This window comes from Vicugna pacos, chromosome 36, assembly GCF_048564905.1.
Source record: "Vicugna pacos chromosome 36, VicPac4, whole genome shotgun sequence".
Classification (NCBI taxonomy): domain Eukaryota; kingdom Metazoa; phylum Chordata; class Mammalia; order Artiodactyla; family Camelidae; genus Vicugna; species Vicugna pacos.
Genome location: NC_133022.1, coordinates 3,737,318 through 3,809,406, shown reverse-complemented (window position 1 = coordinate 3,809,406; position 72,089 = coordinate 3,737,318). Strand labels below are relative to the sequence as shown.

The 72,089-nt window shown below is 40.5% G+C and overlaps 1 protein-coding gene and 3 pseudogenes across 1 annotated transcript in view; 1 reads left to right on the top strand and 3 right to left on the bottom strand.

The window, feature by feature from the left end:
- The window catches only part of LOC107035241 (uncharacterized), an 11,189-nt gene extending 7,192 nt beyond the window's left edge, over positions 1–3,997 (bottom strand). Inside the window, exons 1-4 of the mRNA XM_072955519.1 lie at positions 3,923–3,997; positions 3,354–3,428; positions 3,155–3,265; positions 1,444–1,516 (exon numbers count right to left, since the gene is read on the bottom strand). Coding sequence (XP_072811620.1) covers positions 1,444–1,516; positions 3,155–3,265; positions 3,354–3,428; positions 3,923–3,997 — 334 coding nt within the window. The remainder of the gene's footprint in view (positions 1–1,443; positions 1,517–3,154; positions 3,266–3,353; positions 3,429–3,922) is intronic.
- Positions 3,998–22,611: 18,614 nt separating this feature from the next.
- Positions 22,612–24,341, bottom strand: LOC140691635 (olfactory receptor 6C2-like; annotated as a pseudogene).
- Positions 24,342–31,751: 7,410 nt separating this feature from the next.
- On the bottom strand, positions 31,752–32,304 carry LOC140691634 (olfactory receptor 6C2-like; annotated as a pseudogene).
- A 10,501-nt stretch (positions 32,305–42,805) lies between these two features.
- LOC116277782 (H(+)/Cl(-) exchange transporter 3-like) lies at positions 42,806–69,326 on the top strand (annotated as a pseudogene).
- The last annotated feature ends 2,763 nt before the right edge of the window (positions 69,327–72,089 follow it).

Genomic DNA, 72,089 nt, shown 5'->3' with positions numbered 1-72,089 from the left:
CAGATTTTCAATGCAGAGAACTGCAAGGGGAAGCCATCCAGCACTTTCATAGCTGGAGAGGAGAAGTCAGTGCCTGGCATCAAAGCTTCAATGGACAGGCTGATTTTCTTGTTAGGGGCTAATGCAGCTGATGGTTGTAAAGTTGAAGCCAATGCTCATTTAACATTCTGAAAATCCTCTGTCCCATGAGAATCATGGGAAATCTATCTGTGCTCTATAAATGGAATAAAGCCTGGATGACAGCACATCTGTTTACAACATGAATATTTTAGCCCACTGTTGAGAACTAATACTCAGAAAAAAAAATTCTTTCAAAATATTACTGCTCATGGACAATGCACCGGGTCACCCATGAGCTCTGATGGAGACATATGAGATGAGTGCTGTTTCCATGCTTAATATGACATCCATTCTGGAGCCCATGGATCAGGAGTAATTATGACTTTCAAGTCTTATTTAAAATACATTTTGGAAGGCTTTAGCTGCCACAGACAGTGATACGACTGATGGGTCTGGGTAAATAAATGGAAAACTTTCTGGAAAGGATTCAGCATTTTAGGTGCCATTAAGAACATTCATGATTCATGAGAAGAAGTCAAAATATCAACAACCAGGGTTTGGACGGAATTGATTCCAATCTTGATGTGTGACTTTGAGGGGCTCAAGACTTCAGTGCAGGAAGGAACTGCAGATGTGCTGAAAACAGCAGGAGAACTAGAGTTAGAAGTGGAGCCTGAAGACGTGACTGAATGGCTGCAGTCTCATGATAAATGTGCATGAATGAGGAGCTGTTTCTTATGCACGAGCAAAGAAGTTGTTTTCTTGAGATGGACTCTACTGGTGAAGATGCCGTGAAGAAGGTTGAAATAACAAAGGACTTATAAGAGTGCACAAACTTAGCTGAGAAACTACCACAGGGTTTGAGAGGATTGATTCCAATTTGTAAAGAAGTCCTCCTGTGTGTAAAATGTATCAAATAGCACTTCCTGCTACAGAGGACTTGCTCCTGAAAGGGAGAGTTAATCCTGTGACAAACTTCATTGTGGTCTTACTTTAAGAAATTGCAAAAAGCCACACCAATCTTCAGCAACCACCACAATGATCGGTCAGCAGTCATTATCAATTCCAGACCATCCACCAAAATGACTGTAACTCAATAAAAAAAAAAGTTTAAAAAAAAGACCATCCACCAACAAAAAGATAACACCTCACTGGAGGCTCAGATGATGGCTAGTAGCTTTTAGTAATAAAGTATATTTTCATTAAGTTACGAACATTGGGGGTTTTAGACACAGTGGTGTTGCTCACTTAATAGACTACAGTATAGTGTACATTTGATTCTCTTTACTATGATATTAACTTTATTCTAGGGGTCTAGAACTGAAGCCATAACATCTCCCAGGAAGCCTGCATATGAGGTTTTCTTCCCAACAAGCAACATACCTTCCAGGCTGCAGTCCTCAGTTGTCTCGGCTCTCTGCATCGTATCCTCAGATCTGGTCTTCAAAACACGTGGCTGCAAGACATGTGAGAAAAGACGTTCAAGAAGTACTGCTCCACAGCAACGTGAACGTACTTAACGTGAGAGGATCGTACACTTGGAATCAGCTAAGATGGGCCATCTGCTTTATGTGTGTCACAGCACAATTAGACACTGACACAGTGATGCTCAGTTCTCTTGAGTTAAGTACCTCTGGGGTTCAGTAACGTCTCTTACTCTCTTCTTGCTGCTGAGCTGAACATCCTCCTGCACATGCATTTCTTCAGATTTCACTGTGGCTTCACAGACAAGAGATTTATTAAGAGCAATTTCAACCTAAAACTCTCTCATTGATGACTAAATCCCAAGAAAAGTAACTTGAATAGACATCAACATTTAATCTTCTAAGGCATGAGATTGTTGTTCCTTGTGAAAGCTCATGTGTACAGTGGAAATCCTGCTGCATCTGGAGGCATTTACCTCAGATTCCTGAAGTGTTCATTGAAACAGCACATTTCAAGGTCTCTGGAGACGTTCTGTTTTCCAGTATCTTCACACAGGACAGAATTAAAGCATGTACTATGATTTCAATGAAAACTCAGGGTGACATGCTTAAAAAGTGTAACTTTTTTTCCCAAAAACAAAGTATTTTGTTAACTGCAAAACAAACCATAGAAAATAAATATATTAGCCCTAGTGCACGTCCAAAGACTTTGGTGAGCATTCTCTCCAGAAGATATTAAGGCAGCGAAATGATTCTGAACATTCAAGTTTTATAAAGAAAGCAAGTGTCATACGTTCCCTTACACATGCTTGAAAGCATCTGGGACTTTCCCTGAGTTTCAGTTTGGGGCTGAAGACAGTGCTCCGTTTGAGAGTTTACAGCAGACAGGGCCTCTCCTTCGAGTTCTAGTACCGGGCGTCCTAGCAGCTCGTTCTGACACCCTGCGTCTTGCATTTCCTTCCTCAGCGGGTCCTCTTCCACTGCCAGCCTGCCAAGCTCTTCCAGCAAGTCTTGGTTTGTTCTGATGGGCACTTGCTTCTCTTCAACCCTTTTGGAATCCTGTCCCTTCTCAGCCAGTACCCACAGCCGCCCCTAAGTTTCCTGTGATGGCAGCTGATCCAGGCTGGGCCCAGGACAGATGTCAAGCCCATGAAGAAATGTGGAAAGAAGAGACCTCCAGGCACAGATATTTCCTCACCTCCACAGACTTCCTCCTCACTGGACAATGGAGGGCATGACTGGACGACAAGGGGAAGCAAGGGTGGGAAACTGCTCATGTCAAAGAGCTCACAAATGAGCATCCCTAGTGAAATATAAACAAAGTTTACCCAAATTCATGTGGAAAATTCTCTGTTTAACATCAACAGGGCAAGGGGCTGTACAACTCAGCTAGTAACTTCCTTCACCTCTCAGGTATTTCCTGGCATTTTCCATGTATCTTGGAGGGCAGTGTGAGTGGTGAGAAAACTCTCTAGGTTGTGAAAATAAGACATATTTCCTAGTCTCTGAAATAGGAAAAGTCACAGAGGCTTTAGTCCATGAAATTCTGGGTCATTGTTCACAGGGAGGTTCTGCTCCTGGGCTCTCACACTCTGCTGTGGCCAAAAAACAGGAGGAGTGGGAGCACGCATCTCACCCAGCTGTGGTCAATGTGGCAGCCAAGCTCTTACCAAGTGTGGGCTCTTGGCGTTCTGGTCCCTCGCTGCCTGCAGCTTAGCTCGAGCAATCTGAATGATGTCGTTCAAATACTCACTCTTCCTCTTAATGATTTTCAAGTTCTCCTTCAATGAAACATTGAATTAGTAACAATTACTTATTACTTTCAATTCTGTTTTCAGAATGTAATCTAGAAGGAGAAGAGGCTTGTACCTTAAACTTCAGTGCTTCCTCAGAAAGCATCTTCTTTTGCCTAATGGCCTCTAAGCATTTCTTTGCATTGTTGGTCTATGCAAATGCGTAATGAAGAAAACAGAATTTCAAATACTAATTACTCTGCTAGCCGAACCTATCTTGTGTGTGACCCCTTCCACTAATACAGCAAGTGGTGCTTTACATCTACGACATTTGCTTAGTTTATTTTTTTTTCTGAAATATAGTCAGTTACAATGTGTCAATTTTCTGGTGTACAGCATAATGTCTTTCAGTCACATATATATATATATATATATATACCTATGCTTGTCTTCACATTCTTTTTCATTATACATTTCAAGATAACAAGTAGAGTTCCCTGTGCTCTACAGAAGAAATTTGTTTTGTTTTGTTTTGTTTTTATCTAGGACACTTGCTTTGCTTTGAATCTAGACCTCTTATAGAACATACGGAACAGGACAGTTAATGATGAAAGAAAAGAGAGCCAAGAACTGAACTGCCAGAAGGGGGAAGGAACTGAAGGTGAAGTCACACACACACACAAAAAATCAAAAGGACAATGATACCTTCTTCTCCCAAGAGGATACATTTTCTTCAAGTTCTTTGTTTTCTTTCTGAAAATTCTTGATCTTCTCAGTCATCTGCTTTAAAGTAACTAAAAGGAGGTAAAGCATTTTGGCAGGAAAACCCAGTAAAAAAGGATTATCCCAATTTATTAGCAGCAGAGACATCTCTCTGGCTGGCACTATGAGTGTAATTAACTTTGTAACTTTACTACTGTGCCTAAAGGAAGCAAATCTTAGTGGCATTCTAAATGTGAGATTGCTGAGATTCCTAGTTCAATTTTTTTCAAAGATGCAGAAACACAATAAAAAGTCTTCTCCTAAATTCTCTCCTGGCTATAAGTTAAGCACCATTCTTAGAAAATTCAATCATTCAAATACTTCTGACATCACCAGAGATGAAAAAGAAAAACCAAGCATCCTGTCCTCTTAACATTCTCTCCTCTTAAGTAAACATGACCCTGCTTAAAAGGAAAAAAAAAAGAATCCTCATCCCACGCAGTTTCACTGCACAGCCAGGCCCTATCTGCAGCACCACAGAAGGCAAGTTCAACATGTCACCTGACTGGGCCCGCACAGGCCCCCAGTGTTGTCCTGCTGCCTGTCAGATAGTATTTCATGAAAACCACGCTGGGGGCCCTGGAGGACAAAGTCACTGGAATTAAACACTTTGATACCATGTGGGCTTCCCCACCTAGTCACTGGAGGACCTGGGTAACACACAGTCCCTAAATGACAAGTTTTCCATCGCCAGGATGAGAATGCTCCCATCACTGCTTCAGGAAAAAAGCACACATAAAGCAGCCAGTCACAGGTGACTCCACATGTGATGCTCTAGAACGCGGCCGTCACAACCAGCCTCCTCTCTTGGGCATCTAATTCCCTCATCTGACTGCACAGTGCACACGCGTCTTCTCTCTGCTCAGCGGGGACGCTCTGATGCTAAGATTCCTCTTCTCAGCACCAGCACTTGTGCATCCACTGTCACCAACACCAGCCCTCGAGGGCCTACTGAGCATCAGGCAGCCACCCTGTCCACCATGCACAGCCCCACTCAGTCAGCAGAGCCTGTGAAGCCTGCACAGAAAGCATCATCCTCAGGCTGGATCACACATTCCATTAAGTCCTCATTGCCAGGAGTGGCTCCCTTCACCCATGCTTCCCCTCTGCTGTGACACACACGCCTGGCCACTTCTGCATCCCTCCCTGAGCCTGGAGAGTCCTGACAGGCTCAAGTCATGTTTCAGTGTCTTTCCTTTTCACCAGGAGCCAGGTCATGTCAGGGACTCACTCCGAACATTAGACTCTTCTTATCACCTGCTTCCTCAAGGTTGCTATGCAAAATTAAACTCATCCTAGTTTCCCTACTCCTGTGACCCTTCCGGTCTCTTATCTCAATAGATGCCAACTTCCTCTACAATGTCATTCAGACACCATCACAGGAGTAGAATTTTCAAGAGTTAAGGAGTCTGACATCAGAAGTCATTGTGTTTGCTTTTAGTTGAACTAAAACCCACACTGAATCCTGGTATTGAGAAAACATTACAAAGGAAACTAAACCCTAATATTTTACCTTGAAACATCGGAGGCTTTACCTAGAGAGGAAGAAACATTAAATTTGAAGTCAAAACATATAATTAGTAAACATACAGTTTCTAATAAACTATCAAAACAGTAATCCATTGAAATTACGATTACCACTTTGGTTCAGCATAATGATTTATATGGTTAAAACTCAGGAAAAATCGAATTTCCTACTTCAGGCATGATCTTTCACTCACCATTTCTGATAGCACACTGGTAAATAACTTATTTTACACAAAAGATCTGTTTACATTTTATTAAGTAAACACCATTCTATTCAATTTTCATAATGCATATTCATGTTTCATAACACTGAATTATATTATTATCATAATACGTTCTTCTAATGCACCATTTATCTGATTCTTTTTGGCAAACCAAACATCCACACTTAAGTGCAGAACCTGGATTGTTGTGTAACCTTCAAAAGAGAGAGAGACAGAGGAGAAAAACTTAAAGAAAAATAAAGGCAAAATCTTTATACTAAGATGCACCCCTTTCACTCAATGAAAGGTTTTCTGATATCTTATAGAGTTTACTGTTGAATTGACAAGCAATTGTAACATATTAGGTCGTAAGATTTGTCGAGACCACTAAAAACAAACAGACATCAAATGAGACATCAGATGAGAATGAAAGTGAGCAATGGCTGTAACAAAAGCACAAGCAGCAGCAGGACAGACAGTGACCATTTTCAAGAAGTGAACGTGCTTCTTGACTCAGACATGAGTCATCATTTGAGGAAACATAGCTCAATAAAACCCAGGCAGGACTCCACTGTAATACCACGTAAAGACACATTTTCTTGACCCTTAACACATATTTCTTCATTCAAAACTGTAAGTGAAGATCAGAGACTGAGGCCAGCCCTAACTTTGCCAAGACACTGGAGCATCATCACAGTATCGAAGCTCCAGGGGCAATACCGTGGCTGTAGAAGAATGCACCCATGGAGGGCAAACAGAAAGCCACAGATGTTCCCTTCACTTCACACTTGCTCAGGGAACACTGAGAGTCCCTGTCCCCTGTCACCCAACACACAGGTGGGGCAGGTGGGGAGAGAGATGGGCTCACCAAACACTTAACCCTCCTATTTTATTATTGAATAGAAGAGTTTATAAATTGTCATTTGCTCATTGAGAATATACTGTTATCTTGCTCAATGAGTTCTTACTATAAAGATTTTGCAACAAATTTCCATTTCAAAACTAATTTCTGTTCAAGTTAGTAATCTAAAAGGAAACAAAAAAAAGACTTCTGGATTCTGGCCCAGGCAGGCAAATAAAATGCCCAGTGACTATAAAAATTCCTGTTAGGTGTGATTAAAAGGACACTATAAGGTACTTTGGCAATACTCACCACAAGGACGGTCCTCCAGACGAACAAGAGAAAACTACATACTCCCCAGAAGGCAGCAAGAAGAATAAGCTTCCACAGAAGTTCATAAACATCAGACCCAGTATGGGAAAGGAGAACGAGAGAGTGGAGGATCTGAAAAGATATTGGAGATAATGAGGAACCTCAAAGACATTCACAGTGTATCTGTCACAGAGAATCATCTTTAGAAACCCTCAACCGCACCCCTCAAATAGCTCCACAGAGAGGCGAGAAGGGACACGAGTTCAAAAGGAGCAGGAGGATGCTCTTGGGAGTGTTGGTATGTCTACTGTCTTTGTTTGGTGATAGTTTCACTGCTGCTCACATATGTCAAATATCTGATACACAAAATGTTAGAGCTTTGACTTTGCTGACAGACACACAGTAAATATTTTTAAAATAGTTAACAGAACTTATGTATGTAGAAGCCAACTTGAAATTGAAAATAAGCAAAAACAAACCTACAGGGCATGGGACGCCTTCATTTTCTATTGTATGTTCACGAAGTACCTGGACAAACCCCTATGAAACGTCTCCAAAAATACACCCAACATTATGGGGAAAGAGCAATGAAGGTATGTGTTAAAATACAGAGAGCTGTACAGAGATGTATTTCTACATTTATAGACTGGACATGAGTGAGAAAGCAGACGAGCGCTTATAATAATGTCAAAATTACTATTCCAGCAAAAATTAATGATTTATTTTAGCCCAACTATCTAAAAACCATGGAGGTTTTCTTCAATATTCCCTTTGGTTCTGAACCAGAGCACGTCAGACTTCTGAAATAAATAAGAATTTGTATAATAGAGTTTTAATTTTATTATACAAGATCACTCAAAGAATGAAGTTACATAAAAAGAGAACTCAAAATAATAAGTACAAATAATTTACATGCATATTTCACAGAACTGCACCTACATCTATTAACAGCCACCACAAAAATTAATTTGTATTTCTGGAATGTACAGTCACGAAAACAAAAGGCAAACACATAGTTTTGTAAAAACTAGATTTGTAAGTACTGTAGGAGGGAATAAATGTGCGATGTAATTTGTACTAATCTAGACACTAAGCTTCAGTCTTGTGCAAACAAAACCTCTCTAGAAATCAGCCTCTGAAATCAATAATATCGTTTTTGACAGCTCTCACAGTTGAGGTCAGTAAAATGTGTGCTGGTGGGAAACATGCACTGTCTTTGAGTAGACGCTGCCTGAGAGAGCAGTGGGTCTCAGCACAAAGGAGAGACATGAAGATCAAAGGCACGAAAACACAAACACCATCTAGTCGCTAACTGGTAGAACCCCCTCCGTCGTGGGCATGCTTGTTACACAGGGCACTGTCTGAGCGCTGACGTCAGTAGGTGCCTCCTACCTAGAGTCTACCCACCAGGGCCGATGGACTCAGGTTCTGTGAGCAACAGTGGAGAAGGACAAGTTAGTTTATCCAAATGCTCAAAGATGTGGTAGGGAAAGAGGGCTAACTAACCTATGAGAACTCAGCCTCATTCCCTCTAAGGGAAAAAATCCCAATAAAGATGACCTAGAAACGCCCTCTTTAGCAGGCTCAGAAGACACAGAACACGCTTTTCTTTGGGTGGACTGTTCACATGGTGTGATTCTGCCTCAGTGCAAAGATTGTTCCTGACACGTGATTTTTCCAGGTCCATAAGAATCTGCTGCAAGCCTATCTGAACAAACCCACTTAAATCCATGAGGTGTTCTCAGTCTTTCTTTTTTGGGGTGTGGAGGTGCTTTTTCCTGACACAGTAAAAATTTCACAGCATGTAAATGAATTTTCTTTATATTTGGACAATTCTAAGGAAGGACACTTTCTGCTTTGGGGAAATCAACATTCTTCACAGGGATACGTCACTAAAAATAAAACAACTTGTCCACCTCCTGGTCATGTCCCTCCTAAGCATTTCCTCATTATAAACATCACAGCAGGTTGCAGCCACTGGTTTTCACATCAGCTCGGCTCTCAGGGCTCCCATCAACCTAGCTGGACACAGAGTCCCTGGGGGCAGCCTCCAAGATGAGAAGGAAAGGGATAACTAAGAATTTGCTGGAAGTACAATAAAAATAAAAGCAAAAATAAACAAATGGGACCTAATTAAACTTGGAAGTTTTTGCACAGCAATGGAAACCATAAGCAAAACAAAAAGACAACCTACAGAATGGGAGAAAATTTTTGCAAAAGATGAAACTGACAAAGGCTTAATTGCCAGAATATATAAACAGCTCACACAACTAAATAAGAAAAACAAACAACTCAATCCAAAAATGGGCAGAAGACCTAAACAAGCAGCTCTCCAGTGAAGACATACAAATGGCCAACAGGCACATGAAAAAAAATGCTCATTATCACTAATTATCAGAGAAATGCAAACCAAAACTACAACAAGGTATCACCTCACACCAGCCAGAATGGCCATCATTCAAAAGTCCACAAATGCAAATGTTGGAGAGGCTGTGGAGAAAAGGGAACCCTCCTACACAGCTGGTGGGGATGCAGGTTGGTGCAGCCACTGTGGAAAACAGTATGGAGATTCCTCAAAAGACTAGGAATAGACTTACTGTATGACCCAGGAATCCTGCTCCTGGGCATATATCCAGAAGGAACCCTACTTCAAAAAGACACCTGCACCCCAATGTTCATAGCAGCACTATTTACAATAGCCAAGACATGGAAACAGCTTAAATGTCCATCAACAGATCACTGGATAAAGAAGAGGTGGTATATTTATACAATGGAATACTACTCAGTCATAAAAAATGATAAAATGATGCCATTTGCAGCAACAGGGAATGGACGGACCTGGAGATTATCATTCTAAGTGAAGTAGTCAGAAAGCAAAAGAAAAATACCATATGATATCACTTACATGTGGAATCAAAAAAAAAGACAAACTTATTTACAAAACAGAAACAGACTTACAGCAAAGAAAACAAACTTATGGTTACCAGGGGGAAGGGAGTGGGAAGGGAAAAATTGGAAGTTTGAGATTCATGGATACTAATCTATATAAAGTAGACAACTAGTTTACACTGTACAGCACAGGGAAGTCTATTTAATATCCTGTAATTTATGGTAAAAAAGAATATGAAAATGAATATATGCATTTTCCTATATGAATAAAGCATTCTGTTGTACACCAGAAATGGACACAACATGATAAGCTGACTATACTTCAATAAAAATATTTTAAATTTATATGGCTATTGAATATTTGTTACATTAAAATTCCTGAAAAAAACACACTTCAAAGAAAAAACAAAGTTGCTGTAAGTCAACAAACCAGAAAACACAGAGCACAGATGACATTTCACTGTTTAACAAACCAGCACCAACCCAGTGCTGAGACCCCACTGCTCCCAGGAATGCCAGACGTCACCACCAGGAAGGGTGCACACACAGGACAGCGCACCACACGGGGACGGGGACGGCACCAGAATGTGCATAACTTGAAGCAGGATCCTGACCAGCTTTCCGGGAGAAAGTCTCACTATGACATCTAGTAAATAAGAGTTTCTCACTTTTTAAAAAACTGCTTTAGTGAGATATAATTCCCCCATTCCCCCATTTTAGGCATACAACTCAGTGGCTTTTAGTACATTCACATTTCCTTCTTTGATGCAATAAAGTAACTATTTCAGGTTTCATCCTGTCAACCTGCTGTGCTTGGTCCAAGAGGTCCTGACAGGACTCAGATCTTGAGGACGCCAGTGGCCAGGGCTGGTGCAGGTTGGTCAAGAAACCTGTCCTGAGGGCCTCGGGCTTCACCAACGATGCGTTCCCATCAAGGACCCCATGAGAAAGCAGGGATTTAACCACAGTGTGAAAGAGCCCAGGAAAAAGGAGAACACCCCTGGTGCCAGATGTTTACTCACAGTTGTGTTTTCATATCCGGTACACCCCAGCACGTGGGGCCAGAACATCCCCATCATCTCCATGCCTGAGGTCCCCAGGCAGGAGGTGGGGGGAGGGGAGGAGGAGGAACATGGAGGGGAGGGGAGGGGAGAGGAGGGGAGGGGAGGGGATTGGGGAAGGAGTGTAATAGGAAGAGGGGTTGGGCACTTGGGAGGAGGAGAAGGGGACCACAGAAAGGATGAGGGCCAATCAAGCTCTTGAGGGGAGGAAGGAGGGTTCAGTCAGGTCAGGAAAACAAACAGCAGGCAAGCGAACTCTCAGGAGCAGCTGGAGGGGACGAGACGCCTCCCTCCAAGCCTCCTCCTGTCTGAACGCTGCCTTAGCAACGCCAGTGCCTTATGCCCTCTCTCTGACCAATCACCTGCCTTTGCCCCTGCTACCTCACAGTGGACATTCCGCGTGACCTCACTTTTAGAACGTGCCCTGCCTAACATCCCCCACCACCAACTGCCATCCAACCCTGGGTCCTCTCTGCAAACTTTTCTGACCTTATGCTTTCTGGTCCTGCCCAACCCATGTCCCCTGCCCCCTACTTCTGGGGTGCTCCCTCCTCCTTTTCCAAATTCCCAGGCTTTCCCTTGGGCAGTGGCTGAAAACCATGTGAGGCAAAGAATGACAGAACCAAGAGGAATCAAATATACAGGCAGGGTGGGAGGTCCTCACTCCCCTTCACTCAGCACTGCACACAAAATGCAGAGAGAACGTCCACAAGGTGGAGAAGATCCTAACAGCACACCATCTTAATCACACCACCACACCCATGTGGCCGTCCTTATCTGTAGTACACCTGTAGTTGACACATTGATTTTAAGTACCTATCTTATATGCATATAAGTAAGCCCTATGGTTTTTGCTAAATATATATATAACTATAAAAAATAGTTATATATTGTCACACCCCCTACACTTGGGTGATTTGTGTACACCCAGGTCCAAGGAGGCAGAAACTACCATGTGGGACAGAAGCAAAGTTGTGCTTTGGGGCAGTACTGGCTCTGAGGGGGACTGAGAAACCCTTTTGGGGCGGTGGGAAGACTTGGTGTCTAGATATGGGAGGTGGTTGTGTTCACTCAATCAAGAAATACTGAGCACGTGGGGTCTGCCAGTCTTAAGGGTCAGAGAGACCCTCGTATCTGTCCCCATGAAGTGACCAACTGCTGACAGCGAGGAAGGGATGAGATGCCTGGACTGGCCACCAGAGTCCAGTGAGAGGGCCCCGTGCTCATCCAGGCTTTGGGCCCCAGCCCTGCCAGCTGCCCCCAGGAGCCCCAATTCCAAGCAAACCCTGAGGGGGGCTGAGGGCAGCAGCTCGCTCCTAAGTCTCAGGAGCTCCCACAGTGTGCCCAGTGTTCTTAGTGAGAAATGGGCAGGGGACAGTCAGTGGTTTGGGACGCTCTGCCATTGACAAAGAGGAGTTGGGTGAAAATACCTGGCTCATTACACGTTCCTGAATCCAATCCCCCAGGAGCCCTTTAAGCCCGCAGTGCCCTCCCTCCTTCCAGCTGGAGCAGGTGGCCAGCCCTGCAGCAGCTCTGGGGTCCAGGTTGGGCCACCAGCTGGTCAAGGGCCACCAACAGGTCAAGGTGTGACTGTGCTGCCCGGGAAGAGGGGGAACAGCAGTCCAGCCGTACCAGCAGGAGCAGCCTCTGTAACCGGGCTCCTCCACTGTGAGCAGGGCTGGGGCCAAAACATGGCAGTGAGGGTGGGATGGCTGGGGGAGGTGCAGCCCTGTGGCCCTGGACAGGGCTGGACCAGAGCCCAGGGCCTAAGGGGCCTGTGGAGAAAGACAGAGAGAGGCAGGCAGGAAGAGAGACAGTGCATGAGTGACTGAGAGAGGGAGGTGGGGGTCAAGTCCTAGAGTGACAGACAGTGACAGGGGGAACCACGTAGGGAGAGCAAGTACAAGACAAGGCAAGAAGAAAAGAGGGAGCCAGCCCACAGTGCATGGTGGAGGATGAAGGGCCAGGGTGGCCTGACTCTGGGAAGGGGCCCTGAGTGGAGGGGGCAGAAAAGGCAGGAATCCTGGCATCACAGTCCCTCCCACGCCAAGGCTCTCACCTCCCTGGAGCTGAGCTCCCCAGGGGTCACTGTACTTGCAAAGACTGGTACCTCCCATTTTTCTTGGGACTGCTGGTAGCAGCCTCTGTGTCTGTCCCTATCTTGGCTGACGTCCAGGAGAATGGGCTGCCCTTGGGGAGGAAACTCCAGAGCCTGCCCTGTGGAGAGCTGACCCTAACTCCTCACAGACCCAGTGGGGCTGCGTTTCCAACCACACTGCTTGGCCTTCCTGGTCCCACAGCCAGGCTTCAGGCGATGTGCTGGCTCCAGGATCCCCTGGTCTGGAGGGACTGAGTCCCATCCAGGGTGAGCAGGCTTCAGGGATCCTGGGTCTCCTTCTACTGTCAATCAGAATTCCTTCCAACTCTCAGGAGTCGGGACCCCCTATAAATCAATTAACATCAGGTCAAAGGTATTGAGGTCTCAAACTAAGCAATAAAATGTGCCAACTGACCAAATTCAAAAGTGCAGTGTTCCAACTACACAACATTCTCAACAACCCATTTTATGGATGAGAAGACCGAGGGGATGTGAATCAGCTAAGGGTCTCGGGGCTGGCGAGCGCTGTAACTTTACCCTGAACCAAGGTCTACCTTCGAAAGGGATCCACCTGGAGCCCATCCTGTGACCTGCTCCCTGGGGTTCTGAGGAAGACTGTTGGCTTTTCCTTGGGAAATTCCTCTTGCAATGGCATTAAGTCATGCATCAGTCAGGACAAACGGTGAGGATGTTTTCACGAGGGATCCTGTGTCTTAACGGCAAGTCAACTTTGTCTCAGGAAACGGGACTTCTATTAAATTTGGGCACCAAGGTAAATAAGAGTAAAAACATAAAATCTATCATACATATGAGTATTTAATTAAAAATATAAATAACTTTATGAACTATAAATGGATGCATTGCATTGGTCCACGACAAACAGGACATTACATACATTCATTACAAAGAAGTGCTGTCATGGGTGGGGATGTGGTTACAAGAGCAGGGTCATTTTTAGCAGGGAAGGAGGTCCTACAGCTCTCAGTACAGGGTGGGTTAAGTTCACAGTGCTTCTCCCCATGACCAAACTCTCAACACACACACACACACACAAACACACACCACACACAAAGGCAAATAAATGCACACGGATCCTAAAATGACCATCTACCTTCTGATCAGAAAAAAGATAAAGATATGTACTCATACCACCTAACAACACACTGACCACACACACAGTTCCCACAGTTGATATGTGTTGACTGTAAATATAAGGGTTTACTTCTGGATCCTCAGTTCTAATCTGTTGGTCTAAAATATCTATCCTTATGCAGGATAATGTTTTGATTACTGTAGCTCTATATTAAGATTTTGAAGTCAAGAACTGGGAGTCCTCTAGTTTTTTTACCTTTCAAGATTGTTTGGCTTAGTGTTGATCCTTTTATTTCCACGTGAATTGTAGTGTCAGTATGCCACTTACTGCAAAGTCGCAGCTACAATTCTGATAGAGATAGCAATGGGTTTGTAGATTCATTTGGGGAGTATTGTCATCTTAACAATATTAAGCCTTCCAGATGATGAATATGAGATATCTTTCCACTCTGAGGCTTTCTTTAATTTCTTTCAGAATGCTTTGTAAATAGTTTCAGAATGGTTTTATAATCTTACACTTATTTTGTTAAATTTATTCCTATTTTGTTCTTTTAAATGTTGATATGTATGGAACTATTTTCTTAACTTCATTTTCAAGTTGTGCATTACTAGTGTATAGAGATGCAATTAATTTATTTTATTGACCTTGTTTCCTCCAAACATTTTGAATGTAGTACTTGAAACAGTCTTGTGCATTTTGTGGACTTGCTATCTACGTGATCACATCACTTACTAAGAGAGTTTCACATCTTCCTTTTCTGTCTTTTTTTTTCTTTTATTTATTTTTCTGCCTCTAATTGCCCTTGTAGAAACCTCCAGGGCAGTGTTGAATAGAAGTATTGAAAGCAGACATACAATGTATAATTTTTTTATGTTACTGGGTTTGTTTTTTAAGTGTTTTATAGAAGATGTTTATGTCTGTTCACAAGGAATACATATTCATAAGGTCTGAGGGTTTCTTTACTTGTGATGTGTATCTCAGATTTTGGGATCATAGTAATCCTGGCCTCATAGAATAAATTGGGAAGTGTTTTCTATTGTCTCCAGGTGTTTGTGAAAGACTGATGTTTTATTCTCTAAACATGTGGTAAATTTCACCATTGAAGACATCTAGATCTTGGGTTTACTATATGGGAAGTTTTATTTTTAACATTTTTTTATTGAGTTATAATCATTTTACAATGTTGTGTCAAATTCCACTGAAGATCTCAATTTTTCAGTTATACATGAACATACATATATTTGTTGTCACATTTTTTTCTCTGTGAGCTTCCAGAAGGTCTTGTATACATTTCCCTGTGCTATACAGTATAATCTTGCTTATCTATTCTACATTTTGAAATCCCAATCTGTCCCTTCCCAGCCCCCACCCCCTTGGCAACCACAAGTTTGTATTCTATGTCTCTGAGTCTGTTTCTGATTTGTATTTGTATTTGTTTGTTTGTTTTAGATTCTGCATATGAGCGATCTCATCAGGTATTTTTCTTTCTCTTTCTGGCTTACTTCACTTAGAATGACATTCTCCAGGAACACCCATGTTTCTGCAAATGGCATTATGTTGTCGGGTTTTATGGCTGAATAGTGTTCCATTGTATAAATATACCACCTCTTCTTTATCCAGTCATCTGTTGATGGACATTTAGGCTGTTTCCATGTCTTGGCTATTGTAAATAGTGCTGCTATGAACATTGGGGTGCAGGTGTCTTTTTGAAGTAGGGTTCCTTCTGGATATATGCCCAGGAGCGGGTTTCCTGGGTCACATGGTAAGTCTATTTTTAGTCTTCTGGGGAATCTTCATACTTTTTCCACAGAGGCTGCACCAAACTGCATTCCCACCAGCAGTGTAGGACGGTATCCTTTTCTCCATAGCCTCTCCAGCATTTGTCATTTGTGGATTTTTGAATGATGGCCATTCTGACTGGTGTGAGGTGATACCTCATTGTAGTTTTGATTTTCATTTCTCTGATAATTAGTGATATTGAGCAATTTTTCATGTGCCTATTTATCATTTGTATTTGTTTCTTAGAGAATTGCTTGTTTAGGTCTTCTGCCCATTTTTAGATTGGGTTGTTTATTTTTTTCTTATTAAGTCATATGAGCTGCTTATATATTCTGGAGATCAAGCCTTTGTTGGTTTCATTTGCAAAAATTTTCTCCCATTCCATAGGTTGTCTTTTTGTTTTACTTAATGGTTTCCTTTGCTGTGCAGAAGCTTGTAAGTTTAATTAGGTCCCATTTGTTTATTCTTGCTTTTATTTCTATTGCTTGGGTAGACTACCCTAGGAGAACATTTTTGAGATGTATGTCAGATCATGTTTTGCTTATATTTTCTTCTAGGAGGTTTATTCTGTCTTGTCTTATGTTTAAATCTTTGATCCATTTTGAGTTTATTCTTGTGTGTGCTGTGAGGGAGTGTTCTAGCTTCATTCATTTACATGCTGCTGTCCAGTTTTCCCAACACCATTTGCTGAAGAACCTGTCTTTATTCCATTGTATATTCTTGCCTCCTTTGTCAAAGATTAGTTGACCAAAAATTTGTGGATTCATTTCTGGGCTCTCTATTGTGTTCCATTGGTCTACATATCTGTTTTTGTACCAGTACCATGGTGTCTTGATGACTGTAGCTCTATAGTATTGTCTGAAGCCTGGGAGAGTTATTCCTCTAGCCTCTTTCTTTTTCTTCAGTAATGCTTTGGCAATTCTAGGTCTTTTGTGGTTCCATATAAATTTTATTATGATTTGTTCTTGTTCTGTGAAATATGTCCTGGGTAATTTGATAGGGGTTGCATTAAATCTGTAGATTGCCTTGGGCAGTGTGACCATTTTAACAATATTGATTCTTCCAATCCAAGAGCATGGAATATCTTTCCACTTTTTGAAGTCTTCTTTAATTTCCTTCATCAGTGGTTTATAGTTTTCTGTGTATAATTCTTTCACCTCACCTCTTTGGTAAGATTTCTTCCTAGGTATTTTATTGCTTTGGGTGCTATTTTAAAGGGGATTTTTTCATTACTTTTTCTGTTGATTCATCATTAGTGTAAAGAAATGCAACTGATTTTTCAATGTTAATCTTGTAACCTGCTACCTTGCTGAATTCTTCCATCAGCTCCAGTAGTTTTTGTGTGGACCTTTCAGGGTTTTCTATAAATAGTAATGTCATCAGCATGTAGTGACACTTTTACCTCTTCTTTTCCAATTTGGATCCCTTTTATTTCTCTCTCTTGCCTGACTGCTGTGGCTAGGAATTCCAAGTCTCTGTTGAATAGGAGTAGTGATACTGGGCAGCCTTGTCTTGTCCCAGATTTTAGTGGGAAGCTTTTGAGTTTTTCACCATTGAGTACTATGCTGGCTGTAGGTTTGTCATATATAGCTTTTATTATGTTGAGATATGTTCCCTCTATATGCACTTTGGTGAGAGTTTTTATCATAAATGGGTGTTGAATTTTATCAAATGCTCTTTCTGCATCTGTTGAGATGATCATGTGGTTTTTGTCCTTTCCCTTATTGATGTGATGGATTACATTGATTGATTTGCATATGTTGAACCACCCTTGTGTCCCTGGGATGAACCCCACTTGGTCATGATGTATAATTTTTTTATGTGCTGTTGGATTCTATTCGCTAATATTTTGGTGAGGATTTTTGCACCTATGTTCATCAGAGATATTGGCCTATAATTCTCTTTTTTAGTTGTTTCTTTGCCTGGTTTTGGTGGCTTCATAGAGTGAGTTTGGGAGTATTCCCTCCTTTTCAATCTTCTGGAAGAACTTGAGAAGGACTGGAAAGAGTTCTTCTTTGTATGTTTGGCATGATTCTCCAGTGAAGCCATCCGGTCCTGGACTTTTATTTGTAGGGAGATTTTTTATTGCTAATTCAATTTCATTTCTAGTGACTGGTTTTGTTCAAGTGGTCAGTTTCTTCTTGGTTCAGTCTTGGTGGACTGTATTTTCCAGAAATTTGTCCATCTCCTCTAGGTTATCCATTTTGGTTCCATATAGTTTTTCATAATATTCTAATATGATATTCTGTATTTCTATGTTATTTGTTGTAATTTCTCCATTTTCCTTTCTTATTTTGCTTATTTGTGCTCTCTCTGTTTTCTTCTTTGTGAGTTTGGCCAGAGGTTTTTCGATTTTATGTACTCTTTCAAAAAACCAGCTTTTGGTTTGATTGATTTTTTCTGTGTTTTTTTAAATGTCTCTTTTATTTATTTCCTCCCTGATCTTTATTATATCCTTCCTTCTGCTGCCTTTTGGGGTTTTTTTCTCTTTTTCTCTAGTTCTTATAGCTGGTGGGTTAGATTGTTGAGATTGTTCTTTTTTGAGGAAGGCCTGTATCGCTATAAACTTCCCTCTTAGCACTGCCTTTGCTGTGTCTCATAAATTTTGTGTGTTGTGTTTTTGTTGTCATTTGTCTCAAGGTACTTTTTAATTTCAACTTTGATTTCCTCATTGCCCCACTGGTTTTTTAATAGCATGTTGTTTAATCTCCATGCTTTCCTTTTTTCCTCCTTTGTATTTTTGTAGTTGACTTCTAGTTCCATGGCATTGTAGTCAGTAAAGATGCTTGATATAATTTCTATCTTCTTAAAATAGTTCAGGCTTCTTTTGTGCCCAAGTACATGATCAATCCTAGAAAGTGTTCCATGAGCCCTTGAAAAGAATGTAAATCCTAGTTTTGGGGGGTGTAATGCTCTCAAAATATCCACCAAATCTAATTTTTCTATTGTATTATTTAGTTTCTCTGTTGCCTTATTTATTTTCTGTCTGTAAGATCTGTCTAGTGATGTTAATGTGGTGTTAAGATCTCCAACTATTATTGTATTCCCATCAATATCCCCCTTTATCTCTGTTAGTAATTGTTTCATGTATTTAGGTGCTCCTATATTGGGTGCATATATATTGACAAGTGTAATATCCTCATCTTCTGTTACTCCTTTAATCTATGGGAAGTTTTTTGATTCCTAATTCAATATCTCTACTTTCTATAAATTTATTGAAATCGCCTATTTCTTCTTGAGTCAAGTTTGGTGGTTTGTATCTCTGTAGGAATTTGTCCATCTTCTGTAGGTAGCTTCACAGGTTTATGGTTGTTCTTAGTGTTTCCTTATAGTTCTTTTTATTACTGTGATATTAGTAATGTCCTCCTTTTTCTTCTTGATTTTAGTCACTTGAATCTTTGTTTATTTGTCATGTTCAATGAAAGTATAAATATTTTCCCATTTTGTTGATATTTTCAAATATCTAACTTTTGGTTTTGTTGATTTTTCATATAGTTTTCAATTTTCTTTTTTATTTATTTCCCCTCTAATCTTTTTTAACATTCTTCATACTGCTTGTTTTGAGTTTAGCATTCTCTTCTCCTGATAGTGTTATGGGAATTTTATAAAATTTTTTCCCAGTTTTATGAGAGTCTGTTGACATACAGTAGTGCTGCATGTCATTTATGGTGTTCACCAAAATGACTTTACTTACATATATCTTGAAATGATGACCACAGTAAGTTTAGTTAACATTCATCTTATATAGATACAATTTTTTTTCCTTATGGTGAGAACTCTTAGGATTTATTCTCTTAACAACTTCCAAATATACCTCACAGTAGTGTTACCTATAGTCATCATGTTCTACATTACATCCCCAATACTTGTTTATCTTATAACTGGTATTTGTATCTTTTGCCTAATTTCTTCCACTCTATCCGAATCTCCGTCCCCCATCATCACTACCCTCTCCTTTCCGGTAACCACAGATGTGATGACTTCTCCTATGTGATTGGTCTTTTGTTTGTTTGTTTGTTTTTTAGTTTCCACATACAAGTGAGATTTTACAGTATTTGTCTTTCTCTATCTGACATATTTCACTTAATATAATACCCTTAAATTCCAGCCATGTTGTTGCAAGTGGCATGATTTCCTATTTTTTATTAATAATATTCCACTGTATAATGTGAAACATTTACAGTTCAAGGGTTTTTTTTTTTTTGCGCTTTTCATTTATTTTTACTGAATCAGTGTAAAATAAACTGTGACTTAATTTCTTTCACTTGGCAACAGAAATTTGATCAGCTGTCATTTTGTAGATGGAAATGTATTTGAAAAAAAGCTTCTTTATTTACACCCAAATGTATGTATGCCCAGACCTGCACATTTCATAGGACTGTATGGTCAATGTTTTATTTTTATTTCATTTTTTTCTCATTCTACCCATTCTTCTTCCTGATTGCACCACTTTGTTTCTACTTTAGATAACCTGCATTAAAATCTGTTTTCCTTTAATATTCTTCTTGCTTAATGACTATGTACAAATAAATAGATAAAAATGTGTTTCCACAATACATAAGTAATGTATAATTATACACATATGCATGCTCATATTAAAATTTTGAAACCAAGTGTACTGATGATATCTCTTGTTCTAATTGTATTTATACCTTCTTTACATGTGTGCTGTTCTTTTGTGTTAAATTTACTCTCTTGTTGTTACATTTTTACAGCTGTTATGACTGAACTAATATTTGCTCATTGATTTCCTGTTGCTTATTGCTATGACAGCCTACTGATTTTTAAATAATACCAATTTTTTGACAAAAGTAATAAATTCCTTATTAACTTCCTTGCTTTCCTAGTAGAATATCTTCAGTTTTCTGGGTATGGAAGAATTTCCTCAGGATAAAAGAAATATGTTGAATTGCATCCATTTTAAGATATCATCAATTGTAAGACATATCATTATATAAAATATCAGTTTTGAAAAAAATGTTGCCAATTAAACTATGAACGATTGATATCATCCATTGTATGACATACCTCCGTTTCAGAAAGCAAAATGTGAATGTCTTTAAAATCAGTTCAGTAGTTTTATTTATCCCTTCCCATATTTATCCTGATGTTTTAATTTCTTCTGTTACTGCATATGCAAGGTTTTCCAACAAAATGTTGAACATTTATGTTTTGTATTCATTACATTCATTGGTGTGGGGTTTATCTATGCTGTTGGACTTTTGAAAGAACTGGCTTTTAAATTTATTAGCTTATTTAATTGATTTCATTTTCTACCCTTAGTAAGTTACATTTTTCATTTACTTTTGTTTTATTTTATTTTTATTTTTCAAATTTATTAGGATAAGTTTCTCTCTTTTTGGCTAGTTTACATTTTTGTAAGAAATGAATACGTGTAAGATAATGGAATTCCTAGTGAATACAGCTTTCTCAGTGTTCCGAGTAATTTGTGAAGCCTTGTCTGTATTTCATTGCATTCCAGATACCAATTAGTTAATTTGGTGTAAGTACCATCATTTCTAAGGAATTTTATTTGTGTGGATTTTTCAATTCACTGTATCTAACAATTGAGATTACTATGACCAAATTTGGACTCTAAAAGCTTAATTTGTGTTAGATGTTGGCACAGTTATCAGATACACTGGGGAATGTTTCTGGCTTGACTCATAGTTCTATAAGCAGTAGACAATAGTTTTCAGGAAAAAATGTAAACTTTCTGTGAAAAAGAGCATGATTTTTCTTAATTCAGACTTTCGTTGAGTGTGCACCTAATGCATCATCAAGTGTGCTCACTAAACTTATCCTGAAACTCAGACCTAAGTCTCTGTGATCATTCTGCAAAACTTGTTCCCATACCCTGTCTGTATTCTCTTAAGTAGTCATGTCATTTTATAGATTATTGCTCTACCTTAAATTAAATCGTTACTTCTAATCCATTCTATTCAACACTTTGCAATGATTTCAGCTATAGATTCAAAAGAATATTTCTTAAATTTCATCCACTGTTTATGTGTGTTCATTGTAGTAATACATATTTTCTCTGTCTTCTCAGTATTGGAAGTAGTATTATTCTCTCACATTTATTTTAAATTATGTGATCATTCATTATAGACATTTTATGTAATTATGCCTTTCATGTAATTATTGTCTATATTTGAGAAGAGCTATCAAAAATTTACCCTATGTTTACCCTTATACCCAGAGTAGTGAATTTTATTTATATTAAAGTAATTTTATAAAGTTACTTTCTTTCCAAAGTGATTTTTTTAAGAAGTTGACATGCAAAACTATCAGTTATTGGTGTGAATAATATGAATACAAAAATGGCTTGAGTAGGGCTCAACAGAATCTCGGTTAAAGAAAGGTTGAGAAATTTGCTGTTACTCACATGTGTATTATTAAAAAACAAAGAAGATTACAAGCTTCAAAAATAAATCTCTGTGGCTATTTATTCTTGTTTTTGACACAATGTTTTTTTTAATTTAATTTAATTTAATTTAATTTAATTTAATTTAATTTCTTCAAATGAGGTGCCACATTTGGGGTTTTTTTCTTATTTTTTAAAACTTTTTTCATTGAGTTATAGTCATTTTACAAATCTGTGTCAAATTCCAGTGTAGAGCACAGTTTTTCAGTTATACATGAACACACATATATATATATTCATTGTCACATTTTTTTTTGCTGTGAGCTACCACAAGTTCTTGTATACATTTCCCTGTGCTATACAGTATAATCTTGTTTATCTATTCTACATATGCCTGTCAGTATCTACAAATTTTGAACTGCCAGTCTTGACACAATGTTTTAAAAATATTATTTTCTCTTACTAAGATGAGAGCAAGGCAGTTCTTTTGATTAAGTCCTTAAAGGCTTTCTTAACTTGATTATTTCCAAGGTATAAAAAAATTGGTTTAATGTAGGTGCAACAGAAAACATGAGCAGTGAAACCATTTTTTTAATAGTCACTTCTTCCTTTGCTGCAGGATTCATATAGATGAAAATGCATGTGCCATAGGTGAGGGAAACCACAATCATGTGGGAAGAACAGGTGGAAAAAGCCTTTTTCCTTTGCTGAACAGAATAGAACCAAAAAATTGTCTTGCTGATGTAAACGTATGACAGAACCACACAAGTAAGAGTCTTATTCAGGGTCAGCACAGCACAGATTATAACAGTCTGTTCCATTAACCATGGGTCTGAGCATGAGATTTCCACTAAGGGAAACGCATCACAGGCAAAATGATCAATCTTGTTAGAGTCACAAAATTTTAGGTTTAAACCCAGCCTAAGTGGTGGGATTAAAATACGCAGACCAGCCATCCAACAAGAGATGATAAGACTCCTGCAGACTCAGCTGCTCATGATGGTCACATGATGCAGGGGTTTGCAGATGGCCACGTAGCAGTCATGGGACATGGCGGCCAGTAGATAAAACTTTGTTACTCCACATGGGTCAGTGATAAACACTTGGATGAAATAAGCATTGTAGATGATGACCCTGTCACCTGTTGCTATGCTATGCAGGTATCTGGGGATACAGGAAGATGTGAATGAGCTAAGAAGGAGAAAAATTTTTTTTAAAAATAGTACATGGGTGTTTTAAGATGGGAATCCACAAATGAGAGTGTGATGATGGTCAGGTTTCCAGTTACACTCAGTGTGTAGTTGATAAATAGAAAGATAAAAATCAGCACCTGTAGCTCAGGGTCATCTGTGAGTCCCAGAGGAATGAATGTTGTTACTGTACCACTTCTTGTCACTGACTTCTGACTTCTTTCCAATCTCTGTGTGATATTCACAGAAATTTGCTTATAGATTGTAGAGTATTTTAACTGACTTAAAATTAATGTTTTTAAGCTTTTATATTTAATCATACACTATTGTCTATAAATAAATATGTGTAGTCACATTTTACGTCTTGCTAGTTTTTAGGTTAAGTGTGTTTAATTCTTATAAACTACCTAAGCCATGATGCTCACCCACCAACCCCTGCCACGTAGTCCACGTGTCTGTTTTTGCATTATCTTTCCTGAATGTGTGTATGTTTCCTGCTGATGCATGTGATGACTGCCCTCTCTTCCCTTCTGCACCTTCCAGTCAATGAATTATCTTCATTGATGCTACACTAGTACGGATTCAGATGTTTCTAATGTACAATTAGTGTTTGATGTCTCGGAGTTTTCTGACATCAATCAAGAAAAATTATTTTCCCCTTGTGTACCTGGTTCATTTGTTTTATGAGTATATTTGCTTTATTGTTTGACCTATTGCAATCTCTTCTTCCTGAGATTGGGCAGTCTAGGTTGTGACCGTGTACTCAGCTCCAGTGTTTCCAAAATAGAGAAAAGTCACTAATTGAGGATTATGGCTACACAAAAGTTAAAATTCTCTTAGTAAATTTAGTCTTCCATTCAAGTAGTTATATCAAATTGAGATGTAGAAGGAATATAAAAATACATATATATATTCATATTCAGTCTACCCACCTTCCTTTCATTTTTCTCCTAACCTCTCAGATGATATGTGCATCCTTGTGAAATTTACTCTGCTCTTCATCTTTGACCATTTTTCAGTTCTTGAAATATATCTCTTTCTATAAGACATTGCAACTTACTTTATAATAGAAATTAGTAAACAGATTGACAATAAATTGTAAGTATCTGTTTTCTGAGTATTGTATCTTTCAGAGTGCTGAATGTGAACACAGGGATCTGTAAGAGGTTTTCATTCCAGTCACAGTGGTATTTGTAGGGAGGATGAGAAGAGGAATGAAAGGGCATGCTTGTATACTTCTTTATACAGGAAGACATTCTTTTTAGTTTGAGGTTGAATACACTGTGTATTTCTTATATTTAGTGAGATAGAAATTTTTTTTACGTATCTTAAGAAATCTCCCAGGCAGTGAGATTTATCTACATAAGGGAAATTCATTCTAAAATTTGACATCTGAATAATGTATCTTATATACATTAAAAATGTAAATTATTACCAAATTTCATTTTTGTTTCCAGAGGAAAATATAACCTAGATCCTACAAAGGCAATTACAATCAAAGAGACAAACTTTATCATGCTTACTCCTCTGTTAATAAATCAGAGCTTCTAATGGTTGTTTAAACACAGCAAATTTAAAATTACAATGTTAAAGTCATGTTTTAATAAAGGTATTTGTATCTTCACATTCAGGGCTTGTCTGGGAATACATAGATCTCCCTTTGTTCAGCATCTCCAACAAATTGGGAAGATTTGCATATCCTGCGCTTAGTGCTATTATAAATATTCAAATATTTTCTTGTTTTCTCCATCACTAAAACAAAAATAAATCATATTAAGGGCTGAGGAAGTCTCCCCACTGGGTGGAGGAGATGCATTTTAAACCATCAGGACACAGAGACATGCTTTTCCAATGTGCAATGTGACTTTTCTCTTTAATTTGCCAAAAATGCCACTAAGTGAAAAAAAGAAACAGTCCCTACTGACCTGCAGTCAAGAACCATTACTTAATTTCCTGGGTAACGAAGTGTGGCACAGACACAAGTAAAGCAGTCGTCAGTGGGGACTGGGTCCTTGAGACAGGAGGATGTTACAGCAGCGTTTGACACAAGTCAGGAGGACAGCTGTAGCATTTCAATTACACAGCTCATTAAAAAAACCTCACATATAGTAAGATATTTTGAATATTGTAATTCTTTAATATTTGAATAAAATCCTTTATTATATGAATGTTTATTATTAGTGGAGAATTTCAATCAGGTAAGAAAAAGTAGTAGTTTATAACACTATCCAAGGTGACTGCTTACATTAGAGGCCTTATCTTTCCAGATACTCTTTTCTGTAAATATGTAGACTGTAAGTGTTTCTCATGATTACATAAAAATTTGCAACCACATCTGATAATCGGATACAAAACAAGCTTTTGTAGTTGTACAACAAAATGAGTGTATTAATTCTGTTGAATTTTACACTTAAAAAATGATCAAAATTGTGTATTTTGTTATGTATATTTCATGACAATAAAAAGATAAACTTTTTTAAATTTAAACATATCTTAATTTATCATATCATATAATTTCCCAATTATTCACTATTAATAATGTTGGCTAGTAAGTATGTAGTGTTTTCCCTTTATGATTGTAATTTTCATATATCTCAAGCTAATTATGTGGAAAATCATTTGTGTGTTGCTATCTGTTTATCTTCCTTGGTGAAATATGTGTTACTGAGTTTTGATAATTCTTTATATAGTCTGGGAACAAGACTTTTGTCAGATATGTGATTCAAAATTATTTTCTCCCAGTTTATGGCTAGTCATATTCTTAATAGTGTCTTTCTAAGAGGAGAAATTTTTAGTTTTTGTGAATGGCATTTCATCATTTTAAAAAATGCATCAGGTATTTACTGTTTTATCTGAAAGTCTTTGCTTAATTGAACAACAATTTTCTTCATATGTTTCTCCTAGAAGTATTACAGTTTATTTTATGTATAGGTCTGTGACTCACTTTGAGTTAGTTTTTGTAAATTTATTTGTAAATACTATAAGATACATATCAAAGTTCATTACAAATATGGCTATCCAATAATTGCTTTTTGCATTTCTTTCAAAAATCAATTGACCATAAACATAAGGGTTTACTTCTAGATTCTTAGTTCTTTTTCACTCACCCATTTCTGTAACTTTACATCAATATCATGCTGTCTTGATTATTTAGCTTTCTTTGTGTTTGAATAAGGTAGGCAGTATAGCTGTGTTCTTTTTCAGGGTTGACTTGGTTATTCTAGGCCTTTTCAATTTCCAGGATAATTTTATACTCAAGTGCACAATATTTTCACCAAAAAATTTTGCTTGAATTTTGATTAAGACTGACTTGAATCAACACAACATTGTAAAATGATTATAAATCAATAAAAAAATTTAAAAAAAGAATGACTTGAATCTATACATTAATTTGGAAATAATTGAACTCCAAGGATGTGATGAACACACACTTTCTATTGCCTTCAGTCACAAAGATTACAAGTGCTATTTGTAGAGGGATTTTGCATACATAGTAAGGGTCAAAATAGTTGACTTTAAGACAAGGAAATTATCTTTGCTGAGCCTTACTTAATCAAATGAACCATTGAAAAGGATGGAGGCATCTACTGGTGAAAGCAATTTGAAACATGTAAGACTTGACATGAAGACTGTCTGTTTCTGGCTCTGATGTCAGAGGAGGTCACGAGGCACTCCCCCTCTCAGAGTGGAGAGTAGCCGCTGCCTGACAATGAGCTAGGAAATGGGGACAACCATCCAATGGATGAGGTCCAGGAGAAATCAGGCACAAGCTCTCAGGAGTCCCCTCACAGTGAAATCACATAGGGAAGACCTTAATTCTCCAGCAACAATGTGTGCCTGCATGTGCAAAGTCCAGTTGGTTGGGAAGCTCCCCTGAGCCTTCGGGCCCAGGGGTCTTACTGGTGGTTGGTCACACAAGTCTGCAGGGCCCCCGGGACTGACCAGGGCTACATAGTCTCCAGTCTCCCAGGGGCCAGACTGATAGAGGATGGCCAGAGCCTCAGATGATGAAAAACCACTCTGATCAGGCAGAATATCCCAAGGGCTCAGAGGTTATCTCCCAGCAGGTCATCAAGGGCCAGTCTTACACAGGTCTTTCTTTGAAATGTGCAGGCCGTGAACAACCTGGTCCTGCCAACATTATGCTATTACACAGTGAGGTCTTCTAGGCTCCTCTCTTGCCCCCCCAGTTCCAGCCCTTCCAACAACTGTTTCACCAGGAGGGTATATTTTGGTTTGCTTGTTTTGTTTTGCTTTATTTATTTAGTTTTTAGAATTTTTTTAGTTTAGTTTCCCTGGTAAACATCATAAATTTTATTAATGCTAAAATCTTGATATGAATAAATAGGTAAAGATTAATTAAAACATGTTTACACATACATGTATTTTGTACACATATATCTATCAGCATACATATATGTGCACATATAATAGATACACACATTGAAGGGTTTTTGCCAAGATTTCCATTATGAAAACTTGATTATATTAAATTTACTTTTCCACCTTTTCCCTCTTTTGGAAAAAAATATTCACAGAAGTTACTCCAGATCAAACTCTAATATACTCCAGATGTAACTTTAATAGATTTAGGTTTATTATGTGCACGGCATTCCATTAATTGGTGGGGTTTTTTGCTTTGAGTTTTATTTTTTTTGTTACCAGAAATGCTACATTCTGTACTCTTTTTTTTTTATACTATGATTTTAATACTGTCTATCCTTTCAGAAATGGTGCTTAATTGCAATGAGATAGAGTTGCAGAATTGAGTTGAAATGTCAGAGTATACTTTCAAATTGGAAATTTTCTGATTGCTTGTATAAATCTTTAGTAATTTAAATTTCCACGCACTATAGGAAAGTAGCCTTTTGCTTTTAAAACTGGCAGTTTGATTGGTATAAATTTCTACCTCAGTATAAATTTTTTGACATTAGACTGATTTTAAGAGCAGTTGACAATCATAACTTATGAAATGGGATTTAATATCCTCAAAATTGCTCATTTCTGTTTTTCGCTTATTTTTATTGTTTTTTTCACTTTTATTATTCACTTATAAGAGCTCTTTGTATTCTTGAGAAATCATCTTTTTGTTTGTCGGTGTATACATTTACTTTCAACATTATTATCTGACATGAATTTTTTAGTGTTATCTTTTGCTAGTCAAAATGGTTACTACATAAATACTCAGACAGGTGCCCTTTCTTTTGTCACTGTCTACCTTTAAATTCTTAAGTAAGAAAATTTCTTATTCCTGTACATTACTGTCACTTCATGTATTTTCTAATCAGTTTTTACTGGTTTATTTTTGTACTTAAAATTTTAAACCATTTAGAGTGTAACCTATTTGCTGTGTGGATGAAAGATAAAACATTTTGATTTGGTATTGCTTTTCTGACTGAAGTAATTATTAACTGAACCATGATTTTCCTAATGAACTAAAAATAGCCCACTTTTATATAAGAAGCAAAATAAAACTTTATATAAAATTAAAAGCTGTTAGTCTATATTTTCATGATCTGAAGTGTTCTACTAAACATTTTATTTTTTCTTATGCCAATACCATATTAATTTGATTTCATTGATCTATAATATGTTTTGATATTGTATAAAGTAAGTTTTTATTTGCTAATTTTTATTTTTCATGTATGTGTTTTACATTCATGAGATTTAATTCTTCCATACTAATTTAGTGGTAGTTTATGCAATAAGCTGTTTCTAATTGGAATTCTGTCAAATTTACATATTAATAGTGAGGAAATTGGTATTTTTATGATGTAATACATTGAACCCATAATGGGATATATTCCTTGGCAGTCATAATGATTGTTTTGATTTCCAGGATCTTATTGTTAACTAAAATATTGTCAATTGATTTGTTTGAATATATTCTTTCTTTATCAAAGTTACTAAATGTTCTTGTTAAGTCTTATTAGTTTCCTATTAGATTTTGTTGTTTTCTAGGTACATAGTAATGTTATCAGGAAGGAAATATGTTTTACTGACTCTAAGTGCATGTCATTATTTCAAGGACTTATAGGTGTCTTTATGAGAAATGTTAGTGAGATTAAAATATGCACAATATTAAGAAGGCATATCTACCCTTCAAAGATGTAAAAACTTGAAAAAAATATGGCTTTCATAATTTCTACCGACACTAGTTTCATAGCTTCATTCTGATAATCCAACCATTTTATTGTTCATGTTATGGCATTTTCAAGATGGCAATGAAATTTTGAATATCAATGATGAAAGTGAGTATCCTCATTTTTCCCCCCTCATTTGTTTCTTGATTTAAATTAAGAAGAACAGAAGACACTATAAAATTCTGTATTTTTATTTCTTTAGAAATTTTAATCTTGTTTATTAGTTCATCATATTCTTATTTTACTTTAAATTTGTTAGGAGAGATTTTTGATTTTTTTTCTTCCAGTGATCATTTAATTAATCAAAATCCATGTATAAACTTCCTTTATTTTGTTGTTATAACAAAACTAGTTATTTTTCATATATATGTGTATGTGTACATATGTTTCTGTATCCGTATACATTTCTCTATATCACTATCATCTATCTCCACTCTTGTATTATTTAGATTAATCTTGATCATAGTATAGTTTTTGACTTTTTTAGATTCTATTTGAAATAGCCTACATACATTCAGCAGTGAATTTGTTTAATCATTTATCTTATAATGTCTTCATCAGATTTTTTCAAATATTAAGACATTTTCATAAAATTCCATGGGGAGAGTTTTTTTCTTTAATTGTTTGCATAGTTGAAATCGTAATGAGATTTTCTAGTGTTTTACCATGGTTAGTTTTATACTAATTTGGTCCTTTCATTTCTTCAGAAATTATTTTTATTTGCCTTCCTTAATATTTTATGGAGATCGGTATATTTGTTTTCCACACCTTGAATTAATTTTTGAAATTCTGTTTTGCTAAATCTTTTTTCATGAACTTTGAGTCTTCATATATATTTCATTTTTGTTGTGGGATTGCTATAGTTCATCTATCAAGTTATTCTAATTCATACTGCTTCAGTATTTATATTTTAAGATTGGTAACCTTACACATTTTGCTGTTTTGTATTCATTCATGTTTCTGAGAAACATCAATTTTCATGAAAGTTTTTAAAGAATCAACTTTTAGATTTATTTATCATTTAAATTTTATTCATTTTTTATCTAAAATTCATGTTGTACATGCTTTGGATTACTTTCATGGCTTACAAAATTTTATATTGAGCAGGAGTTGTTTTATTTTTTGTTCAGTTTAGTTTTCAAAAATAATGAATTTATGTTTGGATAAAAAATTCTTTGATTTCTTCTGAGTATAGCTTTTTTGTGCTTTAGGTGAATTGTTACGAAGTGTCTCTATCTCGTGGCATAGGTAATTGTAAGCTTTCAAAGATTAATTTGGATTCACTACATAATTTTTCATACATAGTATTAGTAAATATAGAATTTGGGCTGTGAAATCTCTCTCTTGGATAGAAAGAGGAACATATTAATGATCCCCATGTCCACATTTGTAGCTCATAAGTCAAGAAGAGACAGAAGAATTTCTAAGAGAAAATTGTTTTCCTTTTATGAGGGTGGCGACTTTTTTCTCTTAAATCCCATTTTGAAAGTCTTGATTTTATACTATTATGTCAGTCCCGTGTACTGTCACCACTTGGACCCTGACACTTCATCTCTCATCTCCATGTGGGCTTTTAAACCCAAGCCTCTAACTCATAATCCCAGAACTTGGCCCTCTCCAACCTCCATTTAGTGCTTTCCTGGAAATCCAAGGGTTATACATAGGTTTATTTTTCTTCATTTCTGATTGTTCTGTATCTCTGATACCTTGTGATTGCCGATATTTTAACCTTCTCTCTTAGCTATATTCCAAAGAGTATTTGTCAGATTTCACCCAGAATAGTTTTTTGTTTTGAATGAATTTTACTAGAATATTAGAAATGTTATTATTGTCTTTCTCAATTGTTCCTTGCATTATGACGTCATGTCTTCAATCATCCTACTCAGTACTTTATTATACAGTTTCAATTCTTACTTGAATTTAAAAAAAAATTTTGCAAATCTGCATACAGTAATCAGCAGTATCATGCTGCCAGTTTTATGGAGAACTAAAGAATGATCTTTATTATACCATGAAATTTAATTATATGGGGTTGTATTTATGTATAAATAAATGATAGTAAATATTCTTTCACTTTGTTCACTGAGACAGATCTCCTTTAAGAATTTGAGTAAAAACCAGAGGAAATAAATTGAGTTGATTAAGGTGCAGTGTAAAGTAAATCTAAAGAGGAAGAGAAAAACATAACAACTGAAATATAGATTATTAAAGATGGACAATTATAAGCTTCAGTAGAAAGGTTAGTAGCCATTAACCTTTTATTTTAACTTCATTTACTGACCGCTATTTTATTTGACTTCCTTAAGAATGATGCAGTGCTTCTGATTGAGTCATTGATGACTTTCTTCACTTGTTTATTTCTCGGTGTATAAATAAATGGATCTAACAGGTGAAATGGAAGAAATGAGTAGTGAGACCACTTTATTAATAGTCACTTCTTCCTTGGCTGTAGGAATTATGTGGATGAACATGTACGCACCACCATGATGGAAACCACAGTCATGTGGGAAGACAGGTGGAAAAGGCCTTTTTTCTTTGCTGGGCACATGGAAGTCCTAAAATTGTCTTGATGATTTAAGCATAGGATAGAATTACACACATAAGAGTAAAGTGAGGGTTGGCAAAGCACAGATTACAACAATTTGCTTGATGAACCATGTGTCTGAACATGATATTTGAGGAGGGGGAAATCATCACAGAGAAGGTGATCAATTTGACTCACAGAATTTCAGATTTAGCCCCAGACTAAGTGGGAAGGTTATGAGCAACATTCCAGCCAACCAAGAGCAAAAAACAAGTCTCTGGCAAACTCTACTATTCATCCATGTAGCTACAAATGGCATTATTTTATTTTCTTCTATGGCTGAGTAGTATTCCACTGTATAAATATACAACAACTTATTTATACAGTCATTTGTCAATGGACATTTAGGTTGTTTCCATGTCTTGGATATTGTATATAGTGCTGCTATGAACATTGGGGTGCATGTGTCTTTTGAATGAAGGTTCTGTCTGGATATATACCCAGGAGTGGGACTGCTGGATAATCTGGTAAGTCTATTTTTAGATTTTTGAGGAATCTCTGTACTATTTTCCATAATGGCTGTACCAAATTACATTCCCACCAGTGTAGGAGGATCCCCTTTTCTCCACAGACTCTCCACCATTTATCATTTGTGGACTTTTGAATGATGGCCATTTCTGATCGGTGTGAGGTGATACCTTATTGTAGTTTTGATTTGCATTTCTCTGATAATTAGCAATACTGAGCATGTTTTCATGTGCCTATTGGCCATTTGCATGTCTTAATTGGAGAGCTGCTTATTTAGGTCTTCTGCCCATTTTTGGATTGGGTTGAAAGTAGATGCAGAAAAAGCACTGAATAAAATTCAACACCCACTTATGATAAAAATCTAACCAAAGTGGGTATAGTGGGAACATATCTCAACATATAAAAAGCTATTTATGATGAACCTACAGCCAGCATAATATGTTCAATAGTGAAAACTTGAAAGACTTTGTGCTAAAATCCGGAACAAGGATGTTCACACTCACCACTTCCATTCAATATAGTATTGGAAGTCCTAGCCATAGCAATTAGACAAGAAAAAGAAATAAAAGGGATCCAAATTGGAAGAGAAGAGGTAAAATTGTCACTATATGTGGATAACAGGATACTATATATAGAAAACCCTAAAGGCTCCAACAAAAACTTCTAGAGCTGATAAAAGAATTCAGCAAGGTAGCAGGATGCAAGATTAACATACAATTCAGTTGCATTTCTTTGCACTAACAATAAACTACCAGAAAAGGAAAGTAAAGAAATAATCCCTTTTAAAATTGCATCCCCCAAATAACATACTTAGGAATAAATCTGGCAAAGCAAATGAAAGACTTATACGTAGAGAACTACAAAACATTGTAAGAAAATTAAAGATGACTTAAAGAAATGGAAGGACAAGCCATGCTCTTGGACTGGAAGAATTAATATTGTTAAAATGGCCATCTTACCCAAAGCAATCTACAGATTTAATGCAAACCTTATCATATCACCCAGGACATTTTTCACAAAACTGCAACAAACCATCCTAAAATTTATATGCAATCACAAAAGACCCAGAATTACCAAAGCATTATTGAAGAAGAAGACCAAAGCTGGAGGAATAACCCTCCCAGACTTCAGACAATACTACAGAGCTACAGTCATACATGGTATTAGTACAAAAACAGACATATGGATCAAGGGAACAGAATAGAGAGCCCAGAGGTAAACCGACAGACCTTTGGTCAACTAATTTTTGACAAAGGAAGCAAAAACATACGATGGAATAAAGACACTGACTTCAGAAAATGGTATAGGGAAAATTTGACCACTGCATGTAAATCAGTGAAGTTAGACTACCCCCTCACACCATACCCAAAAATACATTCAAAATGGCTTAACTACTTAAACATAAGATAAGATACTAGAAACCTCTTAGAAGAAAACATAGGCAAAACATTATCTGACATACACCTCAGCAGTGTTCCCCTAAGGCAGTCTACCCAAGCAACAGAAATAAGAGCACAAATAAACTAATGGGACCTAACTGTACTTAGAAGCAGAGGCCACCCCCAGGTCACGCTGTGGGAGAGATGGGAGCAAATGAATGGCTCCCAAGGGGCAGCCCCCCTCCTCCTGCAGCTGCTACTGCCACCACCTCCCAAGCCCCCTGACCACACTGAACCCACCGTATTACCAAACTGGGTATAGAGGGAACACATCTCCAACAGAATCAAAGCAATTTGTGACAAACCTACAGCCAGCAGAATACTCCACCAAGAAAAGCCGGAAGCCTGTCTGCTAAAATTGGGAAAAAGACAACGATGCCCACGCTCACCACTTCTACTCAACAGAGTATTGGAAGTCCTCATAGAGCAATTGGGCAAGAACAAGAAAGAAGTGGGATCCACATTGGAAAAGAAGAGCTAAAACTCTCTATATCTGGATGACATGATATTATACATAGAAAACCCTAAAGGGCTTCACAGGAAAAAAATTGACTAGAGCTGAGGAAAGAATTTGGCAAGGTAGCAGGACACAACAACAACGCACAGAAATCAGTGGCATTTCTTGACACGAAAGTAATAATCCCTGTTAAAATGGCATCCAAAACAAGACAACATTTAGGAATACATTGGACCCAGGAAGTGAAAGACTCCTACGCAGAGACCTACAAAACCCTGGTGACGGAAATTAAAGAGGACTTCAAGAAATGGAAAGACACCCCATATTCTTGCACTGGAAGAATTAATCATGTTCCAATGGCCACACTGCCCAAAGCAAGCTACAGATTTAATGTGATCCCTATCAAATTACCCAGGACATTTTTCACAGAACTACAACAAAGCATCCTAAAATTTACATGGAATCACAGAAGTCCCAGAATGACCAAAGCATTCCTGAAGAAAAAGAATGAAGCTGGAGAAATAAGCCTCCCAGACTTCACACAGTACTACAGAGCTACAATCAAAACAGCATGGTATTGGTCCAAAAAGAGACACATGGGATCAGTGGAACAGGACACAAAGTCTGGAAATAAACTCACACACGTATGCTTAATTAATCGATGATAAAAGAGGCAAGAATATACAACGGAGGAAAGACAGTCTCTTCAATAAGTGGTGCTGGGAAAACTGGACAGCTACCTGTAAAAGACTGAAATTAGAACATTCTCTGACAGCACGTACAAAACTAAACTCAACATGGATGAGAGACCTCAACATAAGACCAGATACCGTAAAACTCCTAGAGGAAAACACAGGCACAACACTCGCGGGTGGACATTACAGCCATGTATTTTTTTGAACCAGCTCATGGAGTATTGGAAATAAAAGCAAAAATAAACAAATGGGATCCCATTAAACTCACAAGCTTTTGCACAACTAAGGATACCATCAACATAATGAAAAGACAACCTACACAATGGGAGAAAAATCTTTGCAAATGATGTGACTGACAGGAGACTAATTTCCAAAGCATACAACCAGCACATATGCCTTAATACCAAGGAAACAAGCATCCCCATCCAAAACTGGGCACAAGACCTAAACAAGCAATTCTCCAAGGAAGACACACAAATGGCCAACAGGCACAGGAAAAAATGCTCAGCATCGCTACTTGTCAGAGACATGCAGATCAAAACTGCAATGAGGTATCACATTACACCAGCCAGAATGACCATCATTGAGAAGTGTGTGTGAGGGTGTGGAGAAAATGGAACCCTCTCACACTGTTGGTAGGAAAGTAGTTTGGTGTAGCCATTATCAAAAACAGTATGGAATTTCCTCAAAAAACTAAAAATAGACTTACCCTGTGATCCAGGAATCCCACTTCTGGGTATATATTCAGAGGAAACAGCAATGTGAAAAGACACATGCACCCCAATATTCATAGCACCACTATATAGAACAGCCAAGACATGGAAGCAACCTAAATGAAACAGATGACTGGATTAAGATGTGGTATATTTATATAATGGAATACTACTCTTCCATAAAAAGATAAAATAGTGCCATTTGCAGCAATATGGTTGGAACTACAGATCGTCATTCTCAGTGAAGTGAGCCAGAAAGAGAAAAATACCATATGACATCACTCATATGTGCAATCAAAAAAAAAAAAAAAAAACAAGACACTATGAACTCATCTACAAAACAGAAACAGATTTGCAGACTTAGTGAGCAATCATGATTACCAGGGAAAGGGGGTGGGAAGAGATAAATTTGGGAGTTTGAGATTTACAAATATTAGCCACTAGTTATAAAATAGATTTTAAAGAAAGTTTCTTCTGTGTAACACAGAAACCTATGTTCACTATCTGGGAATAATTTATAATAGAAAAGTGGCTACAGCCACCAACTGAGGAAGCAAGGGATGAAAGGAGAGTAAGCCATGGAGCCCAGTCCTCCTAAAGTCCTTTCCCGCTGCTGACGCTGCCCCCTGACCACACTGCGCCCTGCTCCCAGGAGCAGGCTGACATGAAGACATGCTTCCTGTGAGCCTAGGGCAGCAGAGGCCGCCCCTAGGACAGGCCCCAGGGGATATGGGAGCAAGTCAACCCCCTCCCCGCCGCCGAGCTCTAACTGCACCGCGCCTGTCTCCCAGGAGCCAACTGACCTGGGAAAATGTGTCCCCTGAATCTGGGACACTGGCGGGGAGAGGGGTGCTGCCCCCTGGCAAACTAGTCGATTTGTCCCCATCTCCCCTTCAGCTTGGCCTGGGGGCAGTCTCTGCTGCCCCTGGCACGTCCCCAGGTGAGCCTCCGCTCGGGAGGCGGGCGCTGTGTGGTCGGTGACAGCAGAGGCAGTGGCAGGGTTTAGGGTTCTGCGCATGTCAGCCTGTGGATTTGCTTCAAACTCCCCCATGGCCTGTCCTAGGCTTGGCCTCTGCTTCCCCAAGTTCGTGGAGCTCAGGTTACAGGTCAGCCTGCTCCTGGAAGGTGGGCGCTGTGCTGTCAGGGAGTGGCAGCGGCAGCGATGGCGGGATTGGGGCTGCCTGGGGAGAGCGCGGGGGTTTGCTACCATTTCCCGCTGTCGCTGCCGCCGCCCCAGCACACCGCGCCCGCCTCCCAGGAGCGGACCGACCTGTAACCTGGGTCCTGCAAACCTGGGGCTTTATTGGCCGTCCCCAGGCCAGGCTGTGGGGGAGATGGGACCAGACCCCTCTCCCAGCTGCCGCGGCGGATATCACCGCCTCCACCTCCCAGGTGCAGGCTGGCTGCGACACATGCACCGCAGCGCACATGGAGAAGCAGAGGCCACCCCAGTCCAGGCCGTGGTGGAATAGGGAACAAATCCAGGGGCTTGCACTGGGCAGCCCTCATCCCACCTCAGTAGCCACTGGGGCCACTGCCGCACCACACTCGCCTTCCGGGAGCTGGCCATGGCTTGAGGGCCAGCCGGGTGGTCCCCAACACCCCTCAGCCTGTCCCCACTTCATCGCGGGATACCCCCTCACTCAGAGTGCACCCTACCTGGAGCTTATACCCTCACCCCTTACTCTGCGGGTGGGGTGGGGAATTCTGGGCTCCACCATGGCGACTGCCACCAGTGGGAGATCAGGCCTAGTGTGCCACAGCACAGCCAATGTCTGAGGCTACAGGACACAGTGGTTACACATATTTAAGAAATCAAAATGATAATTAGTCCATTGGTGGCCTTATTATTGTTATTATTTTTTAGAGTCATATGGCATTTTTCTTTCTTTCCCGTCCACTTCCCTTAGAGTGACAATCTTCAGGTCCATCTGTATTGCTGCAGATGGCATTATTTTCTTTTTGTATGGCTGAGTAGTGTTCCATTGTATATATATACCACATCTTCTTATCCAGTGACCTGTTGATGGACATTTGGGTTGTTTCCATGTCTTGGCAATGGTAAATAGTGCTTCTATGAGCACTGGGGTGCATGTGTCTTTTTGAATTTTATTTCCCTCTGGATATATGCCCAGGAGTGGGATTGCTGGATCACATGGTAGGTCTATTTTCAGTTTCTGAAGGAACCTCCATACTGTCTTCCATCATGGCTGCATCAATCTGCACTCCCACCAGCAGTGTACGAGGGTTCCCTTTTCTTAACACCCTCTCCAGAATGTATCATTCGTAGACATCTCAATGGTGGTCATTCTGGCTGGAGTAAGGTGATATCTCATTGCAGTTTTGATCTGCATGTCTCTGACAACTAGCAATGCTGAGCATTTTTTCCTGTGCCTATTGGCCATTTGTAGGGCGGTAGGGTGGCAGGGTGGTAGGGTGGGCCCAGGGTGGTAGGGAAGGGCCCACCCCTTCATTGGGGAATTGCTGGGTCATAGGCTGTGTTTTCCGTAGTGGCATCCAGTTTATACTCAGATGAGCATGTGTGAGCTTCCCTTGCTCCACAGTCACCAAGCACCTGATGTCCCACTTTTCATTTTGTCTGTCTGCTGGCTTTGTGATGGATTCTGATGGAGGTTTTAATTTGCATTTCCTTGGTGGCCAAAGAGATTGGGCATCTTTTCATGCTAACTGGCTATTTGAAAGAATTTTCTAAAGTACTTATTTAAGTCATTTGCTGGTTTTTTGTTTTGTTTTGTTTTTTGTTGTTTTTTGGGTTTTTTTTTTTCTGTCTGTTGGCATGTCTATGTTAGGGATTTTTACAAGTTATTTTCCATATGCAAGCTTTCAGTTGGTTACACGTTTTGTAAATATTTTTTATTCTGTGGGTTGTGTTTCACTCTCCATCTTACTCTGTTTGGACTGCTATAACAAAAGCACCATAGACTGGGTGGCTTTGACAACAGACGGTGATCTCTCACAGTCCTAGAGGCTGGCAGTCTAAGACCAAGGGACGGGCAGAGTCCATGTCTGGTAAGGAAAGGCTGTTTCTGGGTCATAGTCTGCTGTGTCCTCTAAGGAGCGCTGGCGTTCCTGTTATAAGGGCACTAGTCCCATTCACAAGGGATCCATCCTCGTGACCCAGTCACAAATGTTCTTAATTGTAATGTGGTCCTGTGCATTAATCTTGTTTTATGGTTAATGCTGTTTGTGTCTTGATTAAGAAAAATCCCCCTAGCCTGAGGTCATGAAGATATTTTCCCGTTATTTTGTAAGAGCTTTATTTGCCTTTCACATTCAGGTCTATAATCATCAGAGTGATTTTTGTGTGTCTGTATGGATTAGGGTGTATTTAGGTTTTTTTCCGTGTAGACAGGTGGTTGTCTCAATGCTGGTTACTAAGAAAATAATTTTTTACCCACTATTATAGAGCCACATTTGATATGTATCAAGGGTCATATATAAAGAAGGGTCTATTTCTAGATTCCCTATTCTTTACTCTTGGTTATTTTTCTAGCTTTATGCCAAGAGCACTCTGTTTTAGTCACTATAACTATAAACATTCTCAGTACATGGTAAAGGAAGTCTGTTCATCTTATCTTTAAGAATATCTCGACTATTCCTGGGCCTTTTTAATATTATCATGTAAATTTTAGCAGAGTTTGCCACAAAAAAAGTTTGTTGTTTCTTCTTTTTCTTTTTTTTTTTAATTAAAGTATAGTTAATGTACAATATGGTGTAAGTCCCTGTTGGATTTTTGATTGGCATTTTATTAAGTCTATAGATCAGTTTGAATCTTTCAGTTCATGAACATGGTATACTTCTCCATATATTTGGGTCTTTTTAAATGTCTTTAGTCTTTCCCATTGACTTTTGTCTTCTTTCTTTTCTAGGTATTTTTTAATGCTATTTTTATTTTAAAATTTAATATTCTATCTGCTAGTATATTTTGAAATTCAATTTTGATTGGTTTTTTAAAAATTCATCTCCTTGTTTAATTCTTACTAATTCTCATGTTTTCTGATGTCTTTAAGGTATAGTCATATCACTGGCAATTAGTGACAGTTTGTTTCTTCCTAACCCTTGTAGCTTTCCCCTCCCCGTCCGCCTTTCCTTTACTGCACTGGCTAGGACCTCCAGTAAACTGTTACATGGTGATGGTGATTGCAAGTGTTTTTTTTTAAAGGACTGAAAAAACCAAAATGGAACATGCAAACCCTAATCCAGAGAAAATCGAGCCAAATTCTGCATTGAGGTCTGTCTTAACTATGCAGCTCTGGGTTTGGGGTTTTCCTTCTTGGTTTTTGTTTGTTTGTTTGTTTTTTTACCATATATATTTCATTGTGTATTGCTAAAAGATAATGTTTCTTTTAAAGACTATTACATCTAAAAAATGAATAAATCCTTATAATCACATTTCCCCCAATTGTTTCATTAAAGGGGCTTAAAGGTTGGGCATTAGACAGTGTATATAGTTATACAGTTATAATGATATATTCATCTACTGTGCCTCCCTGATTCCCACACCTCAGAGAGATTGTGATTTATCCAGAATCCCACATCAAGTTGCGGTTAGAATTAAGGGTGCATTTGGAAGTGGAAATACTTTCCTTTCCTGAATTTTAAGCCCTTTTTTGTGCTGCCACTTTAGTGTTTTTGTTCATCGCAGGTTCCATCTTGAGCATCCCACCCCCTCCTCCAGCTGTGCCTAGGAATTCTTGAATTTGTCTTCTTTCTTTAACTGTAATTCAAGTTCTCAGTCTGATAATATCTAATCCGTGTCAAAGTCCTTGAGCCCCACCTTCCAGTTTACCTTGTCCTTTTCTAAAGTGTCCTTTGAAAGCTCTTTATCCTGAGTAATAATTCTTTTACTCTAAGAGAAAGTGGCAGCCATGAACCGCATAAGCATGAGAATTTGTCTGAAATTTTTTAAAAATTTTCAGATTGATTATTACAAAAGTAATCACTTATTTAAAAAGTAAATAAGTAATATATTTGTTTTAAAATTTTCAACAATGTGGAACTATATGAAGTAAAAACCGACTGTACCATGGTCCTGCCCACTTCTACCTCACTCCTTCCTCAGTGGTAACAATTGTTAAGTTTGCACATCTCATTCTAAACTTAACCTTAAATAGATACACCCAATATATTATATATACTTGTATACATACACAGTTTTTTGTTCTTTGAAGATACACAAAAGGTTTTACTTATGCTACAGAGCTTTTACTTATGCAACAGTCAATGTATTTTACAGGAAAGGTATTCTTCCCCTTGCAGTTAGTGCTGGATAGCTGTCCTTTTCATTTTTCCTGTATGACTATGTTGTAAATCAGGAAAAACAGGTTAAGAGAGTGCCTGCAAATACCAGGAAGACTTGTAGGTAGATTTCCACTTCATATAAAGGCATAAAAGGATGTAAGTAGTATGGAAACTAAACCATTTATAAATGCCATATAGCATGCATTTTTGAAAAGTTTTTGTTTGTTTGTTTGTTTTTTTAGTGGAAGTACTGGGGATTGAATCCAGGAATTTGTGCATGCTAAGCATGTGCTCTACCACTGAGCTATATCCACTCCCCCCTTAAAAGTCTTAAAATAGAACTTAACCTACCAAAGTACCAAAAAGGACCAAATTTACAATTAGTTTAGCAAATTAGCTTGTTTGAAAGTTAGCTTTTCTTGTTAAAAAAAATCATCAAGAAAATTTGAGAAATACAGAAAACAGAAAAAAAAAAACCTACGCATGGTCATATCATAAATGTTAATAGCCAGACTCAGGCAGATTATGGCAGTAAGTAGTCTGGATTTCTTTCTCAGAACCCTTTCCTCCAAATCCCAGGTGGGATTTTATAAGAAGGTCTCTCTGAGGCTCAAACTTATTGCAATATAAAAATTTTATTTAATCTAATTTTTAAAAGATCCCAAATAACTAAAATGTACTAGACAAACTGAATAGAATTTCTCTCTTCTCTTTATTGCCATGAGTCCTCTCTTTCCTTCTCTTGCTCCCAACTTTCATATAAACGCACTGAATTGGAGTAAACCTTAGGGTTGGCCCGTTCGGTATTTAGGAAAACAAATTTTACCAAGTCCTTTGGCATCACTTCTAATGAATAGAACATTTTTGTTTTGTGGCCCTGCGGCAACATAGTACTTCAGAAGGAGAATCTCCTAGCCTAGAGGAATCCTCTGAGAGCTGGCCGTAACAATTTGAACTCAGCTTCAATGAGCATCCGCTTTTTTTTTTTTCCCGCTCCTTTTGGAATGACAGTTTGAAACGTTAGAAAAAGTTCATTTCTGAATTTTATAAAATTTCTAGCAAAGAGACAACTGAAGTACCCCTCGAAACACATTTCACCAAAAACCTTTTTAATTTTTTTTTTTTGAGCATAACAAAATCTTTGTGAGGTAGGAAAAGCAAGAAGTTAGGAGAGAGGAAAGCCTCCCACCTAGGAAATCTCTCTGCGTATTTCCTAACTAGCTACGGTACTTGGCCCGGTAAGTGCCTTTCTCCTCCAGCCTGGACGTGCTGCTGGCTCGCTCCTCCAAGGAAGGGAACGAGATGCTGCGGGGTTTAGTAATGGTTCACTTAAAATGGATCCGCAGCGCAAGTCTGCAGTAGCACATTCAGCTAATGAAGAACAGGCTTCTGCATCAAGTCTCTGGACGCCCCTGGTACCTTCTAGTTCTGTCCTTAGGGTTCACCTGACGTTGCTATATAAAAATTAGCACACTGATCCTGTAAAGCCCGCCACCTCGCTAGCGTCGCTCCCATTCTTCCCCTGCTGCTGGGAGCGGGGGGCCTGCCCTGTGCCCGCACCGCGCTCGCTGCCAGAAGGGGTGGCACTCCCAGCCTGTCGGTCCCCGGACTTAGTCACCGTCGCACGTGTCGCAGGGCGGCGCGGTTGACGGGAGCCGCCTGTCGCCCGGGAACCGGCGCGCGCCGGTGACGTCACGGCGGAGGCTGCGCCGCGCGCCCGTTATGGCGGCTCCTGGGGCTGCGGCGGAGCGGCAGCGAGCTCGCCGCCCCGGCCTCTTCCTGCCCTACGACGGGGGAGGAGACGCCATCCCGCTGCGGGAGCCGCACGAGCGAGGTAAGCGGGCGGCGGTCCCCGTCCCGCCCGTCCCCGGCGCTCCCGCCGTGGCGCCGGTGGTCGCGGCCTCCGGCGTGCGTCCAGGTGCCGCGGGCTCGGCCGCTGCCGGGCACCGCGCAGGCGGCGCGCAGGAGCAGCGCTGCCTGAGTCCTAGAGCGCTCCGGCGGCGGTGACGATGAGCACGCTCCTGTATTAACACAGTTTCATACACGTTCATGTGGTTAGCTACAGTGCCTGCCACAGGGCTCTCGTAAGAACGTACTCGATGAAAACATAGAGGATAATTTTCACACGTCAGAAAAAATAATAGTAGTTTGTGAAAACCAGAAAAGCGCCCAGCATTCATGTAAACCGTTTGGCAGGCACTGCCAAAACTGATTACATGTTAAACTGCCTTTTTTTTTTTCATTTTTCTTAGACTGATTATTCTAAAAATAGGCTTACAGTTCTAGAAAGATACTTGAACCGCCAGAAAAATCTCTTAGCTAGATGACTTCGTTTATGAGCCACGTTAGTTTGAATTTCCTGCATGATGTTGTAAACTCATTTTATGGTTTAATCTGAACTTTAATTATGAAGAAAATAAGGAAGTCATGATTTTCCTGAGCGTGTTTAGCCTCTTTTATTTAAAATAGGATTTGTATTCTGAGAAAACTTTTTTTTAAAGCATTAAGTTCCATTAGGATTAAAAAATGGTAACATACCTAACAAATATTTATCGGTTGCACTGTGTCTACCAGACCAGACAGTATTAGGCTCTGAACAGTGGCAACATTATTTATATATATCCTGTAGTATTCTGTTGCTAGTAAAAGCTTGATTTTCAGATTTTGAGAAAAAATATATGACGATCATGTTACGTATGTTGTGCTTTCTGTTAGTTACCTTCTAGTAAAATACATTTATGTATATATAAATTATTCTGGTGCATTTGGGGAAATATCTAAAAGCACAAAGAAATTAAAATTTAATAGTCTTAGCACCCAGAATTGTTGGGTTTGTTAGTTTTTCCAGTTCAAATTTGTTCCTAAGCTCTCCTTTTTCCTCTGTTCCCATGATTCCTTTTTTTGGTAAGGCTTTCTTTAAACAGGAAGCTACGTGAATGAATGGTGACCGTTAAAATGTCACAGTATTTGTTAATCAGTAATTAAACTGTGTTTTCTCTGAGCTATTATAACATTTGTTTGTTGATTTATAATAAACCAGAAGACCTGGGCTTGGGAAGTTTAAATTCCTAGTGTTAAATTTGACCATCTTGGACAGAATGTATATATGGACCCCACCTCTGCATGGGAAAGATGTCATAGCTTATATGAGAGTAGGCATGGTTACTGGTATGGTTATTACTAAAATATAAGCTCTTTATTTCTGTTATATTTTCATAAATAGTCCTTCAGGAATTTTGCTCAAGGTGGAAATCAGTCCCACTCTTGGCAGCCTAAGCAGATTCCTTATCCTTTGATGAGCACTTACTCAGTTAGCAGAAGCCAGTGTTATTTGAAAGTAACATTGTGTCTTTGTAGTGCAGACCAAGCTGGGAATTAGGCTCACTTGACTCTACTGTAGTATGCTCGTATCTATGGATTCGAGGTTATTTGTTATCCATAGTTTATGACCTTTTGTGGCCATGGGTCAAAACAAAGGAACTGGAGATGTGGAGACAGGCAGCTAACATAAATAAAGAAGAGGAGTCAGCTTCCCTGTGAGGACAGAATTAGAATGACTAGAAACATCTCTTGGGGCTGATCAAGAGTGAGGAGGTAGATAATCAAAGTATAAAATTGTAAAGCATAGCAGCAAAGTAAACACGACTCTTTAGTGAAACCCTGGGTGCTGGAGTTAGGGATTACCTTTGTGGAGCAAACTAAACTTGATGCCACTGGTCACAGTGAGATGGTAAGTGATGAAGGTTCCTATTTAAGTGAGTAATAGTAACACTGGAAATGCATGGAGATTAGAATTTGTTAATATATTGCTGGTAGATCAGAAATTAAGGTGACATTTTAGAAATTATTATCTTTTGGGGTATATTTCCTGTACAGAAAGTTAAGTTCTTTCATAAAATGTCTCTTACAATTTTATCAGGGAAAATAACCTTTGGTTTATTTAGATTTTAAGTTTTATGCTCTTTCTTCCCTGTTAATGACGTTTAGGTAGCTTGGAGGTTGAATGACTCTAACAGACCCTTAGAGTGGTTTGATTTGGGGGACCTTCAGCATCATTTAAATATTTCTTGTTTCATTGGAAGTGTTTATTGAGCTCCTGCATCTGAAAGCTACTATCGGGTGCTGTGGAGAACCCATGGTGGTAGTAATAGTGAAATTAACAACAGCTAGTACTTAGACGCTGTTGTGAGTGCTTTATGTGTAGGAATTCATTTATGTGTAACAAGACATTAATCCTCGTCACAGATCGTGAAGTAGGAACTGTTACAGTCCCCATTTTTGAGCCTTATCCAAGTTGGCGGAGTTTGCACGTGCACATGGGGATTTGATGGGCATCCCTGGTGGAGAGGGTAGCAGCGCACGTGCTCTGGTGGGAGGGAGTGCCTAGTGTGCTGTTCGCTGGTCTGCGCCTCAGAAGAAGGGGTGCTTCAGGAGGGAAGAGGCCCGACCCTAGAGGACCTTGAAGGCCAGGCTTGTAGCAGTCTCAAACCACAGCAAGTGTGGCTTTCCTTTTGAAACAAAGTTTGAGGTCTTATTTTTTGTACATTTCTACCTGAAATCATTTCTTGACATCCATTAGCATAGAGCTCTATTTAAGTAAAGCTTTTTTCTTCCTGCTATAATAGATGAATTTGTTCATTTTTATTCCCTCCTAAAAGTATCAGTAGTTAGCACTTTTTGCAAATTATTTGGAAATCTAGGTGTTAGATGATATTCTTATAGCCACAGAAGCAATCCTATAGGTTCTTTGTAAAATGATTTTGGGATTCAGGTCCTTATTATACTTTTAGTCAACTACAAAACTGAGCCTCTTCTTACAAATTATTTCATCTAAAGTGTCTATAAATTAAAAAGACAAATAGAGATTATTTGAGATCAGAAACTCTTTGTATTCTAAAATAGTATAAAACAAAACTGTGTTTAAGTTTACTTTGGCCACAGTATATGGATTTAAAATCTTCTGTAAAATGTGGTTCATATACTGCCTGTTGTTCTATTTTCTAAAAATAACTGGCACTCTTAGTATGATTAATTTTATACCATCTCATAGCTTGCTGTGGTTAAAAATGCTTTGTGTTTCAAAGTATCAAAACATGAGCAGATCTCCTGCCACGTAGATTAGATTTGGGATTTTGCCTGTTTTCCCAGCACTGGAGTCTCTGTTTTGTGCTGATATGAGGCCACAGGAGACTGGTGGCTTCAATTGTATTTTAAAGTTTTGTTTCTGTTTTTCAATAGACATGTTTAATTTGTAGTTTTTTGCAGTTCTTTACAACCTTAATTAGATCAAAATGGATTTGCTTTAGTTTATCAATTTATTCCTGCCTCCATTTAAAAGAGCAAGTTTCATGAGTCTTCTAATTTATGTGATTTACAAATCACTTTACATGCAGAGGTCCTAAACAAATGTGGAACTTGTTTTCAGTTATGCTGATGTCTTAATGTCCGCTTTATCACCCTAGCCTACGGATATGGCCTTTTATTTTCAAGTGTCGATAGAATGGAGAAGGAGACAGTGAATTGGGTAATTCAGCATCGCCACTTACTGATTGTGTATCCTCTGTCAACTTTGGGATTTTGATGTCAAGCAGGACTCTGTGGGCTTCCCCCCAACCCCTGCCTCTTGTTTGTAGAACACCTGAAGTCTCCCAGGCCTCCCTCAGTCATAGAAGAGCAGACTCCAGCAGCTGATAGGACAAGCCTGCAGGCACTAGGGGAATGACGATTCTGAACACCTGTCTCATTGATTAACTGAGATTACTCCCCCATTTCCCTTTAAAACTTTCATGGCTCAACAGAATCTTTGGAGATGGTTTATTGGGGGGGCATACTGGGTCCACCAGGTTGCAGGCATTCTAACTAAAAGCAACTTTCCTTTGTGTTACCAAAGCTGTTGCCCCCAGGGTCATACCCCTGCCCCTCCCTGGACTACAAACCAGTTACTATTATCTAAGTCTCAGGAGGCAGCTTCAGAGAGAAGACACAGAACCTGTTAGAACCAAGATGGCAGAGGATCTGGCTTCCAGTGGACCTTGGGCCTCCTTATATGCTCGTGGTAATGTGTTAAAGACATAGCCACCAGTGCCACAACAGTTGGCTGTTGCCATGACAACAACCAGAAAGGCCCATACAAGGGCTGACTGGCTCCATCACACCCAGAAGGAGGACATGATGGCAGAAACCTCCCATAAAAGTCCACATGGCCCGACCCAGGTGGAGCTGTCTCCACCGGCCAGCTTGGCTGCCGGCTCCCCACTCAAGCGCCTTTTCCTCACTTAAGCACTTTTCTTCCCTTCTCCCTTCTCCAGCACTTTCCTTCCATTTCCTCGTTTCCTCGGTTGAGAAAGAAAGCAGCTTTTGCTGTGTCCCTCTGCTTCAGCTGTGAATTCTTTCCAGCTGGCAGGGAAGATCCCACCTTTTGTGGTGTCTCCATCCTAAGGAGGAGTCTTCTGCTGCTGACAGTTGGCTTTACCTTCCAAGTCTTTGCAGTTTAAATAGGCAGCAGTTAAATGTGACTGGGGGTGGTGAGATGAATTTAAAGAGCAAATGCTCCATTACCTTCGTTTATCCAGCAGACGTGTAGTTGGCCACCTGCTGAGTACAGGCTCTGTGTTACCCTGTTCATCTTTCATTTGGCCATTTGCTGACATTCTGGAACTTCCACTATCAGCTTACCACGTTCACTTTCCCCTCCCTCACCAGGGTGACCATTTCTTACCAGTAAGGTGGCCGAGGGAAGGGAAAAACACACTGGGGACTAGACTTCCAGCTCCAAATGTATGGTTGAAACTGGGTTGTCAGGGAATATGTAGAATTTTAGATTTCTGCCTGCCTTCTTTCATAACTTTTTTTTAAAAAGTATGTTTTGTGTGTGTGTGATAGGTTAGTCATCTGTCTGTAAGCTTAAGTGGCAGGGATCACTGCTGTCACATCTTTTGGGATTGACCCCGGAGGTAACAAGTAGCAGTCTCAGAAGACAAATAAATACCTACTTTTGCATGTAGAACTACTGTTTGGATGTTCCTCTTTGAGAAGAGGCGTAGACTGCTGAAGGTGTGTGATGGTGAAATTTACTAATGGATTCATTCAGTTTTAAGTGTAACAGTTTAGTATTTTTTTTTTCAGATCAGTTCAGCAAATATATGTTGAGGACTAGTGGGTGGGAATATAAAAGCTTTTATTTATGGGGAAAGCAGGTAATTTTACTAACATCTATATTTCTGTAGTTATGTTTGTCGAATTACAGGTTTCATCATGTTTGGTTGTGACCAGTATTTTAAAAAAGAAAGGAAGGAAGGAAATAGGAAGTGGAAATATCAGAATATATGCCAGATATTAAATATGCTAAACTTTGGTTTTACTCACGTGTGTATCTGTACACTGTGTCAGTGGGAAATGTTTCTTGCTCTGTGGGCCACAGTCAAAGAGTCTGAAAATCAGTTTCTAAGTATATACCTGGAGGGGCACTTGGGTCGGTGTCCTGTGCCAGAGATGAGTCTGGAACTACCTGAGGACAGGAAGAGGGCGTGTTCTGTCCTAGACCTCTGCTGAGGCACGGGGTGTGAGGCCGGTACCAGAGCAGTGCTGGTGACAGCTGTTGCAGCAGAAGGCGATCTGCAGCCAGAGGCAGAGGGGGCTCTGATGGCGGCTGGGCTGTCCTGATAGTCTGAGTGCTACGTGCCTCCTGGGAGGAGGTAGCACCTGACAGTTCCTAACCTGCTTGGAAAGAGGCGTGTCCACGTGTCCTAAAACCTGCCAGCAGATAAACCATAGAATTATTTTTAGGCAGTATTTTAGGCCGTATAGCGTGTAGTGGTAAGAAGTATCTCTGGAATCAGAGTGCTTGAGTTTGGATCCCTGTTCCACTGCTTACTAGCTGTGTGGCCTTGGGCATGTCTCGTAACTCTCTGGGTCTCATCTTTCTAGTTGATAGAATGGAGATCTTAATATCTGTCTCCTGGGTGTTTGCGGGGGTTAAATGAGCTAATACATGTGAAGTGCTGAGAACCACACGTAGCACACCGTGCGCGCTCAGGGTGTGTTAGCGGTTTTATCGTCACAACACAGCACCTGGCCGCTAGGTGGGAAAGGTTGGTTTGATTCTGATGTCATCTGGTGTTCTTCTGCCACCTGTGCTTGTTTTATCTACACCCAGGATCACAAAGATTTACTCCTCTTTTTAGGCATTCCAGCCTCAGCCCTTCCATGGAGGTCTGTGACCTGTGTAGAGTTAATTTTCATGTATGGTGCAAGGTAGGTAGGGTCTGACTTCGTTCTTCTACATGTAGGGAGCCAATTGTCCCAGCATCGTTTGTTGAAAAGACTGTTCTTTACCCATTGGTGAAAATATTTCTTTAAATAATAACGTAAAATTTTATTTTCCTACAGATAATTTTTAAACTTTTTGTTTAGATTATAGATATTAATAAACAATAAATCTGTGTTTACGTGGGTATGCATGAAATTTACAAAGTTTTGTGTCTAGGGAAAAAATAAACAAGGCAAAAAGTCCTCTTATCAATGAAGTTATTTTTGCAAGAAGGCTACAGGCCACTTACAGCTCATTGACTGGACAGTTTTCCCTCCTGGCTGAGGTGTTTTAGTGTTAGTCATGCTTGAACTGTGAGGTATTGTTGTGATATTTAAATTATAGAATGTCCACTTTGTGGAAAGATTGGTCACTGAACATACATTCTAGAAATTTGTTTTTCTGTCCATACTAGGCTTGATTATCTGTTAAAAATCTACAGAATTTTTGCTCAGTATGCAGTTGTAGATGAACCCAGAGCTTAAATTTGTGAAACACTTTTTTCTCCTCTTTGTCATATTATTATTCTTTTGGTTAAGATTAATACCATGTGAGTAATGAAATACAGCTTGATGAAATTCTAAATGCCAAAATATTTGAGCAGAAGCGATAACTTGCGTTTATTGATCTCCTATTTGTCAAGGTTATTAACAGGTGTTTTACCTCTGGTCCACGCCCCACGCTCTGGAAGCAGGCGAGAAGACCCAGGCGCCTGTAAGAGGTTACTAAGTGGTCTGTGCTGCGCCTGCAGCCGGGCACGCAGTGCAGCTGGAACGTGACTCTGGGCTTTCTGACCTCAGAGTGTGCTAAGGTCACAGAATCTCTCTACCAGGCCACTCTGGAAAGAAAGTGATCTTTACTCTTTTCTAGATGCTGTTTTCAGCCATTAGATAGTAGAAGGGTGGTCGCTGGCAGCTGGCAGTCAGACCTCCAGAAAAGTTTTTGTCTTAATTTTGGGTGCTGCTACTTTCAGATCTCACTCTTACAGTCCGAGGTCTAGGGATCTAGGTAACGGGAATTGTCCTGTGTCCTTTAAAGTTCAGTCCTTAAGATTAATAGACTTCCCCTGTCTTTGTATCACTCTGCTCGAGGCTTGCATATCCAGGAGACGGAGTTTGATAAGCCCACCCTGGGTGGCGTGCTGTTTCCTTAGCTGGGGAGGGGAAGATGCTCTGGTTGACATCCTGCATTCAGTGTTCGCTAGAAGTTTTCAAAAAATAATTGGCTTGTTTCAGAAAGACAGGGAAAGGGTTACCAGGTGGGCAGAAGCAGCATTCATTGTTTAAAATTGTAACCATTTCTGTATTAATTCCTATTCTCACTGCTTCTCTGAGTGATCAGGAAGGACAGATTGCAGCCTACATTGCAGTTCACTTGACTTCTGCCTGCACAGTTATAGAATTGGTCCCCGTATTGGCACGGTGGCTCTGGGCACCTCCCTTCCACCTACCCCAGTTGATTCAAGACCCTCTTCTGCTCTGATCGAGGCAATACTGATAGTGGCAGGGGAAAATCCAGATCCCAGCTTTGCCACGCGAGCATTTTGTGAATGGCTTAGCATTTATGGTAGTTTCTTTGTGGGTAAACAAAAGACGACACACATCAGTTTAAACCATCAGACTTGTAGAAGAGAAGTTTGGGAATTTTGCTCTTCTCTTAGAAGCCACAAAATAGAACAGGTTTCATTTTTACAGTGTTTGTGTATACCATCAACCTTGTGTTCTGTATCAACTAGTACATTTTCATTTAAATGACACACTTTTAGGTGTTTATTTTTGGCATGAGGACTGTATTACTGCCACAGAATATGAAGATGTAATCTAATCACTTATGCTAAAATCACCTATTTGAAAAATTATGTACCAGCTTTGCTAAGTTTTTAGGGCTTTAGAAAAATTCTAAATGCCTTTTTGCTTATACATACATCTTTATTGTAAGGTACATATACCTTATAGATGCTTAATATTTAAAGACGACTTTGTCCAAAATTACTTAGCTAGGTAGGACTAGAATCTGGGTGGTTGGTAGCAGTCTGTTTCTGTTTTGTGAATAAGTTCATTTGTGTCATTTTTTTAGATTCCACTTGTAAGTGATATCATATGATACTTGTCTTTCTCCGTCTGACTTACTTCACTTAGTATGATAATGTACATCCATGTTGCTGCAAATAGCATTATTTCATTCTTTTTATGGCTGAGTAATATTCCATCGTGTATATATACACCATAGCTTCTTTATCTAGTCATCTATCAGTGGACATTTAGGTTGCTTCCATGTCTTGACTGTTGTGAACAGTGCTGCTGTGAACATTGGGGTGCATGTATCTTTCTGAATTGGGGTTTTCTTTAGATATACGCCCAGGAGTGGGATTCCTAGATCATATGTTGGGCTACATCCTTTTTAACTGCTGCATTGTATTCCATTGCACAGATGTCCATCATTCATTTAATTATCAATGAATGGGACATTTCTGTTGGTTTGACTTTTGCAGTATACAAATACAGTTTCAGTGAAAACTTTTAAGTCTTTGTGCACTTGTAGAATTGATTCCTATAAGTGGAAACTTTATATTTTAATAGATATTTCCAAATTGTCCTTCCATATGGTTGCATCAGTCTTTACTTCCACTAGCAGTGGAACACTCAAGTTTGCTAATTTTCACTCTTGGGTTAGGGTGAATGTTTCTTAGCTAGCCTGGTTTTTGTCCTTCAAACTCTTTCCTAATGGTGTAATATAAACTGTCTTTCACAGTCAGTATTCATATCACATACATGTTTCTTTTTTCAGAAATAGGTATAAACATATCTAACATCAAATATTTAGCTGTAATTATTGTGAAATCGTAGAATGATGGTTTCAAATTACAACTTAAAATTTACATTCTTAAAGAAGTTTTCTTAGACTAATCCCACCTAGTTATAGATACTTCAGTCTTAAGATTTCCTTATCACAAATTAAACATAGGTAACGCAACTAAAATTGACTTTCTAGTGCTTTGATGTTAGAACTTGGTTTTAAAGTATATTTTGAATTTGGAATCCCCAACTTGTAGCTTAAACTCAGGGATGATATTTTTGTTACCTTTGTATCTCCTGTACTATCTAGAAGAATGCCACTTATGTAGAAAGTTCTTGATAAATGTCTTCAGGTGACTTTGGCTTGTGCTATGGAGACTGCAGGTCTGGGGTCGAGCCACACCTTGCTCTCACGTGTTTCGTAAATAAAGTGTGATGATTGAAACAGCCGTATCTGTTCATTTATGTGTTGTCCGTGACCTCTTCAGTGCTTCTGTGGCAGAGTTGAGTCGTTATGACTGTACGGCCTCCAAAATCTCACGTGCTTACGCCCCGGCTCCTTTGCCGACCGCTCTTTCAGATCATAAGCGCTTTAGCCTTCATTGTGCTTGCTTTCTAGAGCACTGGGAAGGTGTCCTGCCCCTGTGCATAATTTATGGATTTATGCAGGTTTAAGTGCTGAAAAATTCTGGAGGTGTGCTTGCTGGGTTGGAAGGCATCTGTGTAGCTTTGCCTTCCCAAAGAGGTTATACCATTTTATATTGGAACTAATGATTTTTGTGGCAGGGGCCCTTTTCTGCATAACTTTGCCAAATCAGTGCACTAGCCAACTGTTTTTATCTTTACTAATCTGATAGAAGAAAATGAAATTATAGATTTGATCTGTGTTTCTTTTTTTTTTAATGCACTTCTACTTTTTATTTTATTTTTGGGGGGAGAATAATTAGGTTTGTTTGTTTATTTTTTAATGGAGGTACTGGGGATTGAACCCAGGACCTTGTGCATGCTAAGCACACACTCTACCACTGGGCTGTACCCTCCCCTCTCTCTGTTTCATTTTTTTGTGTTAGATTGACCATCTTTCCAAGTTTAAGAGCCATTTTCATTTCTTTGTTGTGAATTGTCTTTCAGTCTCCTTCCTTGTAGCTTCAAGTCTGTTACACTCTTATAAGGTATATAGTGGACACTTGTCAAAGATTTCTGTAACTCTGGTGAGGGGACCAGCTGGATGAGGAGCTGATTCAGAGGAGGATGCGTGAGGCTCCCGGACACTGGTAGTGCATGGGAGGAAGAACTTTGTTACAGGTCGGAGTTAAACAGCAGAACCAGCACTGCAGCTGGGGGTTTTCTTTTCTACTAGACAGAAATCATTTACATTCTACCAGATGACAGTCATAACTTTCGATTTGTCAATCTTCTGTAAGTCACTATCTAACTAACTTTGCAGAGTCTGTGCCATAATCAATAGCAAATAGTAAGTTCAGCAGAGTTCCTGCCCCCAGAGCTTACAATGACTGTTAGGCAGGTGTGTTTGATTCTCCAGCAAGAGTTTGAAAGGATAGGCCATAGTCTTTCTGCTTTATTTCCATTTTCTTAATGCTTTCCTTCCTCTACTTTATTGCAGGTATTTCAAGTGATACTGTTTCTTTATGAATCACTAATGAGCTGCTAAGAAGGTTGCACAGTTCACCATTGTCTCTCATAAATCAGGCTCCTTGTTCCTATTTTGCTCCGTAGGGACTCATTACACCGTGACCAACGGAGGCAGCATCAGTGGCTCCACGCACTTGCTGGACCTCTTGGATGAGCCGATCCCGGGTGTCTGCACATATCATGACTTCCACACCATCGACTGGGTTTGGGAGAAGTGTAAGGGCCGAGAGAGGCACAGCAGGTGAGCATTTCCAGGAGCTTTTAAAGTACAGTGCATAATTAGATCATTTCATAATGACTTTCTGCCAGTGACCTCAGCTTGCCAAAATTCGTTACACATTATAAGTAGATGTAAGTAAATTTCTTTGTTTTATAAATAATACTTTTTTTCTCTATGTGACTTTTTTTTAGAAGTTTTTTTTTTTAATATCCTCTGTCTTTCTGGAAAGGATTTGAAGTAGCTTAGAATTGAAGTGTCATGAGACAAAATAGGGAGGGAGGGGAACCGTGGCATGTGAGCTGGGGGAGGATCAGGCCAAGGTCCAACCTGGAGGTCAGCATAGTGCTTGGCTTGGAGCAGCGCGGAGGCTGCGGCCCTGGTTCCAGCTGTTAGAGAAGGAGGCTTTTGTGGCGTGGGGTTTGCTTCCTCTAACCTGCTTCCGTGGTTTTAAATTCTGAGTATGTCTCCAATTAAGTCCTTTGTAGGGCATGTTGAATGTCGTAGTGAATCACTAACCAAAAGAAGAGTAGCTTTCACTAAAAACTACAACTTAGGTGCTGTGTTTTGTTGTTGATGGAGGCTTACAGAAACAAATTTTGATAGGGGAAAAAAAATTCTTGAAAATAAAATTCCAAATTCCAAAAGACTGTTTACAAATTTAAGCTCTGAAATTTACTTGTAAATAACTACTTGTGCAAATTAGTCATAACCTTTCATATTAATGTACACGAGTATGAAACCTGAAATTGAAATTAGATTATATTGTTTACAAAAAGTACTGCTTCTGAGATTCAGCAGTCAATATTTACCTTTTCTGGAAACATTTTAAATAGGTATAACTGAAAGTGGGACGTAATACATGCAGTCAGTGTTCTAAGACCAGTAGTTCTCAAACCTTCTCATCTCAGGTCCTCTTGAAACTCTAGACAATTGTTGAGGATGCCTGAGCTTTTGTTTATGTGGTTATATTAATAGGTATTTACCGTATTAGATACTTAAACTGAGAAATGTAAAAGAATATTAATTCATTTAAAAAATAACTGACAAACCCATTACATTTTAGCATAAAAAGCATTTTTATGAGGAGGGAGGGTATAGCTCAGAAGCAGAGTGTGTGCTTAGCATGCACAAGGTCCTGGGTTCAGTTCTCGGCATCACCATTAAAAATACATAAATGATAAACTAATTCCCCCCAATATTACTATATAAAGAGAATGAAATTATTAAAATAAAGTTTTATGAAAATAACTACATTTTCCAAAATACAGAATATTTAATGAGGGAATAACATTGTGTTACATTTTTATAATCTCATTCATTATTGTCTGGTTTATTTAAAACTGCTGGGTTCTCGTCTATGAAGAGAATCCAGCCTCACACAACGTGTGGTTAGAAAAGCCGAGAGTGTTTTAAAAACCTTTTCAGATCTTTGTGGATATTCTCCTCTGACCCTGCACCACGCTGACAGGTGGTAGTTTCTTAAAGATTAGTTGCAGTGTGTGATGTGAGACTGAATCAGGGAACTTGTTGTCTTCTGTTACATTAAAGTCCCTTGAACTTTGGTGGATGATTTTGTAGCCATGGGAGCCACTGTCAGCCCAGCGTGCCTGAATCAGACACCGCACGCCCCGTGTCTTGTGTGATTGGTAGGTGAGCGCATTTGTTCTTGGAAGGATGAAACTTGAGAGTCATGGGCACATCAGGGAGGATCTGACTGTGTTCTAAAGTGAGGGTGGCAGAGGATCCGTAAGACACCGTGTTCAGAAAATTTTAGTGAAAATTGAAACTAAAAGAAACCACAGCATGTTGCTTTTTTCTCTGATTGTGTAAGTAGTCCACGGCCCTGGAAAACACTGCAAGTAACGTCACCATACGTGCAGCAGTCAGTGAGCGTCCCAGCTCTTCACATCCGTCATCTCTCTCCCTAGGGAGGTCAGACGCCATTTTCAGCACTTTAATGTGTGCTTGTATAAGCCTAAACCCTTGGGAAGCTGGGAAGTTCTACATGGAACTTTTCTTACTGTTGCTCTCAAAACGTTGAATTAAAAGAAAAAACTTTCTCAGTGCTTGTTCCTGCCTATCCTGTAGTCCTTCTACCCCAGGTTACTTGGAGGCAGATCAACATTGTATCATTTCAAATATTTATTTCAGTATCTTGAGCAATGCTGTCATCTAATTCTATTCCTATTTTATTTACTAGCTTGACTATTTCCATAGAGAGAGCCTTTCCCTCACCCGATAGTGGGGTACCCTCAGGTTTGAATTGTACAGGAAGGAGGGAGGAAGTGTGAAACCACGCGGCTCCCAAGCAGCCACCAGGCGGGCCCGGCAGGGTCTTGTTTCTGCGTCTCCGTGCACTCGTGCGCTTGAACACATTTGAGGCGGAGTATGCAGCACAGCTTGTCCTTCGTGATGCCCACAGTGTTCCAGCTTTGACTGCGGGAAGCTTGTTTGGGTTGGTGCCGTGTCCTTTGACATGGCTTAGTGGACTTTGATATATTCTGGGGAAGACTCAACCTGCCTGGTTCCTGCACCAAACCTGGACTCAGCTCTTCCTACCAGGAGACTTGATGTGGTTTGTGGACCCCCTCGCTCTCGAGTTCCGAGGTTCTTGCTACAGATGCAGGGCTCTGGGTGGGTGCTTGTCTCATTTGCAGGTGTAGCAGCTGTTTGACACTGATTCTGCCCCAGACTCTCCTATCCCATTATTTAGTTTAGAAAGTGCTGTAACATGTGTAGTAACTGAGATGGTTGTTAGATTCTAGAATTGTGGCTTCTATTCATAGTCTGAAAAATGAAACATAAACATTTCCAATTTCAGATCAACAGCAAAAAGAAAGAATGAGCGTGGGAGATAATGAAGAGCTTGTGTGACGCGTGGTCAGGGTGGCTCGTGGTGACACTAACAGGGCTGGCTGGCATCAGGTAAAGGAAGTTTTTAATGCAATTCTTTTTTGGTTTAACAGGACAGTAAGTAGTTCTCCCTTCCTAACTGCAGTTTTTTCAAGTACTTGTGGATTTTTAAAAGCATGTGTTTTGTTTCTTCAACACACCTTCTTAAACATAAGCCTAAGAGGCAGGAGGCTCCAGACTCCCAGTCTCGGCCATGTCCCTTACGTCCGGCCAGCTCAGTTGTTCTTTCTCGCTGTTTCTTTACCTGTAAGGTCAGTGATTTGGACCAGATGATCAGTGCAAAGTACCTTCAGTGTGAACAGCATAATAAATAGCTAGTGCATGCTGGGTGCTTCCCAGGCCTCACACAGTGCTCCAGAGCTCTCCGTGCATGTACAACTCATGGCGGTCCCCTGGGCTCAGTCTGGCAGCGAGGGGACTGAGCATGGAGAGGGTGCGTGACCAGACTGAGGTCGTGGGGCTGGAGGGACCCATGCTCTGACCTCTGAGCTGCAGAGCGCCCTCCAAGGCTCTTTGTGGGGGACGTGACAGCAGGTGAAGTTCTGAAAACACACTTGAAGCTTTGACAGTGTTCATGACCTTCAGCTCCACCAGAGGAGATGACGTGCAGAAGAACTCAAGGGAGGTGAAACCTTTGCGGCGAGTAGAGAAACACTGGGGTCGTGATGGCCACCACCTGTCTGACCCATTGGTCTTTTCACATGAGAAGGACCTAGATTTTGACCACAGATCTGTGTATTCTTGTATTGTTCGTAAAATGATCTTGGTATATTTGGCTTTCTGTTAGAAGAAGAAAACTGATCATCTGTCACAATAAGGCATTACTGCCGTGAGTTCCACGAGTTATTTCTAATGGACATTACGTTTTCATGAGACTGACATCATCTGTCAATCTGTGTATTGGGTTTCTGAAACACACTAGTAAAAACTCTGACTTCACCAGCAGAGTTGAGACCTTCCTGCCAGGTGGCTGTCTTTGGAAGATGTTTTAGTATCTTTCAGACACCAGTTTAAAATAACCATGAATTTGAATGATGTAATTGGTTTTAATTTCAAACAAAGAAATAACAATTTTAAAGATGAGTTATTTACAGTTTTAACAAAGTAATATATAAATAAACTTATTTATAACAAAGATTAGGAATTCTTAAATTTGTAGTGTTCCCTTCCCTTCACAGCCCTTTATTCATAGGGGGCCCCCAGCTTTCTTGGACCCCTTTAACCTGGTCATTCTTGACTCCCTGCAAAGGGCCTGACCCCTGCGTCCGCCCCCTCTCCCCAGGGGCGCTGGCTGGGCTGATAGGCATCGCTGCTGACTGGATGACCCACCTCAAGGAGAGCGTGTGCCTCAGTGCGCCGTGGTACAGCCACGAGCAGTGCTGCTGGGGGTCCAACGAGACGGCGTTCAAGGGGAGGGGCAGCTGTCTGCAGTGGGCGGTGTGGGCCGAGCTGGGCATCGGCCAGGCGGAGGTGAGGCGCGCTCTGGCTCCAAGTGCATTGGTCATTGACACAGGGAAGTGAGTCCCCAGTGCACGCGGTTACAGAATTCATCACGTGTGAGATGCCTGCAGCTGCATTACAGAATAAAGAGGAAGACGTGTGTTGGGATAGAATGGAAAATATGCGAGTACAGGGCAGCAAGTGAAATACGTGCATGTGCTCCCAGAAGCGCCTGCTAGCTAACCGCGCGCTCCCAGGTCTGCTGCGTTATGGTATAAGATGTATTTCCTGTCGTGGAAAAGACGAGCGGGACGGTCCGTGCATTCACAGAAAGTCCACGTGGAGTCAGCTCATTGCAGCTGGGTCATGTACTGCATCACGGTTGTTCGGGAAGTGTGAATTACCAGAAGTTTTAGTTAACGTAGCCTCCTAGCTGGAGATACCTGGCAGAAACCCCTGGGTTTGTCTTCGTGGCACTGCAGTATTTAGATGGCTGTCTTCCTACTGTTGATGTTCTGTAGGGAAGAACAATTTGAGGCTAGAATATTATATAATATAAATATAGTTGTATGATCTGATATGGATATGTGTCTAAAATTTTCTCACAGCTGAATTTTAGAGCCAAAAAGAATGTACCTCCTGCTGGTGAGATGGGCAGTTGCTGTTTCTCACTCCATCTTCAGCAGAACTGCAGCAACATGAAGGCTGAGAGTGACAGTATCTGGAAAGTGGTTTGTGGGTAGGTAGAGACTGAAGTGAGGTGAGAGTCTTAGCAACAAGGCTTTAGGAATCAGGAAAAAGCTAAGAGAAATATTAAGTATATTGTTTCCTTGGTATGATAACAAATATGCTTTTGGATTCCACGTAACTATTTCGTTCTAATAAAGCTTTCATTATCGTGGGAGTGACCGGGAGCCTTTCACAGGTTTTACCCGAGCTGCTTAGGTGGCAGGTGCTTGTGTGAGCGGTGCCAGTCCATGAAGTTCATCGTGTTGCTTTCCAGGGTCCTGGTTCGTATATCATGAACTACATAATGTATGTCTTCTGGGCCTTGAGTTTCACCTTCCTCGCTGTCTCCCTGGTAAAGGTGTTTGCTCCGTATGCCTGAGGCTCTGGGATTCCAGGGGTAAGCTGTGCAGTGTTCAGTGTCATTAACATTGAGTAATTGTGACACTTGCTTCTTGCCTGTGGGGTAAAAGGTAGTGGCTTTTCTTGGGGAGTGATTTGTCTGGAATATGAAAAAGAAAATTTTAAAAATGTAAGCTGATGGTAGACATTGCTAAAAGAAATTCTTCCCCATTTCTGTGGAGGTTGATTTTTTTTTTGTCACCACTAATTCAGCATATGACTAAATAAATATCCCAAGAGACTCAGTTAAACACCAAGAACCTGCAAAATACCTTGCAGCCTAAAGTTCTTTGATGAATGAGTTGATGTTTTGCTCTTAGGAACTGAGTTTGAACACATTCATCCTCTTTTTGTAACTATCTTTTAATTAGATAAGTTAATAATCCTTGAAATTGGCAGATAATACTTATAACTGGTTTATACTTTAAAATAAATGATCATAGTGGTCAGTAGTACAAAATTTTGGATTTTGTTATTTATTGATAGTAATTTAAGAAGGTATTTAGGATTAACTATGATGTGAACTCATTTCTTTTCTTCTTTTTATTTTTCTGTCTTAAACAAGTTACTAGCTTTTTCTAGTGCATGTCTGTTAAAAACAATTTTAGTGATTTTTGAGGCTATATTAAGACTGTCTTTTTTTTAAGTTTAATGAGGAGCAATAGCATGTAGGATTTAGCAGTTGTCACTCATCCTTCTTGATGTAGGAAGATATTACACATAATTACAATATTCTGAGAAGGCATAATATCTTTATTTCTGACACAGAATGTCTAAAATGTATCAAACTATATTATGTTTCTACAACAGAAATATTCAGATTTAATTTTTCCGGGTTCTGTAATTATGTCCCTTGTGTTAAACCCTGTATCCCCTTAACATGGCCTGGCATTTTAGTTTTGTTCATGAGATAGGGTCGCCTTCTCTCCTTGCTTGGGGAGAGGATTAGAGTACCATGCAGACTTGTTCTATACAGTGTAGTTGTTCAAGCTTCTGAAAAATGCATTATGAGTTGTTCCATCTGTGCCAGAATTTGCAAGATGAATAAGACAAGAGAATAACTTAAGTTCTTATGTTTCTTAAAGGAAATTAAGCTGCCTTGATCCTTCCTTTGTAGATTACAACTATCCTGAGTGGATTCATTATCAGAGGTTACTTGGGAAAATGGACTTTAATGATTAAAACCATCACGTTAGTTAGTACTGGCTGTGGCCTCAGGTTTGAGTTTAGGAAAAGAAGGATCCCTGGTGCATGTTGCCCTTTGCTACGGAAATCTCTTTTCCTGCCTCTTTCCAAAGTACAGCACAAACGAAGCTAAGGAAAGGGAGGTAAGTGTCTTGGCAGATAAATATCTGTTACATAGACTTACATCAGCAAAGAATTTCCTAGTGTAAAGATCATGTTTCATTCTTTCCTTCTTGGATAAATTCTGTATTCAGGTTTAAAGTTTAATTTGAGAATTGTTTGTGCTTCTTTTTTCTTCTTTAAGTCATCTAGCATCTTTCTGCAGTCCGTCCCCAGTGCTGCTCATTTGCTCCTGTATTTTAGGAAAGTTTTAGACAGACGGCTGGTGTCCATTTGTCACAGTTGAGTTTCACAGAAGTCTTTCCCTTTGCTTCTGCTCTGCCTCACGCCTCCCCTGCTCTGAAGTGTGACGTGTGCCACTGGTTCGCTCCTGCTTCTCCCAGTCTGAGAAGTCTCACCCACTGTTTCCCCCCACCCCCTCCTCCTCCTTCTCCAGCTCTGTGTGTGTGTGTGTGTGTGTGTGTGTGTGTGTTCAGAACCACACCTAAAACTGTCCTGGCTCTAACGTGGCATGTTGGTGGCTAAGGCGGCCCTCTGGCTTGTGTCTACCTGGTTCAGTTCCTTTACTTGCTATTGTACCTTGACATTTTGGGGGTAAAAGATTTTAATTTTTATTTATTTATTGTAAGCACAAAAAATAATTTATCAGAAAATATAGAAGTTAAATTTGTCTAGATTTTAATGCACACACTGTAATGATTAGTAATGTTTATGACATTAACTTTATTCTGTTGCCTTGGTATGTAAATGACTAGACTTTACACATTAGTTGGAAGCATTTAGGCTTCATATTTCACTTTCTTCTTCTGCCCCTTAACATTTTTAAATTAAATGGTTGTTAGATATTTATGAAATGGATTGAAAGTGTGTGAGTTATAGGTATGTGGATGTCGGCTTGATTGTAAAATTCTATTGTGTTAAATGTAGAATCAGAGGATTCAGTTAAATGTGTCATCTGCAGTTCTGAGGGAAAGAAACAATATTAAGTTACCTTTGTTCTCCTGGCTCTCCCAGAGGAGCACTCCCAGTGTGCCCTCTCCAGCCAGGTGCAATTTAATTCCAACAAGGCTTCATTCATTTTTAATTTACCAAACAGCAGCCTGACTGTGGAGTTCATGCTCTTAACATTTACAATTTAATTTTATTTATTTCCAGTTTCTCTTTCAGAGATGTAAAAATTCACTATTTGATGAAATGCTTTGGTAGCCTCAAATATTTACTGGAGTAAAGCAGTCATAGGAATAAAGACTCTTAGAAAAGTCATGGTAAATAGATGCCCAGTGAATTCTTGTGTGTATTTGGCTTCCCACTGGTGGGAGGTGGGCAGTGCCCGTGGTGGATGAGGGAGCTGGAGACAGGACCCGGGGTGCTGGGTCTTTCTTCCTGTGACTGGCTCGGAGGGCTTCTGGGTGGTGGGACTGTGCCCGGGCGTGGCAGTGGTTCCTCATTCAGGTGAGGCTTTTCCGTGCTTGAGATAGCGGTCTCTTCAGAGGACTGGGGTGCTGAAAATGTAGGGAAACTCAGGAGGTTTCAGGTCCCCTGTATATTTTACTAGGGTTAGGAGTAGAGTAATTATTAGCGATGAAGTGGTTAGCTCTGGAAACTGAAGAACTGATACCCTCTTTAAAAATAAACATATCCCCTCCCCGCCCCAGTTATGCTCTCTCCACGGTCTTCACAAGTAAACATCTTGATGTGTCTGCGTCCATTGCCTTTTCTTCTTTCCATCTTATTTACATTGGTGTATCTCCCACCGATGTTTAACTGAATATTGAATACATGAATGACCTTTCAATTAAAGCAGAGGAGGAAAAATAATCTTATTAAAAGAAGTATTTACCTTTGGGACAGGGGGGAAAAGGGAGACATGCGAGTCAAATTCAGAAGCGGCGTTTTGAGAGTTTGAGTGACACGCGGAGTGTGGCCTGGTGCACGTGAGTCTGTCAGCACTTGTGAAATAGGCCACGTCCTCTTTCAGGTGCTGTCCGCTGCCTCGGCTGCAGGTGTTTCTGTAGCTTTTGGTGCATGGATCAGAGTTCTTTTTAGCCTGGAGGAGGTAAATTAAACCAGCAATTAAAATTCTGTGTAGTACTGTTACAGACGTCCTGTGGCACACTTTCCAGTGTTACAGCTCGTGTCATAGACACAGACTTTGTTTTTAAGTTTTCAGATTTGTTTTCTTAGTTATTTTTCACTCATTCTTACATAAAAAGTAATATATATGTTCTTTACTTGAGAGAAGTTTTTTAAACTATTATTGATATATAAGTGTCAGTATTTATTTAAAGTTTACCATTGTTGACATAATTAAAAGTAGGCAGAAGTGAATTTGACTTAATGGAAAATATTTAAAACAATCCTTATTGGCTAACTTACAGGATTGGTTTTATTTTAAAATTTTTAATCGGTTTCTAAGTCATCTTTTAAAGTTTTTCTTGTGTGATTATTTCTGTTGCAGTTACTGATTTTAAGAAAATAATTTTAGTCACTTGTGTGGAATATCTTTTGTTTTCTAATTGGTGCTTAAGACTTTTTACAACTTTGTACAAAAATGTGACTAAGGAAAAAAAATGTGATTTAGGAATGGCTTAAAATGTACTTTTCTCTCTGGGTTGTTTGTATTCCTTTTGCTTTAATAACGAAGAGGAAAATTAAATACTTCTTTATAAGCTAGCAGGAGTTAGTGATGGTACATTTATTTTTAACTGCCGTGATTGAATTGGGGGTGGAACTCACTTTGAAAATAACACAGAGCTAGGTGTTTTAAATAATTATTAGACATTTATCATCAGTTGACATTGTGAATTTGTGTAATGATGTGATAGCCAGAATGGCTATAAAATAGTATTTTCCTTACCACGGTAACATCTAATATACATAAATTCTAGCTGCAGTAAAATTTAGAGCATTGATATTTACCATTCAAGTTTTAACATATCAGAAATATCTTATAAAATTACAGCACTGATTCTTCTTTTCCTTTTGCCCTGTTTTAGATTAGCTGTTACTTCCCTCTTAAGACTTAATGGAGGTCATTTTTTGCTGCTTTGGTGGCGGTGTTTGTTTTAAGGTCCATCAGTCTGTGTGGTAACAGCTGCCAGGTCCTCTTTTACATGGAGCACCACACGCCACAGTACCTTTTTGAACTGTTTCTTTTATCCTCCTCGGGGTGTTTGGAGGGCTGTGGGGAGCCTTTTCCATTCGGGCAAACGTTGCCTGGTGTCAGCGGTGCAAGTCTACCAGATTTGGGAAGTATCCTGTTCTGGAAGTCATTGTGGTCGTGGCCATCACTGCCGTGGTAGCCTTCCCCAAGCCATACACCCGGCTCAACACCAGTCAGCTCATCAAGGAGCTTTCCACGGACTGCAGGGCCCTGGAGTCCTCCTCTCTCTGTGACTACAGAAGCGACATGAACGCCAGTAAAATTGTTGATGACACTGCAGACCGCCTCGGAGTGTATTCAGCTACACGGCAGTTAGGGTTAGCACTCGTATTTGAGATCATAATGACGGTGTTCACCTTTGGGGTCAAGGTGGTTGCTGGTGGGGGTGATATTCTAGTAATTGTGGAACAAACTGAAATGTTTATCTAAAGATGGTTGCTTCATACATGTAGACTGAAAAAGCTATCTGTTTGGTTTAATTTTAAATAATGAAAAAAGAGTTTTTGGATATATTGTTGAGTATGCTATCTTGCTGTGTAACCACTTACCCCAAACCTCTCCACTTAGGACATCGATGGCTCACCGCGCTCTTGGTGTTGTGTGGTTGTACAGGGAGGCCTCCCTGGGCACACTCTGCTTGTGGTCCCTCATGTGGCTGTCACCTGACAAGGCTGTGTCGGGCGCCTGGACCAAGCAGGGTCAGACACTAGGGAGACGGGGGAACATCTGGGCTCCTCCTGCACTGTCTCCCCTGCTCGCTGTCTCTGCTCTTCCTGGCACGACGGCCTCGGGGTTGGTGGATTCCTCCCATGGCAGCTCAGGGCTCCAAGAGTGAGTGCCAGGAGAGGACTGTTCCCACTGCAGCCAGGGATGCCCCACAGCACACCTCTTGTCTGGGCCATCACAAAGGCCCGGGGGGGCAGGGGACGGACGCACACTCTGAACTTCCAGGGCGCAGACAGAGAGTTGGTGATCGTGTTTCCTGTTGCTGCCAGAGTCCCTCACCACGAGTCTCACACGTTTGTTTTAGATCCGGAGACCAGGCACCTGGGCTGGGTCTCACTGGGCTGGAGTCAGGGTGTCTGGAGGAGGTGCGGGAGAGGCCATCCTGCGTTTTCCAGCTTCCATGGGCCTGGGCTCATGGCCCCTCCTTCATCTTCAGAGCCAGCAGTGGCTCATCAAGTCTTTGTTTAATCTCCGCGTTCTGACACTAGTCCTAAATCCTTCCACGTGTAAGGCATCTATGATGACTTTGGGCCCACCCACGTCACCCGGAATGGTCTCCTGTTTAAGGTCAGCTGCTGATGCCGGGATTTCTCTGGGCTGTGCAAAACGGCAGACTCCTGGGGACTGGGGCGTGGCTGGCTGTGGAGCCCGTGCTCTGCCCGTGTGTCACTGTGGGGCCGCAGCCCAAGGGCCTTGTACACTCTGCTCTGTTCCGAGGCCCAGCTGTGCCCTGGGACGCAGCTGCAGTTGTTAGTTAATGACTTGCTGGTCAGTGCAGTTCCTGCACGATTGTCAGGATGTGAATGGGGTGGGATGGCAGCGGCCCCCAGTCTCTAAATGGCTGCACCTGTGATTCATGTGCCCCTTGCCAATCACTCAGGACCAGTCGTCCATGGTGTAGCTGGGTGGGTAACAGCTTCATTTCAGCCAGCCTGAGCCATGTCAGTTTTTGAAGTACGGATGCTCTCTTCCATTGTCGTCTGTCTTAGTCCCCTGGTCATAAAGGTTAAATAATAGAAACACCTTGAAATTTGTTCGACTGAGTGACTCCAGGTAGAGCGCTCAGCCATGCGGGTGCAGTGTGTGGACCCTGTAACCCTGCTTCCCTGGCCCCACGGGGCTGCAGGGCCTTCCTGGGGGAGAGGGAGACGCAGGTTTTGAGCCCTTCTGTTTGGGTGTCCTTGTGGTGACCTGTGCTGGTCAGCATGCCCTCTGCGCTGGCCTTGCCTCCCAGCCACAGTCCACACTCAAGCTCGTCCCCCTGCCGGGTTGGACCAAGAACAGCTCTTGTCCTTCTGATCACTTCACGTGTGTGTGTGTGTGTGTGTGTGTGTGTGTGTGTGTGTGTGTGTGTTTATACGAGGGGTAGGCGTTCAGAAACCTGAGCTGGAGGACGAGGAACCCTGGAGTCCCTTCTCTTTGTGTCTGAGAATGCGGCTTGTTACTTGGTATGTGTGTGTGGGGGACTGTCCAGGGCCGGTAGGAGCAGGGCCACAGTGCTTTCCCTGTGCTGGGAGCTTGCCCTGAGCACCAGGCTCACCGGGGTCTCCCTTGCAGGTGCTGTTGGGCCTGTTCATCCTCAGCATGGCCGTCGGTGCCATCGCTGGCTGCATGGTGGGCATCGCGGTAGAGCAGCTGGCCCACTACCAGCATGACTGGTTCATCTTCCAGAAGTGGTGCGAGGTCGTGGCCGACTGCATCACCCCCGGCCTGTACTCCATGCTGGGTGCCGCCGCGTGCTTAGGTGAGTCAGGGGTCTGTGTGCTCGGCTGTAACCAAGGTGGAGGCCCCGTCTAAGGGATGGGGGTGCGGACACACATGGATGGCATCATCCTACCTGTCTTTGAACACTTGCCACTGTGGAAATCTAATAGTTAGTACCTTTTTAACATCATGTGATGCTTCAAGACAGATGACGTCTCAGTACCACATAGGCTTCGTTTGACTCCTGTCCAGGGAGGTTTTTCTTTCTCCTTGTCGAGGACCTTGGCTCACCTACGTTCCAGCAGAGCTTCAGAGCACCTTTCCTTGACTCTGTGGTGAGTCACTGTGAGCCAAGAAAAGCCAAGTATCTGCATTACCTTCTTAAGAGTCTGTTTCTTGTCCTTGTGGACATGAAAAATTGTTATTTTTATATTTAAAATGTCAGCTAAACTTCGGTTATAGTATTTAATTACAGTTGGTATTTTGACTTAGTTTTGTTCAGTGGCTCAAAGTTGGGTAAAGAAGTTATTGATCTTGTAAGTGTAAAATGCAGTGAAAGCAACGGGAGAGCCTTTCTGTCCAGAGGAGCAGATGCTCATCCGTTTCTGTGCAGCACACTGCGCTGAGTGATGCAGAGGTGGGCCCACCCTCCGCGAGAGGCATGCTGCGGAGACCAGCGCTGGCTGCACAGTATGAGCAGTGCGGAGGACCAGGGACAGCTGGGAATGCCCGTGACCTCGGCGGGGACTTAGAGGGAGAGAGCTCAGGGCGGCTGGGACGTGTGCTTTCTTCTAGGGATCAGTAGAACTGAGAGAGATGGCTTTGTTAAAGAGGGTGGTGACGTGAAGCGAAGGGACCCGGTAGGAGTACGCTTAGTGTTCGTGGAGCTTTGAAGAAACAGGGTGTTGAAGTAGAGACTGCGCGTTGGACACTGGGGAGAGAGAGTCGGACTGGGGAGGTGGAGCCGGGTTCTGAAAAGGCAGTGGTTCACGTCAGGACGAGCTGTGTCTGCTGTCAGTCAGATCTGTGGCAGGATTGTTGTGGCTTTGTCATTTTTAGTGCCATGACTTTGGGAAGGGTCTTTTACTTGTTGATTTTTATTTCCTTATCTTTAAACTGCAAATAACAACCACTCCTACAATTGTTTTCGAGGATCATAGGAGATAACATGCAAACAAAGCTGTGCGCACAGTTCCCGGTAAAGTGAGTGGTTGGTTAGGTCAAAAGCCTTTGTAAAGGGGCCTGGGCATCCGTGGTGTGGCGTAGGTGTGTAACGCCCCATAGGTTCTTTCTCCCTTCTGTGTTTGGGTTAGAAACAGGGAGGAAGAGTTCAACCTTCCTGCAGTGTAAGCTGACAAGCCCTGATAGGTTTCTGAGCAAAGGAGCCGCGGGGTGAGGGCAGCACTTGGGAACGAGTCACGTGGGAAGGTGGCTTGTGAAGTGGGTGGAAGGCAGTGGGGCCTGCTGTCAGGGAGGTGAGATCAAAGAGCACTAAGTCAAGGAGCAGAGTCTTGAGCGTCTATGCTGGGTCGGTAATGGTGAGGAAGGGACCCCAGGTAGATCCTTTACAGAGCAAGTCAGGTAGGACTTGTGAGAGTCTGGACCTTGGGTACAGCAAGCGGTGAACCAGGCGTGGCCGTGAGGCTGTCGGGAGGAAGGTGGGGCCCAGCGTTGGGGTCAGTGAGTTGTGGGGAGCTCTCTTGGGGGGAAGAGGGTTTGATTTTAAGTGTGGGGTAGTTTGTGCGATAGTGGGTCTTCCAGCGTCTTTCTACAGTTGGAAAATGAGACGAGCACGTAGGATGTGACGGGTGGAGACACGGGACACTCAGCAGGAGGGGGAGAGATGTGGGTCAGGGAGGCCTCAGCCTGGAGGTGGCAGCTCGGAGCGGTGGTTTGGGTGGATAATTTGAATAGTTCAGATGCGTTTTCTAATGGAAGGTTATTAAACTGTTAACATAAATCACACGTCAGAATATTTTACAAATTTTGAAAAGATTTAGAGGAAACAACTGTATTAATTTAATATTCTGCCCACTTGAGTTTAATTTGTAAATTGTTAGTAAACAAATGAGCTATGATGTGCTTCAGCAAACTCCTTAAAAACTAACAAGAACACTTCGTGGGGAGAAATTATGTCTTTGTTACCGCAGTAAACCAAAGTGGCAAACTGTTAGTTGGTCAGCTGTGATTTTTTTTATTTCATGAAGTTAACCGGTTTTGAAATGTTATTTTCATAGTCTCTGTGTTTGAACAAAGAAGACTTGTGTTCCTGTAGATCTTGTTAAAATAATGATGCTCCTTGTCACTAAGTCCTGTTTACCGTTTGTGTTTGACCGCCTGTTACGGGAGTTCTCCTGCAGGGTCCTGTCCCCCTGACCAGTGATGCTTGCTCCTTTCAGGCGGCATGACCAGGATGACGGTCTCCCTGGCGATGACTGTCTTCGTGCTCACTGGAGGCTTGGAGTGCATCGTTCCCCTTATGGCTGCAGTGATGACCAGTAAATGGGTTGGAGATGCCTTTGGGAGGGAAGGCATTTAGGAAACTCACATCTGGCTAAATGGATATCCTTTCTTGGATGTGAAGAAGGAGTTCACACCCACCCCGCTGGCCGCTGATGTCACAAGACCACGAAGGAGCGACCCTCCCCTGGCTGTCCTGATGCAGGACAACATGATGGTGGATGACTTAGAAAACCTGATCAACGAGACCAGCTACAATGGCTTTCATAACGTCCAGGGAGTCTCAGACTGGTGGGGTTTGCCCTCCGAAGAGACCTGATGATCGCAAAAGGTACCCTCCTGAAGGAAACCGTGCGTGTGCACCTGCCTGCGCCTGTGTGTGTCTGTCAGCACCGGCACCTGGCTGGGTGAGCGTGCGTGTGCAGTGGGTTTCTGGAAGAAAGGGAAGCTGTGCCATGTGATTGGCTGGGCTTGTGGGGCGAGTGGTCTGCTTTATGTACCTTCAAGTGTTCTGTTATTTAGGAAAGGAATTCACACTTCTCTGGGTTGCCTCCCCGCTGAATGTAGTCATATCTTTTGATTTGGCATTGTTCTCAGAGATTGGAGTCCAATTCTTTCTCTTCTGGCTCAGAAAAATAAATCTTGTAAAGGTGACATATTCATAATAGCACGTGATATAAGCCCTTAGTGAGTGTCGGGCATTCAGCTAAATACATTCTTGTATTTAATAAATTTGGCTCATTTGAATGCAAGTTATTAAAAATTCTATCATCTTTGGTCTGTTTCATATCAGATTCACAGGGTTTTGCTTTTTCAGTTTTTGGATTTGGATTTACAATATTAACTTGTAATACCTAGTTTAAAGTGAAAAAATCACTGAGATTGTATTCTTGGTTAAATGCAGGTTGGGAAAGCCTGTGAGTCCTGCCGTGTTCTGTGCTGACCTTCCTGAAAGTATAGTGTAAAGGTGTTAGCCCTGCTATGTGACTTCTTGGAGAGAAGTTGAACTTCTTCTGAGGAGGAAGCCAGTTTTGCCCTCCAGAATTCTTTATGCCCTTCCCCTGTAGCCCTGCAGTGCTGACAAGGAGGCCAGCGCCCTCCACAAAGCTCCAGGTCGGGGGTGTACCCATCAGCCATTGCCGTGGTGCTCCTCGCTGGGTGGTAGGGGACGCTGAGCCCTGAGCCGGTGCCCGAGGTCATGCCCGAGCCCGTCCCCACCCTCCAGTTGCCTCTGTGGCTGTTGCAGGTGGACTGTGAACTACTTCAGTTCTCGTGCTGTTTGGAGAGGGGAGACTAGATGGTGTGGGTGGGAGTATTTCTCAGATCAGACCGGAAGCCTTCAGTTTACAAGAGCTGCTAAAGCAAAAAGAAGGAGGAAAAGAGAAGAGCCTACAGAGAATGCCCAGTTGAGCTCAGGAAAAGACTGCAGCTTTGAATAACTTTGCATCATTCCGGGTTGCACTTGAGGTGCTGGCCTGGCAGGTGCCCGAGGGGCGGGCAGTGTGGCTGCCGTGGCTGCGGCATGGCTGAGATCAGGGGCGCTGCTGCTCAGCCCTGCCCGGGGCCACCCTGCGGTCAGAGGAGACTGTACTTTCAGGTTTGACGGTAAATGAGGAAGGAACAAAAGGGGTCAGAGTTTGGGAATTTTCACAAAAGTTCAAAGGAAAAAGCCCAGGTTTTTATAAGATGAAGAAAATGGTAAAGTTAAGAATTATTTGTATTCCCATTAATTCTGTGGATATATTTTTTAAAGTTTTGTTACTGTCTTGAGAAATAGAATATGGGGATAGCAGGTAATGTCAGTGTCAGGGAATAGGTTTACCTCAGACGTGAGGTAGCAAATCGTGTCATCAGAATGGTTAGCCACACGCTGCCTTCTTTAACAGACCTTAAATATTTACCAACATGTATTTCTGTGAAGTTTTCATTTTTGAATGGGAAAAATATACCTGTATACTAGGTTTTGTGAAATATGTGTAATTTTTATATACTTACATAAAATACTTTACTAAAGGACAAAAAAACCCAGTGCTTGAATAAGTAGTGACCTATATGCCATGTCCAGGGACAGGAAAACTCAAGATTTTAAAAGAACAGTTTTTCCACAATTTTTTTTAAATTAATTAATTAATTAATTTGGGGGGGGTAATTAAGTTTACTTTTTTTTTTGAAGGAGGTACTGGGGATTGAACCCAGGACCTTGTGCATCTAAGCATGTGCTCTACCACTTGAGCTATGCCCTCCCCCCATTTTTATTTTTAAACTGCATTTTTGTTATTTCATTACATTTTTTTTTTTTTAGTTTGTAGATAGTACATTGACATAGTTCATATTCAGGGAGATTAAAAGTATTAGCAGATACAAACAACTTTAAAATAGAGAAACAGCAAAGGACCTACTGTACAGCACAGGGAACTACAATATCTTGTAATAACCTGTAATCAAAAACAATATGAAAAGTATATATAGAAATATTTGTATAACTGAATCACTGTGCCGTACACCAGAAACTAACACAACATTGAAAATCAACAACTGTACTTAAATTTAAAAAAAGGAAGAAGAAGAAAAAACAGAAAAAGACGATTTAAAGTATAGAGTGAGGAATCACCCGTGGCCTCGCCGTGTCCAGGTTAACTGTCCGCGGGCAGCCCTCTGCTTGGCTTCACGTGTTTTCGGTAGCTGCCATTCTGTGCCTATATGATAAGTACGTATGCTTTTTCCTTTACTTTTAGACACGCTGTATATGCTGTCTGATACACGCTGATCTGTATCTTGTTTTTTCACTAAGCAACATTTTCTCGGACATCTTTCCAGATCAGTGTAGAGTTTTCTCCTTTCATTTTTTACACTACGGAGGATGCCATGGGGTGGTGTACCAGGGCCTGCGTCATGATGTTTTACGTCAGTTTCCCGCTGACGTTTGCAGCCTTTTCTGTGATAAAAAATGTCGCCTCGTAAGTCTGAGAACCTCGCGCAGTGGTCGTTGTGCCCGTGTGCCCCTGTGGGAAGATACTGGCAGAGGATCGTTGGATCAGAGAGGTGCATTTGTCATTTAGTGAGGTATTTGTGGACTGCACCATGTGCTCTCCCCAGCAGTAAATGACAGTTTACTGTGTGCAAGTTTAGTCCAAATGGAGACGTCCCTCCTGCAGTCTGTGTCCGGATGTAAAA